Genomic DNA, 71,466 nt, shown 5'->3' on the forward strand with positions numbered 1-71,466 from the left:
GAAGAAATTTCAAAGTAGTTTTAATTTGCATTTATTTCTCTGACAGCTAAGGATGCTGAACATTCTTTAAAATGTTTCTCAGCTGTTTGTATTTCTTCCTTTGAGGACTGTAGCATGAATTCTTAGAAGGTCATAATAATAATAATTCTTAGAAGGTTTATAATAATAAAATCAAACCTGAAGCCAGTTATTGGGGTGAATGCTGGAAGATCAGAGAAGTAGAACAAGCCATAGCCACCTTGCCTTGCCAGTTCCTCAGCTGATCCTGTTTCCTCAGACTGGAAACCTCTGTGTCCTCATCCGGAATGAATCTCAGCTGAACTGGGCTGCTCAAAGCCTAAAAGCTTAACCAGCCAAATGCTTCTAGTTTCTGGTCTTCATGCCTTATATATCTTTCTGCTTTCTGCCATCACTTCCTGGGATTAAAGGCTCACTTTCTGGGATTAAACTCGTGTGTCACCATGCCTGGCTGTTTCCAATGTGGCCTTGAACTCACAGAGATCCAGACAGATTTCTGCCTCTGGAATGGTAGGATTAAAGGTGTGTGCTACCACTGCCTATCCTTATGTTTAATATTCTGGCTGTTCTGTCTCTGACCCCAGATAAGTTTATTAGAGTGCACAATATTTTGAGGAACACAATACCACCACAGAGAACTGTTTAGTTCTTTACCCATTTTTAAATTGAGTTGTTTATTTTTTTGATGTTCAGTTTTTCAGCTTTAGATAGATAGATAGATAGATAGATAGATAGATAGATAGGGATGGATGGATAGATAGATAGATAGATAGATATAGATATAGATATAGATATATAGATATATATAGAGAGAGAGATGATAGAGAGGAATGGATGGATAGATAGATAGATAGATAGATAGATAATAGGTAGATAGATACTAACCCTTTGTTGGCTGTATGAGCTGATAATGACATTCCCCCATTCTTTTGCCTGAGTCTTCCCTTGAATGATGGTGTCCTTTTCTATACAGAAGAGTTTGGTTTCATGTGATCCCATTTATCAATTGTCAGTCTTAAAGCCCATACTACTGGGATCCTGTTCAAAAAGTCCTTTTGGGGCTGGAGAGATGGCTCAGAGGTTAAGAGCACTGACTGCTCTTCCAGAGGTCCTGAGTTCAATTCCCAGCAACCACACGGTGGCTCACAACCATCTGTAATGAGATCTGGTGCCCTCTTCTGGCCTACAGTCATATATGCTGTATACATAATAAATAAGTAATCTTTTAAAAAAAAAAAAAAAGTCCTTTTGTGGGTCTGCAAGTTGAAGCATATTCCATACTCTCTCCTCAGTCCGATTCAGGGTGTCATGTCTTATCTTGAGGTCCATTTGGAGTTGAGTTTTATGTAAAATGAGAGACAAGGACCTAGTTTCATTATCCTACCTCCACCTATCCAGTTTAGTCAGCAATAATTGTTGAAGATGTTGTCTTTTCTGTAGTGTGTACTGTTGGCATCACTGTCAAAAACCGATGGCTGTGTGAGTGTGGCTTGTCTGTGGATCCTCAGTTATCTTCCATTGATGATTGTTCCTATTTTATGCCAGTATCATGCTGTTTTTATTACTATAGCTCTGTAATATAACTTAAAATCAAGTAAGGTGATGGCTCAGTTGGGGTTTTGTCTATTTGTTGTTTTGTTTTGTTGGATTTTGTTTTTTGTGTGTTTCTTTTATTCTTTAGGGTACTTTTGGCTACCCTGGGTCTTCCGTGTTTCCATATTAAGTTTAAGATTTGTTTTCAATTTCTGCGAAGCGTTGCACTGGAATTTTGATGAGGGTCTACAGTTTTGGTGATGAAAGTGAGGAGCCTCGTTGGACTTGAAATAATGGATGAGGTAGAACCCAACTGGCATCTTCCTGAAGAGTTGGCACTGGGAAAGCCTCCTATTTGACATCTCCATACCAGTGCAATCTTGAGTTACATTATTGCCCGAAATTGGCTTTACATCACATTTCAGTATTAAATTTACACTTTAGAATGGACAACATTGCATAGGAAATAAATTCCTTATTAAAATGTTTGTATGTACAAGACAAACCTTGTGTGCTTTTTCTACCTTCAAAATTATTGTGCCTTTTCCCCTTTGCACTTGAGATGGCAGTTCACTATTACTCAGCAGGCCTTGAGCTCACAGTTGTTCCTGAGCCTTCTGAGAAGCTACATAACTGACTTTAATTTTTATTGTGGTAAAAGACACATAACATAAAAATAACCATTTTTAAGTGTACAGCATGGGTATATTTCCTTTTAGTGCTGAAGTGTCTTTTATGAAATAACAAAATATACTGTTCGGGATGGGAGTGGGGGGTCTTAAATTTTAAAAATGTAAAGCTGCTTATCTTATTCGTGAGGCCCAAGCTTTATTTTGAAATGTTGCTGGGCTGAGAAACCCAGAGATCTAAGCACTTCCTGAGGCAGATTGGGATTTAGAGAGGCAGAGCACAGAGACAGACGGAAGTAAGGAGTGGGCTGCCAAGGAACACTCGTGGGGATGTTAAAGCAGTGCTTCTGCAAGAAGCTACTGGAATTAAAAGTGGTTCACTGTTAGATGTTCATTGCTGGTTATATTTTATTTATCATGCAATCTCAATAAGTATATGTTAATTAAGTTAACAAAAGTCTGAATCATATGTGGAGGAGTAAAACCAAATTTGAACTTCATATTATAGATTATAATATCTCAGTGGTGCCATGAATAGATCTTCAATGTACTAAGACACTGATAACACTTTGAGGGAGCCAAGTAGGACCCAGCACCCAGGCACCCAGTCCCGTGACATTCTAGAATGCTGTCTAAAACTAATTGGCTCTAAACATGTGCGTGAAGAGGATGGGGAGCTGTGAGATACCACTGACATCACTGGCTAGTAGGGCTGTCTAAGGAGAGACCCTTTCCCAGAAGTCCATCGGTGTGTGAGTCTCCTCCACCCTCACATCATACTGAATTCACCCCCAAAGGTGGCTGTTGGGGTAGAATCTTCCCTGTGTGATTGGTGTGCTGATAAAATAGGTGCAAGGCAGCTCCTTTGGCCCTTCCCCGACGTGAGGACATAAATTCAAGCGACATCTGTGAAAAGGTTGCCTGTCCCCAGACACCAAACTTGGGCTTTGCAGTTTTCCCAAACTATGAGAAATAAATTTCTGTTTTGTAGACACTACAAAGCTCACGGTATTTTGTTATAATGATACAAATAAATGGAAGAACTATTAACCGAGTTGCAGAGCAAAGATGGATTCCAGGCTCAATGTTAAACTCACTGGGCTGAAGATCCTCAAGGCATGTATTGTTAACTTCCTCCTCGATTCTCCTTTGGAAAAATGGTTTTTCTTTGTCTCCCCCACACAGATTTATTTTAATTATGTGTGTATTATCTGTGTGTGTGCATGTGCCTGGGTCTGTGTCCCTGCCTGTTGAATGCAGGTGCCCTGAGAAACCAGAGGCGTCAGATCCCCATGGCAATGGAGTCACAGGCAGCTGCGAGCTTCCCGCCTTGAATGCTCAGGTTTGCACCTGCTTTTGCCCCCGGAGCCACTCCTCCTGCTGTTTCCTCTTTTCACAGTACCCTGCTGTTTCCCACAAATGGTCTCGACCAGCAGTTTCTCGACCTGTGGGGTCATAACCCTTTGAAGTCACAGATCAGATATTTACATTACAAAGCATAACAATAGCAAAATTACAGTTACAAAGTAGCAACTAAAATCATTTTATGGTTGGGGTCACTACAACATGAGGAGCTGTATTAAAGGGGGGCAGCATCAGGAAGGTTGAGAACACTGCTCTAGATAGACCTGAGACCCACCCAGCTCTGTGGGTGAGTCTTGGTTGGGCTAAACCAACCAGCGGTTTTCTTCTCCAGTCTCCGTAGAGGACTAGACCTGGGATAAGTATAAAAGCTAATCACTAAACTTTTAAATGCAGACTTTAAGAAGAAGAAAAAAAGATTATCGGTTATCGTACTTCTCTGACATTGATCCGGGAAACACAGACCCCATGGGTTCAGGCACCCATCCTGAAGTCATGCGGGACAGCCTGGATATGAACAGAGGCAGTAAACAGAAGAACTAGACAAGGGGGGAATAAATTCAGATTCAGAAGCTTAAGCCACTTGAAGACTATGTAATTGCTGGATTTACCAGTTCCTACCTAATCCCTGTTTCTAATTAAGCTACTCCGGCCTTGTTTGCTTTCACTGGCCACTGAAAGACTGAGTGCAAAGGTGACATGAGGGGAAGGAGAAGGGGAGGGGAGGGGGACGGGAGGGGGAAAGGGAGGGGGAGGAGGAGGAGGGAGGGGAGGGGGAGGGGAGAAGGAGGGGAGGGGAGGGGAGGGGGAGGGGAGAGGGAGGGGAGGGGGGGGGAGGGGGAGGGGAGAGGGAGGGAAGGGGAGGAGGGGGAGGGGAGAGGAAGGGGGAAGGGAGAGAGAAGGGAGGGGGAGGAGGGGGAGGGGAGAGGAAGGGGGAAGGGAGAGAGAAGGGAGGGGAGAGGGAGGGGAGGGGAGGGAAGGGGAGTGGGGGGGAGGAGAGGGGGAGGGCACCTGTGATACTCCAGCTTTCTGGGTAGAGAGCTCAAGGAAGAGAAGCATGGCAGAAGGCTTCACAGAAACAGGATGGAAGGGCTGGCTCAGCAGGTAAAGATGCTTGCTCTGAAAACTTGGTGACCTCAGTTGGATCTACAGAAAGGTGGAGGAGAAAAACCAACTCCACAATAGTAGTCCTGTGACACACACACACACACACACACACACACACATATACACACATACACACACGCACACACACACGCACACATGCACATACACACACACACACGCACACATGCACATACACACACACACGCACACACACGCACACACGCACACGCACACACACACACACATGCACACACAGACACACACACACACACACACGCACACACGCACACACACACACACACACATGCACACACACACACACGCACACGCACACACACACACACGCACACGCACACACACACATGCACACACACACACACACACACAGTAACTTTTTCACAGGGAAAAAAAAAAGTGCACAGCAGAATGCTTCTGCACAGGCTTCCTCCTCAGGGATGAAGAAAGCCCTCAGCTCCTCGGGGAACTGGTGAAACCATTCACTGCATGACAGCTGGACCTGCAGTGGGGGGACAGTCAGGACCCCGGAAAGGGTTGGTTAAGTTGGTCCCAAGGATGTAAAAGGGGTCAGAAGGCTATGGAAGACTTTTTTTCCATGAGGGGAAATAAGAAGAAGATGGAAACCCAGAGAAGAAGACAAAAATGACACTGTGGCTCACAATGCTGAGAGAGCAGCTGATGACCTGGAACCAAACACGCTCCTGTTTCAAACCTCATCATTACTAGGTATCTTAACATAATGTTTTTAGTAATGCATTGATAACTTCATACTCACATACCATGTATTTTGATCATATTCACCCCTCCTAGATCCAATCCCCACCCACACCCTCACCTTGATGCCCTCTTCTTTTTTCAATATTCCCCAGACCAATTTATACTCTGTGTGTGTGTGTGTGTGTGTGTGTGTGTGTGTGTGTGTGTGTGTGTGCAGCAAATTCTGGATTAGGTAGGGCAGGTCAACCTACCAGGGACCACACAGCCAAGGAAAACTGGCTCTCCCTCCTCTACCAGCCATCAATGGTCAGTAGCTCCTCAGCTAGGGGTGGGGGCTGCTGAGCCCCTCCAGAGTTTGTGCAGGAAACCGCGGCTGCTGTGAGTTTGTGCAGGAAACCGCGGCTGCTGTGAGTTTGTGCAGTGATCCTGTCATGACCAAGAATCTCCACCTCTCTAAACACCCCTTTCTCATCAGTGAGGGAGCATGCAAGTATTATCTGAGATTAACTTTGAAGTTCCAAAACTGAGATTGTCTTGCAACAGCAAGACAGATGAGCACAGGACAAGAAAGCTTGACAAGGAAGCACCTCTTTACTTAGGTCCTGGTCATACATGGTAGCAACTTGTACAGTCCTGGTACCAAGAGGCACTAATACAAATATCACACTTCTTAAAGAAATGACTTGTGAGAACTGCCGTTATTGTCTTAGTTTGCTCTGTGTGCTTTCTTGGTAACTGTGTGTTGAACTGGGTCCACAATACTGTAATGCTGGAAAGCGGATCACTTTCCACTGCTTCACTTCCAGCATCAAGCTAGGCTCGTAATGTCTAAAGAGGCTGGCAGATGCAGCAGCGGTGGCAGGGGCTGGAAACAGCTGGATGTGACCATCTCTGGTGGTTTTGTTCAACCTTGAAACCTTTGCCACAGGAGACTACCAGGGCAGAGAAGCCAATGTGAGAAACAAAGAGAGATGGCGGAAAGCCTTTGGGACTAAAGAGGGGAGGTGGGACTGTGGGCTGGCGGTGGCACCTGGTGCCCGCTGTTAATAATAAGGTCGCCATGCGTTTATAAGGTACTTGATTAAACAAAGGGGCTCGGTGATAAGAATGACTAGCAACAGCTCCACGTCTGAGTCGCCGCCCGCGATCTTTTCAACGTGTGCTATTTGCGCCTAGCATCATTTGCCAAGAACTGGATCTCACCTGACTCTGGGCGCTGAATCCAAGTGCAGCGGAGTCCTGGGCCACCCAGGCTGGCAGGGGCGGACCCGTGAGCGCACGAGGCGCCCCCACGAGGGGGCGGGACCCATCTCCGTCCAGCCCGCAGCGCCGCGCACGCCTCGGGCACCTGCAGCCCAGCGGCTACCTGCAGTCACAGCGCGTCCCTCCGCCAGCCCGGTTGCCAGCTCTTTCTTGCTCGGCTCCTCGCCGCCCGCCCGCCGCCGCGCTGCACGCCTCGAGCGCTCCCTCGGCCCCGCTGGGGTCCGGGGACCCCGCCGCCGCCGCCGCCGCCGCCATGCTGCCGGTACTCTACACCGGCCTGGCGGGGCTGCTGCTGCTGCCTCTGCTGCTCACCTGCTGCTGCCCCTACCTCATCCAGGACTTGCGGTACTTCCTGCGGGTAGCCAACATGGCCCGGCAGGTGCGCAGCTACCGGCGGCGGCGGCCCGTGCGCACCATCCTGCGGGTCTTCCTGGAGCAAGCTCGCCAGACCCCGCACAAGCCCTTCCTGCTGTTCCGCGATGAGACGCTCACCTACGCCCAAGTGGACCGGCGCAGCAACCAAGTGGCACGGGCGCTGCACGACCAACTGGGCCTGCGACAGGGGGACTGCGTGGCCCTCTTCATGAGCAATGAGCCGGCCTACGTGTGGATCTGGCTGGGACTGCTCAAACTGGGCTGTCCCATGGCGTGCCTCAACTACAACATCCGTGCCAAGTCTCTGCTGCACTGCTTCCAGTGCTGCGGGGCGAAGGTGCTGCTGGCCTCCCCAGGTGAGCTGCAAACCGCCGGCCATAGCCCGAGGGAAAAGCGGCACCTTGGATTCCGGGGGGCTGCACTGTGGTGGGAGGCAAGGGAGGCGGGAAAAAGAGGTCAATTCGAGATGTACGACGCTCATTAATAGCGTTTAGAATCACCAGAGGTGAAGTGGCCTATCTATTGAGGCACTGTGCTAAAAGCACTCCGGTCCTCCAGTGTGGGGTCCAGTTTACTTTAAATACCTAACACAATGTTGAGTACTATGTGGCACTCTTTCTTATGCGGTGTTGCCTAAAGACGAGAAGAAGAATTGTGCGTCCGTGTTCCTCACGAGGCAATTCCCCCACCCCAAAATTTTCGCAGGGGACCACTGTATATGCACACTATTGCTTTTAATCCTCACAACACATGGAGGTTATTATGGGACATGTAGATGAGACCAGTTCCACCCAGAGATTCAAAGCTTCATGCCCACAGTGTCAGGAAGACTTGGGGTTAACCAGAGGGATCTCATTCATTCCCCTCATCAGTACTTAAAACATTTTCATTAAAATTCAGAGGGTCTTTGAGTGAGAACTGATTCAGTGAATCCTGCCTCTAGTCCTTGGTAGACTTTCAATCACGGGAAAGCCATTTCCCAGCTCCATCCTTTCCTTTCCTCTCTGTCTTGAAGCTGTCTTCAAGGCTACTTCAAGATCTTAAGTGCTGTTGGCACGCTTGGCTCCTCACTACAGTGAGGCTGACTTGACCTGATGCTCAGCGAGAAGACTGGAGACCTGTGGCTGTGCTCTGGTGGAGCCCCGCTGCATCTGTAAGACGGTAACTCCTTCATTTGTGTGGCTGCCTTTGACCTAAATGAAAACTTCATGCAGAAGTGTTACCCAGGCCAGAAGGAAACAGAACCTACTATCTACCCACAGAGCTGATGAGTTACGACTCCCAACAGTTAGTCTCTGAACTCCACCCTTGTGTCTCTGTGCTGGTGCCAGCTGGTGCTTCTCTAAGTAAGGAGAGGCCAAACCTGGGCTAGGCTAAAAAGACTTTAGTGGCAATACAGAAGATGAAGGGATGTAGAAGTCCCAACTCTTTGGGATGCCTATCTGTGCCAAACACTGCAATGGACGGTTCTAATGCTCTGGGAAGTTAAAACTCATGCCGCCATTGTATGACTGAGGAAGTTGAGGCAAAATTTCTAGCCTAAGTCTGCTTTCAAAGCCTGTGTTCTTTCTTATATAGTGACATCCTCTACATGGATGCATGTGTTAGAGCTCCAAAGAGTCAAGACTGTCTGCTCTGCCCTTCACTTCATAGCTCGGGAAACTGAGGCCAACTGAGCAGTTTGCCTAGTGCCCCCCAAAAGTCAAAATGTCCATTTACTTCTAAGAAACCAGGAAGTTTTTAAGCCTGTCACATGTGATGTAAAGTATGTAATATAAAAAGTCAAGGTTTCATACAAAAATTCAAAAGCAAAGAGAGATGATATTAAAGGCACCAAATTATGGGAAGGGCCTGGTCATTTTAAGATACATCCCAGCAGTCTCCAAAGACTTCATTGGTCCACAACTGGGAGGCTCCGGCAAGGCTGTTGTGTTACCAGCTTCCTTAGAGTGAAGGTGTTGATGACCTGTGCTCCACTGGGAACACTTCAACATCTCCTGCTCAGATTCAACTACTCCATTCAGGGGACTTCGTCAAGCTTAGAATTTGAAGAGACTGAAGTTTCAATGACTAATTGAGTTTGGTTTTGTAATAGAGTCAGAAACACAGCTACTTACAGGTTGGCTACCCCTGACCTGAAATACTCTGAACCAGAAGTGTTCCAGATTTCACTTTTTTTTTTCAGATTTTTAAATATTTGCATACATTTCATGGGCCACCTTAAGGATGGAATCAAGATCCAAAGAGTTTACTTGTGTTTTGTATATACCATTTTGCTTTAGCATGATGGTAATTTTATACAATACACTTAATAATGCTGTGCAGGAAGCAAAGCTACATGCTGCAGTGTTGTGGGTTTGTGGCCACACTCAAGAAAGTAGTTTTGGAGCACTTTCATTTTCAAATTAGAGATGCTGAACCAGTACTTCCTGCCTCAAGCAGACAGTAGTGGCCTGCCACAGGACACCGTGTTTACATGGAGAGTATACTGAAAGTTCTACGTTCGAATCAGACTTGAACCTACCTAACTTGCCAGTGGACCTCAGACTCTCACTAGCCTTAAGATGAGACACAATTTAAAAGCAAAATGTCCTACTTTTTCTGTATCCCTGATATTTCTTTCTGTGCGACACAGAGATCTACTCTGACTTAAAATAGTTCCTGGGAAAGTGAAAAGTAGAGTCCAAAGTTGCATGTTTGGTAGCTGTGACGTGTGGAAATATGTAACTAACCTTTGAGAGAGGCCACATATTTTGAAAAACATTTTCTTTCTCCAAATAACAGATACCTTTGTACATCATACACTCTGGCCTGGAACAGTTTCTACAGAGAGAGTACCAAAGTCCAAAATCATGTACTGAGTAGAGTGGAAATGTGTTGATTGGACTGACTATTAGAATTGTTTGGGGAAGGTAAAGAGATACTGCAATCCTTTCAATATGTTTATGCCCACAAAAAGTTCACAAAAGAAACTTTAGTAAGCATAAAATCATCATTTTAAAAGACAGATTCCAGCCGGGCGGTGGTGGTGGCGCACACCTTTAAACCCAGCAATCAGGAGGCAAGAAGCAGGCGGATCTCTGTGAGTTCAAGGCCAACCTGGTCTATAGAGTGAGATCCAGGAAAGACGAAAAGCTACACAGAGAAACCCTGTCTTGAAAAACAAACAAACAAACAAACAAACAAACAAAAAAAAGACAGATACAGATTCCAGGATCTCACCCTCAAACTTCTGATTGAGTAGGATCCTGGTGGGACCAGCCCAGCCCTACCTCAGCCCCAGATGATCTAAGAAGAGTTCCTGAGACTCAATCAGAGTTCCACTTGTTTCATAGCCAAGCAAACCCCTGCCCATAGGAGGATGTCGCATGGCTGGGCTTGTGTGGACAGCCAGCAACAAAGAGCTGGGAGCACACCCAGATGTTTTTTTTGGAAGCACACGCAGATGTTTTGCTTCACTTATAGGGCACTGGTTTATTCTATCAACAATATGAGCTTGGTACAGAAAGGTGAATCAGTTTTGTTTTAATATTTAATTATCACATGTAATATTGGTTTAATTCTGACCTTTTTGTTCAAAATTTGCTTTTTGGATTCTGGGCATGGCGGTGCATACCTTTAATCCCAGCACTCAAAAGGCCCCTGTGAGTCCAAACCTAACCTGGTCTACATAGCAAGTTCCAGGCCAACTAGGACTATGTTATGAGGCTCTGTCTCAGAAAAAAGAAATAATTCTTGGTTCTCTTCCCTCATCTCTGACACCCCCATAGCCTTCCTTCTGCTTCCCTCTCTTCTTCTTCCTCTCATGATCTGTTTCTCTCTCTCTCTCTCTCTCTCTCTCTCTCTCTCTCTCTCTCACACACACACACACACACACACACACACACACACACACCATACCACACCATAATCTAGAATCCAAATGTGAGAGAGAACATGTCATTTTTCTCTTTCTGAGTCCGAGTTATCTAACTTAATACTTTCCGGTTCTATGCATTCTCCTGCAGATTTCATGATTCCAGTTTTCTTTACTGCTGAATAAAATTATGTTGTGCATGAATAAGTCTTCATTATCTACTGTCTAATGATGGGCATCCTGGCTGACTCCATTCCTTGCTGTTGTGAATAATGAGCATGGAAGTTTAGGTATTCTGTGTGTAGATGCCCAGGAGGGTACTGTATGGGTCATATAATAGTTCCATAAACCCCACCCTGGTTTCCAGAATGCCTTTACTGGCATACATTCCCAGAAGCAGTGAATAAGGGCCCCTCTCCCCACCCCCTACATCCTGTCCAGAAAGAACATGGTCTTTCCAAGACCCTCTCAACAATTTCTGGTTGTCTTGAAAGAGACAACGTCTCTGCTCCAGAACTGTGAGAGTCTCGGCCCTGTTGTTTTCCCAGCTTTTGCAAAAGAAAGTGATTAACACGGTGATCGGTGTTAATTATTGGCAAGTGTCTTGAATGCACTGATGTGAGGAAAGAGGCAGCTACAGTAAGTGTTCCTTTCATCTCTCTTTACTGTTGACTTCTAGATGAAGGTCAGCCTGACTGGGAGGAAACAGAGTCTCACAGTTTTCATTTGTGTTTCCCTGGTGGGTAAAGTTGTTACACGTTTTTTAGGATATCCATTGATATTCTTCTTTTGAAACCTGCCTTGTTGGTTGATGGGGTTTGGAGTGTCATTTTTGCAGGCCATTCTGTCCATTCTGGATGTTAGCCTCCAGTCGGATGTGTCGCCGGCCAGGATTTTCTCCTGTTCTGCCGGCCGGCCGTCCGTTCACGTGCTGGTGATTTCCGCCATTAGAGTCCTGTTCAGAAAGTCCTTGCCTTTGTCTTGAAGCTCATTCCTCATAGAGCAGTTCTCTGCAACAGCTTCGGTGTTTCAGGCTCTACATTAAGGCCTTTTGATCCACTTTGAATTGATTTTTGTGCAAGATTGGAGATGTGGATCTAATTTCATTCTTCTGCAGATGGATATCCAGCCTTTTCGGCACCATCTGCTGAACAGACTGTCTTTTCCAGTGTATTTTTTTTATGTATTTGTTAAAAAATTAGGTGGCCATGACTGTGCAGGTTTATTGTTGAGTCCACGTGTCTGTTTCTGTGCCAGGGCCTTGCTACCTTTGTCACTATGGCTCTGTGGTAGAATTTGAAGTTAAGTGTCATGTGACACCTCCCACAGCGTTCTTTCTGCAAATGGTTTAACTATTTGTGGTCCCAGAGAGGTGAATTCAATTCTGCATTTTAAATTTCAGGTTTTAAGCTGATTATAATTCTTGAACTCTTCGTTTCAAAGAATAAGTACATGGGCTGGAGAGATGGGTCAGTGGTTAAGAGCACTGGCTACTCTTCTAGAAGACCTGGGTTCAATTCCCAGTATTCACATGGCAGTTTACAACCATCTGCAACTCCAGTCCCGGAGGAGCTGATGCAAAGACATGTATGTAAGGAACATTTGTTTTGAGAACTAACCCAGCAGGCTTGACTTTTGGAGACTCTTAAAGCTAAACAGGTTCAATTCTTTAAAAAAAAAAAAAAAAAGCTCCAATTACTCCTTAGAAATTCTCTCTCTATAAAAAAAAAAAAAAAAATCGAGGCTTATGAACCCTTGTCTGAATTCTCTCTCAAAGAATGTGGTTTTTATCTATGCTGTACATGCCAGGAACCTTCCCCTTGACAGAGTACAACTTTATTAACCACATGGGAAATTATCTTCAACTATATAAACCTCTGTCATTATTGTGGTAGACAGAACACAATTTTCTGGGCCAACTGTTTTCACACAACTCAAACACAAAATATGGATAGACCAGGAAATCTCCCTCTCCCTCTCTCCCTCTCTCCCTCTCTCCTTCTCCCTTTCTCCGTCCCTCCCTCCCTTCCTCCTTCCCCCTGCCTCCCTCTCCCTGACCCCCAGGTAAATTAGCATCACTAGTTATCTGTGGGGAGGATAACCCAGTTATCTGCTGGCACATCCTCAGCTCACCAGCTAGGTCTACACTACCTGTGCTCAACTTAACAGTTCTGCTAGTTAAGAACTGTTTGTACCAAGTTGTAGGAATAATTAAAGGAACTCTGTCATAAAGCTGAGGTCCAGAGAGACCATTGACTGATCTGGATTACTTTTCACCTGTTTGTTTGTTTGTTTGTTTTTAAGTTTAAAAAATTTAATTGGACTTCCTTTAAAACTGTGACTTCCAGTAGTTTTCAAAGATATTTCATCACTGAAGCTTCTCAAACAAAAGAATTTTACCATGGAAGTAGTATTGGACAGGATAAGGTGGCTCACATCTGTAATCCCAACACTATGGAGGCTGAGGCAGAAGAATTGCCATGAGTTTGAGGTCAGACTGGATAACAGAGTGAGACCCTGCTTCAAAACAAAAGGGAAATAACTAAATAAAACTAGTGTTGGGGCTTAATGTAAGATATGCCATGTGAACTTTTGCTACCATGGTTGGGGGGCGGGTTTAAGAAAATAACTAGGTCAGTAATCTTAGAATCCAGGAAAGGAACTAAGCCGTGTCCACAAAGCCTGTGGCACTTGGGAGATTTGTAAGCCTTTTGAGAGAACTACAGTGTGTCTGAGGAGGGCAGACAATGCAACTGGACAGGTGCAGTGGGAAGGGCATTCTGGGAAAGGGGAAGACCAGGGGCAGTTTTGATCTGGTCCATAGCACAAGCTGCTTCACTCAGTAGTTGTACTATGAAAGAACAACAGTGAAATAGACTTTTAATAATGATCATTTTAAACTTGTTATTAAAAATTTTTAATGTATAGCAAATAGACTCAGAGAATCCAGTCACGGCCAGTGTCGGTGACCTCACTTTTGTGGGAACAGGTTATTTTCTAATCTGCATTTGAGCTCAGAGCACATGCAGTATCTTAAATTGCTTCATTGCACTTAGTCTCAAGGATGAGATTTGCTTGTGCATTTTTTAAATAAGGCCCTAGCGATGTGGAGCATATAGTAGGCATTCAACAGGTCTTTGCTGACTTGAAGAGCAGCACCGTTCTGGGAGGTTATAACAGGTTTTCTTTCCTGATGCTTAAGAGTCAGTGAGTGGAGCGTGAAAGCATGAAAAGTGTTGTAGCACAATCAAATACATCCTAATCTGAGAAAAGCTATTTCAGCTCAATCACCCCTAGGCTCAGCCTCAAGACCTCCCTCCCAAATGTTCTGCTGACAATCTCTCCAGCCCCTCTGTCAGGAATCCAAGTGCTCTCTCTGAGTTTCAGTGCAAAGAGAGAGTGGGTGATGAGCACGGAGTGGCCTGGAACCACATTGGCATCTGTGCATGGAGGACCCTGTCCAATGACCTAAACTCAGACACTCAGTGAGTAATACCTTCAGAGAATGAGATTCCTAGCCCAGCAGCTCAGGGTCTGAGTGGAGAACTAACTTGGAGATGTTCTCAGACGTATTTCTTCTCTCATAACTGAAGTCTGGGGAGAGGAGTTCTATAGCTTCATTCCACAACAAACCAGTGTGTTTCTAGCATGCACAGGATGGCAGTCATGTTCCTGAGAAGCAAGAGGAGGAGAGGGGTTCAAGCAGCAATCTCTAAGTCAGCCGTTAATGTTACTAAATTGGAAGGAGAAGGGTTGAGATTTTTCTGGATAATGAAATGTAAGCAGCCAGTGTTTGAAAGAACCTCCCAGAAGACTCTGATAAATAAGAAAGTAGATGCTTGGTAGACAGGTGAGATGCATGCTTATGTCTATCAAATGCTAGTAATTATGCAAGGCCTGGTATGACCTGATTGACTTCACCATGGGCAGTACCCTTGATTTGGGGACTGATTAGAAAAGAACACTAGCTTTCATTGAGAGGATGAAAAATAAGCTCAAGCAAATTATTTAATTGCACAAATGTGAGATGGAGTATAGTTTTCTGTTTTATTTACTCCTGTTAGAATTTTTAAAGGGAAGGAGACACCTTTTTACCTAGGGTGATTTGCTTTGTGTAGGAAGGCAAGGAGAGTGTGTCTCTGTTGGAAGAGAGTTCTAATACGTGGCATATTGAACAACTGACAACCAGTGATTGCTACTATTCCAAACTACTGATAGAGCTGCAAGGATTAGGCTCACCGCCAGCATTTGAAGAGCTGTTTCCACACTGCCTCCAAGGTCTCTGTTAGTACCCCTTCAAAATATCTCTGTTGTTTCTCCGAAAGGCATAAGTCATCATCCTGAGCTGCCTGCCCAGCCACCTCATACTCATCGGCACATCATGGTCCCTGCATCCTTTCAGTGGCTGTATTTCTAAGTGTTCCTGGGGTGTTTTAACTAACTTAGTCAATCACCTCTTCAGCCAGCCAAGCTAGTGGCACATCAGGCTACTAGAGTGGATGTCTGTTTCCTAGGGTGAAGATTCAGATTTAGATGCAGCACTCTGAAGAAGACTGAGGAAAGCTCATTGGGTTCTTTACCCTTGTTTCTTTCTGCTCTCCAGAATCAGGCAGGTTTAGTCAGGTAATTCTCTTCTTTCTTTCTTCAAAAGAAATGGGAGTTGGAGGGAACTAGAGTACAACTTAATTTTGCTATTGTTGTTTGTTTGTTTTGTTTTTGAGATGGGGTCTTGTTTTGTAGCCCTGGCTGGCCTCAAACTCACAGAGATCCTCCTGCCTCTGCCTCCATGAGGTTTTTAAAACTTTTCCCTTAAGATGTTGAAATCACTTGATATCCCTCTCTCTCTCTCTCTCTCTCTCTCTCTCTCTCTCTCTCTCTCTCTCTCTCCCTCCCTCCCTCCCTCCCTCCCTTCTTCCCTCTGTCCCTTTGTTCTTCCCTGCCTCCCCAGGGAGGGTGTATGTGTATGTGGTGTGTAGTGTTAGCTGCTCACCTCTGTCACTCTGCCTTGCTCCTTTGAGGCAGTTTAAACTTGGAACTCATTAGCTGGCACTCAGCAAGCTAGAAGCATCCTCCTGTCTCCACTCCCAACCCCCTCCCAGAAGCTCTGGGGTTTTAATGAATGGGACTGGACCTGGCTTTGTGTGGATGCTGAGATCCACCCCCAGGCTTCACACTAACACAACAAGCACTCTTCGCCAAGCACCCCTCTCTCCAGCCCAGCCCTTGATCTCCCGCCGCCCAGGTGTATGCTGCTTTCTCTGTGAGTGTATTTCCCTCTACAATACAAACCTAGACTGAAGAGCTGCTGGGTCTACTCCACAGCCTTCCCAAGCTTTCAGTCAAGCTTGAGTTATGCTCTCCATCAAGATGCACAGTGATTACCTTATTACTCATATCAGAAGTCCACCTACTTTAACACCACAGGGCAAGTCAAAAGGATACCCTCTTCTACAAGGCAAAGGCACTTGGTCAAAGCTTAAACCACAATGGCAAGTGCAAAGAAATTGGAATTCCAGGTACCCAGTTGTAATTGTTTTTATTTTGTGTGTCTGTGTCCATTAGCAGAAATGGCATTACTGGTGTATTCCTACATCATAGGGTTGTTGTGAAATCCATGTACAGTATACCTTCCAAAACCTTTTAAGCAAATGAAAAATGTAAAGCTTGTCTGTTTGAAGATGACAGGTATAGCCGATGTTGAGACATGCCACCTGTCACCCCCTTTGGGCCGTGCATGCACCTTCCTCAGCTGCCAGGAGCTGTCGGCTGAGACCCTTTCCAAGAGTTGCTCCAGCTAAAGAGCACATTCCCCCACTTTGAGTGCATTCAGTGAGGGAGCCAATCTGACTGGCTGATCAGAAATCTCAGAGGCAGGGGTCAGCCCCCTTGAGTTGAGATAATCCCAAAGGCCCATTCCAGGCCCAGATGAGGACCTGCTGGGGAAGCCACTGCTGTATGGTTCACTTCTCCCTCTATCCAGTCTACTTCCCCTGGTCACCTCACAGGTCCAGCCCCCCAAGAGCAACTCCTACACAAACTTTAGCTTCCTGGTGCAGAGGAACTCAAATTGTGACAAGCAGAATTATTGGAGTTGATGTATCCTAGTGGGTTGTCATAGCAACTACATAGCTAACACATAATATTACACCAGGATTTTGAATTTCAGTCTTCACATCAATAGCTTAACTTAGCGGAGGGAAGATGTCTCTATCTAGTGAGGAAAGCAAGACCCTGAAACCTCAAGGTGGCACCTACATAAGTCATATTGGGCAGAGGCAACTGCTACCCCTTCCATCAAGAGAAGGATCAAGGACCAAGTGCCTGCAGGGAGCCCTCGTATTTAGAAGTCACTTCATCCCATTGTAGTAAAAGCATATGCACCCAAAGTACTCCAAGTTGCCAATCTTTTAAGTAAGCAGTTTCAGCTTGTCCCTATTCTTCCACACTGATGCAGTCCTTTGTGCTATAAGTTATGATCCCTTAATCTTGAGGATTTCATGGTTGACTAGACTTGAATCTTGGCACACTGTGTACTAAACATCCTGAGATAAGTATGCTCAGACCGGTGTGGGAGCCAGTGAAGAGAGCGGCCAGCTGTCGAGAAGCAAGGGGGCAGAAAGATTTACCTCTAGGCTGTCTTGAAGGAAGATGGAGGATTTTCTGGGTGACTAGGGGTGAAAGGTCATTCTACACAGGCAGAATGGCCTGAATAAAGGTTATTAAATGCGAGCACATTTAGTAGGGGCTTCACAAGAATCTGTGTGAGTAGAGAAAAGGGGCAGAAGGCAGACAGAGATGGCATCAGAAACTCTGGCAGGGATGGGACTTTGGACCTGCCAATGGGGAGAACTGACTCCATCATAAGGGGTGTACTGCCACTGAAGAGCTATGGGTGGGGGGTACTGGACAGTGGGTAATAGTGAAGGGGATACCACTGGAAGCAGAGAGAGATTGACATCGAAAAGACTGGTCAGTAGACAATGGCTTATAACTCCAGTTCCAGGGAATCCAATACTCTCTTCCAGCCTCTGCAGACAGCAGGTGTGCATGTGGCACGTATGGATACATGCAAGCAAAACACCCATATGCATAAAATAATAACAAGTAAATCTTTTTTACAACTCAAGATGGGTAAGCTTTAAAAAGGTTTCATTTTATAGATTAAGGACAGATTATTAAAATAGCAGGTGTGAAATAAGGATTGCATATTAAGTCAGAACTTTTTTTTTAACCTGACCCGTGGAAAAAAAATAGATTTGTTTGTGGCACCTGTATACTCATATGACTGATACAGACTTTACAATAATAATGACCTTTAATGTGTGGCATGTTCTGAAAATGCCTATTTCACTGTATTAACATTTTAGTGATACACACTTACTGTTTGGTTCTTCCCAATGCCCATTTTCATATCTTCCACCAATCATCTGCTGTGCTTATGAAACCACAGACTCAACCTTCATTCTATCAAATATTGGCTTCGTGTGTGTGTGTGTGTGTGTGTGTGTGTGTGTGTGTGTGTGTATGTGTGTGTGTGTATGTGTGTGTGTATGTGTGTGTATGTGTGTGTGTATGTGTGTGTGTGTGTGTGTGTGTGTGTGTGTGTGTGTGTGGTGTTCAAACACATCAAATTCCATGCTAAAATTCATTACTAGGGAGGCATGGTAGCACATGCCTTTAATCTCACCACTGAGAAGGCAGAAGTAGGTAGATCTCTATGAGTTTGAGGCCAGCCTGGCCTACTTAGCAAGTTCCAGGAGAGCCATGACTACATAGCGAGACACTGTCTTTAAAAAATCATAACTAAATATCACTTGTGTCCATACATTTTAGCAAAGTATCATAAAGTTTATGACACTCAATACATGCTTGATCAACTAATGTAGTTTGCTTGGATTCTTTTCCACTGACTTAAGAACTACAAGAAGCTGTTGAGGAGGTTCTGCCAACCCTGAAAAAGGATGGAGTGTCCGTCTTTTACGTAAGCAGAACTTCTAACACAAGCGGCGTGGACACACTACTGGACAAAGTGGATGGAGTGTCAGCAGAAGCTACTCCGGAGTCATGGAGGTCTGAAGTCACTTTTGCCACGCCTGCAATATATATTTATACTTCGGGTACCACAGGTAAATAAGAGAGGATTTCCAAGACACAGGCCTGTCCTGGGACAGCTAACCGCCCACCTGGCCTTTTAAATATTCTGTTCCCCTAGCAAACTTATCAGCGAACTAACGCTTCAGGGTATTTAGAGCTTGCCCCATGAAAACTGACCTTACGTTATTACACATGATCTCATTTGCTTTTCCCCAGCTCTACACACACCTACTCAGTTGCTATAAAACATATGAACAGTTTATCAGTAACTACAAAAGCAGTTGAGATGATGGATAAAATTTGGTCCTGAGTGGGCTGTTAGAAATTTTTAATGTGTATTGTATTTGGACCCTTTTATATCTGGAGTCTATGTAATTGATATAAATGGGACATACCAGAGGACAACTATGGAGTGATATTTACGTAAATGTTTGGACTGATTTCTCCCGTACAGTACTGATGTAGAGTGAGCCTAGCACAGGGCCTAAAACACTGTGTGTCACCAAGTGTGAGAGCCTTCACTGTGCACTAGCGTGTTATGAGCTGCTGCAAAGGCATTGCAGTAAGTGCTGCTTAGAACAAGCAATGTCCCATGACACTGTCAACAGCATTCTTCAAGGGGCTCAAAGACATTCCTCACTCAGCTCCCTCCGGCCCTTGCATCTGCCCATTTCATAGACTCAGAAACTTACAAAAACATTAAGGACTTCCCAGGACAAGAAGTCAAGTGTCAAGACTCGCCTTGTGGGCTAACTCCAGGCTCATACAATTAAGATGGTAACACCCCCTGCCTAATAATGTAACAAACATTCAGAGCCTGCCTACCAAAAGACAGGGAAAGTGTTACCAAAGTGTAATAAGCTGAAGCCTCCAGGATATGTGAGAAAAGAAGGCAGGAAGCCAGCCCCACATGTTGATAGTAATGAGCATTGTTATTATTGTGAGGAAATTAAATTATGAGTCGTGTACACATTCTCCTTGTAATTAATCAAAGGTTAAGGTTGAAGGTTCTGTGGAGCCTGTTATCTCAACACCAGCCCACAGAATCTCTGTCCTTTGCTCCAACAGGACCTCAGTAGCCATCTGATAGAATGTGGTTGCCAGGCCCCAATTTAACATGAATGCAGGTAACCCTTCACAATGTCATTTTTTACTGAATATTTCCTTTAAATAAATGAGAATAAGAATAAGGATTTCTACCTTCATTTCAGAAAAGAAATAGAATGCATAGATGAGATTGTAAACCTTGATTATAGTTGGGATGAAGTGAGCTTTTGGCTAATGATGAGGAAATCCAGTCCTAACACTGGAAAGTATAGAACTTCTTCACAATATGTGTTTTGGCAGGGAAATGGAAAACTCATGTTTAGGGGTGTTTTCTAACACTCTGAAAATTAATTCCACAATTCAGCATTGATATTTACTTACTGAGAAAACAGTAAGACTGATGTCTATTTTATTGTTTTACCTAAGGATGAGATACCGACATATTACTCTTGTGTAAAGTAATTAAATGAGTCCATTTAAGCACTTAGAGACCAAAGGTTTTCCCTATTCCCCCAGGGAACTTGGTAGCACAAAATTATGTAATTGTTACAAAATATTCTTCTTGATTGATTAGTATAAAATCTTAAATTAAGGAAGTTCCAAAAGTACTCAAAGTCAAGAAGGTGAATCTTTTTTTTAAATGCAGCTCTGAACTTTTACTATTTAAATGATTCTTTTCTGTGGTAAATACAATTGATTTATTGATGGTTTCTTCTATTTCTTTTTTTTAATCTTTTTATTTATTCTATGTGGTTTTCACATCATGTATCTTGATCCCATTCATTCCCTGACCCTTTGAATCTGCCCTCTGCCCCTGAACCCTGCCCTCCCAATAAAACAACATTCAAGAGGAAAAAAAGGAAGAAAATAAAATGAGGAAAATTTTTTTAAAAGGGAAGGAATTAAAAATCTCATCATGGAAGCTGCAGTGCTTTCTTCTATTTCTCAAAGTTAGTGTAGCATGGGGCATTACCAGGAGTTCAGTGCCCTGGGGCGCTGCTGACAAAGGAGATGGGTTTGGATGTGTTTCGGTGATAAGTGCCTTGCTGCCCACTGAACAGACTGTTCCATGGGCAATGCCTGGCTAAGTGCTGAGTCCTCAGGGACCTGCCTTGTCACCAAGCAGAGTTGTCTAGTGGGTCTTAAGCTCAAGCTCGGCCCCTGAGCACTGACTCCTCCTCAATACTAAGTCAGTCTTCCAGTAGAAGCAATGAAAGCATACTTTGAAAAGAAAGCCTTCTTTAATTGTGCAAATTATTATTAAGAAAATACAAGTGCACTTGGTTTAACACTCCACTAGAAACCATTGACACTTCTCAGATTGGCGAAGAGCCCAGTGTTTGAGAGTTCCTTGGCAAGGCTGTGAGGAAGCAGTCTCATGGTTTACAGGCCAGGGAGTGTGAGTGGGGATCCCCCTTATAACTGGTAGTGTACTCTGTATGTACTCAGATTACAAAGACATGGGTTTTGGCCTGTAGCATCATTTATAGTGTGAATTGCCATGTGAACAAGGTAACTCACAGTGATATCACTTGAAATGGCAAAATTATATAACTAAATCATAACTTTCTCATATAACAGATAGGAGGCTGGGAGAAGAAATAAATGGTTGGATACGTGAGGGAAATCTACAAATGTGGAGGTCTTCCAAGAAAAAAAACTGCACTATATTCATATTTTGAATGCAATTGGCAAATATATATCATTACAAAGGAAGGGATTAGTGGTCTATACTATTGTGTCTCTGAATTTAACTTCCTCGTGTGTAGGTTGGACAATATAGTTCGATTTATCTCTTAAACTGAAATTGTTGAAAACGCCTTACAAAATAGTGAACCTAAGGCAGGAATCCATTCTCTTCAAATGACTACTACATCATCTGCCTGACTTGGGACTGAGCAAACTATGCCTTGAGAACCAAATACAGCCTCCACATGTTCTCAGAAAAGGGCCATCATTGAGCCTTTATGTATGTGCACTGCTACTCCACACACTAGCAAATATGAGTCAGCACAACAATGACCATATGACCCCACAAAACCTAAAATATCTACTCTCTGCTGGTTTTGAGGAATTAAAGAACATACATACCCATGGTCTGACGGCTCACCCCTCTACCCCATCTTCAAGCAATTCTTCCAGTGTGATGAGAGGGAACTTTATACACCAGATCTCCCTCCCACACTATAAAAGGCCAACCTGGCTCACTGATGCCTTCTCTTATGTCTTTGCAAAGGTCTCCCAAAAGCTGCAACCATCAATCACCATCGCATGTGGTATGGAACTGGCCTTGCATTGGCGAGTGGGATTAAGGCCCACGATATAGTCTACACCACTATGCCCCTGTACCACAGTGCAGCACTCATGATTGGCCTCCATGGGTGCATCGTGACTGGTAAGTTCTGTTTCTCTCAACAGGCATCAGGAGTTGACACACAGTCATATCTGCCCATGAGGAAAAGCACATCTGGCTGCTTTCTTGTCTACCAAAGACAGTCTTTACTCCAGCATTGATTACAAGGCTCCGTAGTTCATGAGCAAGGATCTGAAATCATTTCTATTTTTCCCATGCCTTAACTGTCCAGTATATCTGGGAGAAGTTCCTTTTCTTAGAGTCTATAAATAATTCTCCACCTTCATAAACATGGGTGACACTCTCAGGCAGTATCAACAGGCTTCTCTCCCTGTTGTCTTTACTCTTTATTCATCCTTACTTCCACAGCTTCCTGGCCTTAGTCAGAGTAGCCAGCCTGCCATCAATTCCTCTTTCCCTCTCAAACATCACCATCCAAATAGGAGTCGATATTGTGTGTCCCTTCAGGAGAATTTATGTTGCTTTTACCCATAAAGGTTCGGTCCCATATCCCCCTCTTCTCCCATGTGACACTTTAAATAAGCCTTTAAAATAGACACATTTATTTGAGATAAAATATATAGCACATATAATAATGTGTATACATATACATTTGTGTGTATATGATAGTCTGGATGTTTGCAATTCTGAGCCCTGGTGGGATAGTGTTAAAGGCAAGGCCTTTGGAAGCGTTAGGTCGTGTATGTGGAGCTTTTGAACATTGGATTGGTGTCCTGATAAGCAGGTAGAGTAGGGAGTCTCCTCGATGGCTCTGCCCTCCCCCTTAAGAGGACATGAAGAGGTGATGGCCATTCCCAGACTAAAAAGTACCCTTGCCAAACACTGGATTTGCTGATGCCTTGCTTTTGAACCTCACACATCCTCCAAAACTGGGGGAAATTATTACTTCTAGTATAAGCTAGCCCGGCTTTGGTCACTTTTTATAGCAGCTTGAACTAAAACTCATGGTCCAAGCATCTATTTCTTTCCTTCATCTACTGACTCATCAGCTCTGAAGTGCTTTGCCTGGTGTCAGCCCCGCCCTTCAGGAGCAAAGCATGGCTGGGCACCGGCATGCTACTGGATCTTCAAGGGCAGAGTGGTTGGGGGCCTCCAGAATAGACAAACAAGTACCTTCAGCAGCACAGACAAAAGGAGAAAAAGCATTTTTGAAAGTCCCTTCTCAGCACAAGTCATCAGTGTGTTTAGGAGTGAAAATAAGCAAACATGAAAAGTGGGTATGGGCTTCCTATTGCTGCTGTAACAAATCGCCAGAAGAAGCTCAGTGGCTTCCAGCAATGCAGATTTGTTTTCTCATTGTTCTGGAAGTCAGAAGCCCAAAAACAAGCTGTCTCTGGCTGGGTTGCACTCTCCAAATGCTGAAGATCTGTGTCCTGGTCTTCTCCACTTTTAGAGGCTGCCTGAATGCCTTGGCTCATGGGCCCTTCTTTCATCTTCTTACCCTCCAACTTCCCCCTTTACTTTTCCTCCTCTTTAGATACCCTCACAATTGGGTAAAGAGATAGTCTGGGAAAATCTTCCCACCTCCAGACTCTTAGCTTAGTCACATAATCACATGCTTTGCCACACAAGGTAATATGATCATGGACTCTGGTGGCAGCTCACTCTCTGTCTCTCTCTCTGTCTCTCTCTGTCTCTGTCTCTCTCTCTCTGTCTCTCTGTCTCTCTGTCTCTCTCTCTCTCTCTCTCTCTCTCTCTCTCTCCCTCTGTCTCTCTCTCTCCCTTCCCTATCTCCCTCCCTTCCCCCTTCCCCTCCTAGGACCCCTCTTCCTCTCCTCCATCTCATAAGCCTCTTTTGGGCACCTGGATTGTATTAGGATGATTTCCCATTTTCCCATATATCTTCTCCCCAGATTGGAGGTCTCCATTATGCTTTGCACTCAGTGTAAGAGGCTCTCCACTCATGTTCGGTTTCATTCATTTTTAAGTTTTCTCATCAGAGAGATTTTTCTGCGCTCCTTCCCTGGTGGTTTCTGTGCTTTTTAATAGGGGCTACTCTTGCTCTGCGGAGCAAATTTTCAGCCAGCCAGTTCTGGGACGACTGCAGGAAATTCAATGCCACTGTCATCCAGTACATCGGTGAACTACTTCGGTACCTGTGCAACACACCTGAGGTTGGTAACACTCCCTGGGTTTCCGTGTCTTTTCAAAACCAATAAGATGTTCAAGTTTCCTGGGATTGTGCCAGGCTTCTGCTCACTCATCTGTCTCGGTTCTGAGTTCAGATGGCAGTTGTCTGTTATAATAACATGCTGAGAGCACCCTTACCACCTAGAAAGACCTTGATGGGGAACAGTGACTGTTAATCTTCTTGCAGTTTTTACTCTCTGTCCTGATACATGTTTTCACACCTTCCCCTTCCCAGGTCCTCCTCTTTTCTTCCTGCTGTGACAAGCCGCTGTCAACCCCACCTTAAATAATAGGTCATATGTTAACCTATTTGAGTCACTCCAGCAAAAGTCGTCCATCTATGGGTGGACAGATCTCCTGTCTTATGTTTCTGCCTCTCATGTTGCACGTGTGTGTCTTGCCTCCTGTCTTCCCTGGGCTCTATAACTTTTTAATAGCTTTGTCTCCTTGACCTCCCTTCCCCTCCCTTTCACCAAAGTTGTTCAGAAAACGTTTACTTGATGCTGTTTAATGAATAAATCTACCCCCAGCTTTGAAACAAGCAAATCGAATCTGTTTCACAGTAACTCTAAGGGTCTTAGGTCCACCCTGCTTGGAGCTATCCAGATACTTTGACAAGGTTGTTCGTAAGAACTCCCCCAGTGCGGTCCCTGGTAGGTGCCTTGGGATCTGATCAGGATTTCTCAACAGTACCACAGCTGTTGTTTGGAGCCTGCTAATCTTTGGCTGTGTGAACCTATTCTATGCCATACAGGACGTTTAGTGGCGTCTCTGGCCTTCATTCTCAAGATATCAGTAGTGGCTTCCCCTTCTGCTAGTCCATGATAATTATGATGTCTGTAGATACTGCCACATGTCCCCATGCAGGCAAGTTTGATCCTTGCTGAGAACCACTTGACTAAATGGTACAGTACATCCACCAGATTTTAATCCCTTTAAGATACTCAATCAATAAAAAACCAAACTCAAAGAACCACTGAGTTGGTTCATCACTATTGGTAAGCATCTGTTACATTCAACTTATATATCCAGTGCTGTGTGGCAAAGAAAGAAGATCCTCCCTCCCTTCCTCCCTCCCCTACTCCCTCCCCCTCCCCAGTCAGGCTTTCTCTCCTCACATCACTCAACCTCTGCTCAGATGCCAGCTCACAGGGAGTCCCTCCTGCCAATAATCCAGCTTGCCTTCTTGATGCTCCAGTCCTGTCTCGACATCTCATGGCACTTATCCCACCCTGCACCCATTGGGTTGCTGTCTGTCTGCCTTCCCCACTAGTGGAACTCCATGCAAAGGCCTTATTCACTGGTCCTCAGCAGCATGGAGATTAGAAGCCAGCATCCCAGGCGCCAAAACATGTTGCTGACTGAACCCCTAAGTTCTTGTTCTGGAAAAAAAAAAAATGTTTACTTGAGAGTAGTAATTTTTTTCTTCCAAAATGTTCAGGCTTAGCATACTTATAATTTCTTGAAAGTTCAGCGGATGCATAAAGGTCATAATTATCTATGGGATAAATCAGGACCTTTTCCCTAACAGCATTTTCTACATTAGTACTTCATCTGGTCCTCATGATTACATATCCATCTATTATAGCCCAGAAATATGTCTGAAGTCTTTCTACTTGGCAATTCTCTGCTGTAAAGGCATCCACCTTATCAATTAGAAGTCTCCTAGGGAACTGTGTTCTATTTATTTTAAAAGGTCTCCTTTGAACTAGGGAAAATAAACATACTTGTGTGTCATGTTTATGATCTTCAGAGATAAACTTATACTCACTTGGCTCATTCCTCTTTTTTCTGAATGTTGCCACAAATGCTGTGAAACAGTGATGGATTTTATACTTTCAAAACACTGTGTGCTGTGAGGTGTACTCTGTGTATAGACTCTTGTCGGGAATGGGGTCTGGATGCTCTGGGTTCCCCTGAGTGCTCGCTGTCTGCAGACTCCTTGTAAGAAGTCTAAGGAATGAACAAGTTACTTCAAAAAGCCTTCAGTGCAGAAATTTTATGAATCATGGGTCATTCTAGATGATGCAGATTCTATACACTTAGGGAAAAGTTTTTAAAGGGTCTTGGCACTTGTGCTTACATGGGAATACACCACACATTCAAAAAACAATAATAATTAAAATAAAAGATAGACTTGAAAGAACTTCTCAAACAAGAACTCAGGACCAGTTTAGCCAGGGACTGCCTCACCCACAGAAGCCATTGAGAAGAATAGGCTGTCCTTAGAGAGGCTGACGCCACCAACAGCCCAAAGAGACCTAATCAGGCAGACCAAATGGCTCCCTGCAGCATGGCTCGTCCAGAGACCCTAGGGCCAGCACTGGAGAGTGGAGACTGCTATGGCTGTGAACTTTAACCATGTTCAGTGGCTTTTCTGGTAGAGCAGAGGACATGGAAGAGTGAGACTCCAGGAACAGTCCTTCAGGTCACTGGCTCAGATTTGACTCCCAGGAAAATACCACATCAGAGCAAGGACCCCGGAGTCTGCAGGCTGTCCCGACTCTGCCATTTGAGCAGTATAGTCAACCTTTCGAAATGTCAGCTTGCCAGCAGCCAACACTGGCTCAAGTAGAGTCTGAATACAAAATGAGCTTGTGGACACGAAGCACATAGCTAAGCCTCTGTGTCTAGCAAGTGTGTAACAGATGACTGCGTTCTGTGCCTGCTAGTACCTGCATGCCGATCCTTACAGTCTTTGAATGAATCAATGACGTGGTGTCTGAACCTGGTCCATGGAAGAAATGAGACCTTCTTCTCTTATCACATTCATCAGTCTCTCTCATCTGGCTTTTAATGAGGCACAGGATAGCAAAGTTGTTGACTGAAGTGGTTTTAAGGTTGTGTAGCTGAAGCTTCTGTAGCAATTCTGCCCATAACCCCTTGTAATAGCTGGAGCTTACCGTGCAGAGCATCCATTTATAAGGAAGGATCACTCTGTTTCACATGGTCCACTCCTATGTTGCTCATGTAGTTGCCTAAAAACAGTGTCCTTTAAGGAAAAAAAAAATTTTTAATTTCCCTTTTTAGGTTTGTTTATTTAATGTGCATGGGTGTTTTGCCTGCATGTATGTCTGTGCGTCATATGTGTGCCTGATGCCAGCAGAGGTCAGAAGGGGAAGTTGGATCCCCTAAAGCTGGAGTTACAGATGGTTGTGAGCAATCATGTGGGTGCTGGGAACAAAACCTAGGTCCTGGGGTTGGGGATATAGCTCAGTGATAGAGTGCTTGCCTAGCAAGTGCAAGGCCCTGGGTTCAATCCTCAGCTCAAAAAAAAAAATTTAAATAAATAAATAAAATAAAATAAAATAAACCTAGGTCCTCTGCAAGAACAGCCATGGCTCCTTGAAGCAGAGCCTTTCCCTCCAGCCCCCTCCTTTAGGAAACAATATACTTTAATGCAAGATGTTGGTAAAGCTGAGTGTTTCAGTCCAATAGTTAGGAACTAAGTGATGGCAAAGAGTTCTCAATGAGATTTTGTGTATCCGCTGGGGATGTGACCAAGGAGAGAGTGAGATAGCAGGGGGGGGGGATCCAGAAGAGTTCCAGTGGGTACAAGTAAAAGTCAACATATTTGGAATGGGAGGTAAGATAAGCGGAGCCCTGGAGGAGCTGGAGCGACTCGCTTGCCTCCCTAGAGATGTCTTCCCTTGCTCTGAGTGTGTGATGACCTCTCAGGTCTCTTCATTTCTGAATCACCTGAATTCTGGCAGAACAGGCCAGAGTGGTGTATGCCAGCACAGGGTGCAGAGTAAACTGGGGCAAAGCAGGAAAAGGCAGGAAGAGAGGAGAATCAGGAAGGTTTGCCAGAGGCAATGAGCTGTGATCGGAGGATGGAAGTTCTCCCCCTATGCAGAGAGGCTTCTCTTTATCTGGAATGGAACACCTGCAAACAGCTGTGCAGGTGAGCTGAGCCTGTTACCCAGGAAGCAGAGGCTTCACTGTGCTGTGTCTCAAATGTGAACATGTCAGATCGTGACTCAAGAGCCTCACATGGGAGGCTGAGGTGGGAGATGGCGTTTTCAGTTCGAATTTGGAGCTGTAGTAAGGAGGGTTCATGGAAAGGAGAAAGGCCTCTCGCACAAAGCAGGCAGGTTAGAGCCTCCCTGTGTACAACACCACAGTAGACGTGGACTCGTGAAATTTTGAAGATAATGAAGACTTTTCACCTTTTGGAAGTCACACAAAAACAAGGAAGCCAAGGGGGGAAACACACAGCTGCATTATCTGAAAAACTAAGAGAGGGCTGGGCAGAGTTTAGCAGTTAAGACCGTTTGGACCAGAGTTTGATTCCCAGTATCCACATACTGCATCACAACCATCCATAACTCTAGTTCTAGGGGTTCCGACATCTTCTGGCTTCCTCCACTACCAGATATACACATGATGTACATACATACATGCAGGCAAAACACACATACATATCAAATAAATTAAATATTTTCTAGAGCTAAGAGATATTACAACCTTCAACTACATAGAACAGCAATTTAAAAGATGGAGGGTACTAATGTAGTAGGGCCAAGAAAGGTAAAACCTAAGAAGCAGGGAACGTGATGAAATTTAAGTGAAGGGAGATTCATTCTCTAAGAACAGTTGAATTCTGACAGCACCCTGCAAGCAAGAAGACAACAGTCTGACACCTTCAGAATTCTAAGCAAAAGTTATTGTCCATCTAGAATTCTATACCCAGCTGTATTATCAATCTGTTTTATAATAAGAATATTTTCAAACTGGGCCTTGTTTCACAGGCCTGTAATCCAAACTACTTGGGAGTAAGGTCTGATGAATCAAGAGTTAGAAGTGTAAACATTGATGTTAGAAAGGTAGGATAAGAAAAAACACTAAGAGTTAGGAGTGTTGGTCTTAGAGCAGCAAGCTAAGGGCCAAGGGTTGGAACAGAGAAACGGAATGAGAACAGTATGCTTCATTCACAAGCCCTTTCGGGACAAATTGATTTTTATACTGTATATATACTCTTCTCTCTCCTTCTCTCTCTCTATTCTTCGCTTTCTTTCTTCCTTCCTTTTTTCTTTTCTTTCCTTTCTTTCTTTCTTTCTTTCTTTTTTTTTTTTTTAAGACAGGGTCTCGCGTATCCCAGGCTGGCTTCTGGCCTCAAACTCTGTAAGCAGCCTGAAGATGACCTCAGACTTCTGATCCTCCTGCCTCTGAAAAGTGCTGTCTGAAGCCAAATAGATGTGTGTTTGATTCTTGGAACAATTCCTTTGCTGTCTGTGTAACGCTGGGCTTTCCAACTATAAGGCTTTGTTTCCTCGGTTGAAACCTGAGGGAAATACTTCACAATCTGTCTTGTCTGGTAGGCTTTAGAAACTGAAGTAAGACAACACAGGCCCAATGCTGACACACAGACAAGCCCTCAATGAAGAGTGTCTGCTTACTTTAATTTTCCGGGTCTCTGCATTCCTCCCAGGACACCCTGACCTTTAACCTTTTTAGTCACTAAATCCCAGTGGGAACCTAGGCCCCAGGTGTGTTTGCATGTCTCAGCTCAGCTCTAATGTAGAGGACAAAATAGAGAAATGATGGAGGAAAGTTGCTGAGGTGGGTAAAGAAGTACCACGTCTCCAGGGGAAGGAAGAGCGTAAGTCACACATCACTCTCAGCTACTAACAAACAAGACAAAGTAAAAATTGGGCTTCTTAGAAGTTCTCGGGTCTCATATGTGACCAGAAACATTTCTAGCCTTCAAACTCTAGTCCCTTCTCCTAGTGTAATGAGATCCCTGGGCTGTACTGTGAAAACTGAGCCCATGGTATTATGATTGTAAATCCAGCTACCTGCCACCCACAGGTGTCCTGCTGCACCTGTGTGGCTGGCCAGCTGCCCACACACCCAAGCACCTGCACCCTTAACCCCTCTGCCTTTGTGCGGATGCCCCAGTCAGGAGCTGCTGAGCATTCCTGGGTGCAGATTACTTGTTTAACCACAGAGATTATACTGTATGCAAAACACGGGCCCAAGCCCTGTGGAGGATTCAGAGATATGTTTGGTCTCCAAGGAGGGAGAATCTAACGAAAGAGAGACGGGCTATTAGACAAGGAAGTGAATGAAGTGTGTGGGTGGAGACATGGGGTGTGGGCAGCACATGGAATGTGTGAGGCCCTGAATTTACACATGGGAAGGCCTCTCTGCAATGTCTAACAAGCCTGGGAACTGGTGAGTACCAAGATCAGGTGGTTCTTAAGTGAAAATCAGTATTTTTCAAATATGGAATGGTTTAGTCTCAGAGTTCCCATGAAAAGGAGCAGAAAGGGAACTCTGGAGATCTGCCAGTCCTTTCTAAGAAGAATAACACTGTATGGGCAGGGGAACCCTATAATTAATGGCAACACGAGAGAGTGATTAGTAATTGGCATTCCAGGACAGCAGCCAATATAAGCCAGAGCTGGCCCTGGCAAACGGACACACTCTCTACCTCCTGACAGGTCTTAGGTGATTGTGAAAGAAAACACATGACCTGTGGGCCTGTGGAGCTGATGAAGATTGTATTCCTAAGCAGGCAGAACACCCAGGACTTAACACAGGTTCAAACCCCCTCAACCATCTTTGACTTAAGGACTCTGGCCACTCTCCATACATTGTCCCCAGAAAGTCCACTCAAGGGACCATTTCCTTCAGTGACAATCTCCGTCTACCTCTCTAACTAGAAAACCACAGTGGGCTTCACCACCTAAGTCCTTTGACCAATCAAGCTACTTAAAAATCAAATCCGAACTTGCCAGCTTCCTGAGGTTCTAGCCCCTTCTCCATGGAACTGATTCAAAGCTCTTTCTCCTTCCCTCCCACCCCCTCCCCACCCTCACCCCCAGGATATATTCCAAAGTTTCTTCTCAGCCTAGGAGGTAATGAAAGATCTGGACAAGGTAGCTTACCCATAAATGCCAGCGCTTCGAGGACGCTGAGGTAGTTGGATTGCAGCAGAGTGAGTCCTTACACAGAGCAGCTTTTCCTTTCTGATTTTCCTTTATGACAAAGCTGCTTCCTCTTGGGCCGCCTGGGCAGCTAGAAGTTGGCTTTCTCCTTCTCTTATACTTCTCATCCTTCCCAGACAGGTCATTCCATTGGTTTAACTGCAGCAGGTCTTGTAACCTTAGCCATACCTGGTAAATGTGGTCCAGACTGCTCTCTAGTTTCTAGCATTGTTGATCTTCGATGGTTTATGGGAAATACCCCCCACCCTGCCCCATCTCCGTTGAGTTCCTGTTTCTCCTCATCGCCACATAGAAGCTAATGCTTTACCAACTGAAACACCCAGAATCCTACTGGTATACCAGGATGTGTTCAATTCTGACCGTTTCCCATGAGCACGTTCCTTCTGGAAATTCACTGGCACTCATCAGCCCCATAAGAAAATGATTGACATTTTACATTGGATACAAATTAGATGTTGGCGTTACCTGGTTCATCTGGTTGTTTCATCTTGCCTCAAATCAAAATGGGCAAATATCCTTTTTTTAAATGATTAAATCAGCATTCCACCTGTCAGACTATGGAGCCTGTGTTGCAGAAAGAGGGGTGTATGTCTGTGAGTGAGAGACTAAGATGAATTTGTAATGACACAAAAATGAAATAAAAATCAGGGCAATTACCAGCATAAATTAAACGCATAGAATCTGAATGCAGTGAGTAAAGAAGTCCAAGCTCTCAAAATGTTAATGTTCTGTCTACTTCCTCTCCTGTTACCACAGAAACCAAATGACCGTGACCACAAAGTGAAAATAGCGCTGGGAAATGGCTTACGGGGAGATGTGTGGAAAGAGTTTATCAAGAGATTTGGGGACATCCGTGTTTATGAGTTCTACGCTTCCACTGAAGGCAATATTGGATTTATGAATTACCCAAGAAAAATCGGTGCTGTTGGAAGAGCCAACTACCTCCAAAGAGTTAAGTACACTGAAAAATTAGCACAGCGTAGCTGACTTTCAGAATACAGACCTTAAGAGCTATACCACAAAGTAGCATCAGAACTACCAAGAGAAACTTGCCTACTCTCTATGATGATGACCTTTTTGTGATCATCTCATACTCATAGCAACTCATTACTTTCAACATTTGAAACCTGTATGAACTCAATCCTCCCTTCATTCATACTTGTAGATGAGGAAAAAACTTGAGGGTCACCTTTCTGCAAATGCAGTGTCACATTTCCATGAAATGCAGTGTTTCCCTTTAATTGAGATGTGCATAAAAATCACATGGGGAGTTCTTTATGTATACAGGTATAGGTTCCCAGCCTCCTGGCTTTGGATTCATTTGTTGTGAGACAAGGCCCTTGGTACTTTTAAAAGCTGTGCAGGGTTAAGACCAGCAGCCGGGACCTTCAAGAGAAGTGGGATGTTCTGATTGACATGTGTGTTCTCCTCATTGGTCCACCAGAAAGATGTGTCTTATTTCTCTTCCCTCTCTCCAGTGTTTTGTTGCCTGGGGACCCTGCAGGTCTGTTTTCTTGATGGTCAGTCAGTCATTCTAAGGATAACCCATGGATACTGATCCTCCAATGGCTTGTACAGTCATTGCTGTCTTCACGCCTCTAACAGGGAAACACCCAGGAGCTCTGAGACAGCCTCTGTCCCCAGGGATTGACCAAGGGAGTAGTCCATAAGCTAAGTGCTGTGGCTCTGAAGGGCAGACCCCAGCGCCACCGTGTCCTAGCTGAGTGGCCCCAGGAAGTTACTTACATTCCTTAGGTCTCAGTTTCAACATCTTACAACAGAGATAAAAAGATAAGAGTGAGCCCAAGGGCTAGCCCAAATTCGGTGTTAATAAGAGGAAAGACTTGCCAAGTTATTTATGCAAAATCTCTGTTATGTAATAACCTTGGGCATTAAACCTCCCATTTCTTATACTCTGGTGGGAGCACAAGGCATTCCCAAGTCCAAGGACCCTGTCCAGCAATGGCACCCACTGTGCAGCTCACTCCCTGACCTCTAGACCTGTGCTGTCCAGTTTGGTAGCCTCTAGCTATGTGTAAATATTTAAATGTCAATAAAGCAAAGGTTTGAATTCAGTTCATCATTCACAGTAACAGCTGCCTTTCAGGTGCTCAGGGGGCACATGGCAGTGACACTATCCTGAGCAGAGCAGGTATTTCCACCATCGTGAACAATCCTACCGAGCCACACTTCTACAAGCTGGGACATTAGTGTCAGGCCAGCGTGAAGTAGCCCAGCCATGGAGATAAAGGATAAACACAAGCAAGCTGGCAGTGTTACTTCTATTGACCTCAGAGAGAGGACTTTAATGGAAATTTGTTTCCTACAAACTTCCACTTACATATGTGCACATACGCTACTAACTCTTTGCTTTCTCACCCACTGGTTGTCAGATTTTTATTGTCAGTTTTTCTATACTAAACAAACTCCTTTAAAAAGAAAAAGAATTTTTAAAAAGTATTAAGGTGTCCCAGCAGTTAATGTGGAAAGAAGCATTAATTACAACCACAAGATTTTTGACATTTTTATAAATTAAATCAGTGTACATTTGTTGTCCAAAAATGCCACTCGGAGATTTTGGGTTGTTTTGTTTTGTTTTGTTTTGTTTTTGTTTTGTTTTGTTTTGTTTGAGACAAGGTTTCTTTGTAGCCCTGGCTATCCTAGAACTCACTCCTTTTTTGTAGACCAGGCTGGCCTTGAACTCAGAGACGAACCAGCCTCTGCCTCCAGAGTACTGGGATTAAAGGTGTGTATGGTTTTAATGAGGTTGAATTTGAGCTGACACAGTAAACATGGCTGGCAGTTATATCTGAACACTGTTGTACTTGCTGATTTCCTTGAGTGGGGAAAATAATATGCTTAGTATTATGATGGTATAAATTCTTAACTGTCAAACTGTGTGTTAATGTAGAGTTGGGCTGTTTGTGCTTTAAATGTGGTTTCAGTTTTGTAGTACAGGGATTGAACCCAAGGCCTTGCACATGCTAAACAAGCATTTACTGCTAAGCCACAACCCAGACCTTTTAAAAACCTGTATTTTAGGATAAATTCTTACTACGTTTCCCATACTAGCTCCAACTTGTGATCCTTCAACACACACAAACACACACACACACATACACACACACACACACACACACACACACACCATGTAGCTGGGATTATAGGGATGTACCACCACCCCTAGCTATGATAGCCTTCTAATAATTTTATAGTCATGCCTGAAATAATTTTTTCTTTGATTCTTTTTTTTGGGGGGGTGGGGAGTTGAGACTGTAGCTTTGTGCCTTTCCTAGATCTCGCTCTGTAGACCAGGCTGGCCTTGAACTCACAGAGATCTGCCTGCCTCTGCCTCCCTTGCGCTGGGAAAAGGCGTGTGCCACCACCACCCGGCCTGATTCTTAAATATAACGAATAATGTGTCCCTGGGAATGAGGATACTAGCCATCTGATGGTAACATAATAATACATTATCAGATATGACTTTAAATCCATTTGTAATCTGTCCACCAAAAGATATGCATGACAACCAGGCGGTGGTGGCACAAGGGAGGCAGAGGCAGGTGGATCTCTGTGAGTTCCAGGCCAGCCTGGCCTACAGAGTGAGTTCCAGGAAAGGTGCCAAAGCTACACAGAGAAACCCTGTCTCAAAAAACCAAAAAAAAAAAAAAAAAAGATATGCATGAGAAAGATCCTAACAGTTTTATTTATAATAGACCAAAATTAGAAATAATTCAAGAATCCATTAAAAATATCCATTAACAGAATAAAGTGTTATACAAGAGAAAATTGAATGTCAATAAAAATGTAGGTCTGGAGTTGAAGCTCAGAGGTGGGGCACTTGTACAGCTTGTGCAAGGTCTGGGCTCTGTCTCTGGTGTCATCCCAGCGACACCACTGAGAAGAGCAACGACGTGGGCTGATGTCCACAGACATAGTAACTAAAATAAGACATGCATGCCCACACTTTCTCATCAGGTTTGAAATTAATAGGTAGTGATAAAAGTCAGAATGGTGATTGTCTACACAGAAGGCAGAGAGCAACTTCTTCAGTAGAATGAAAATGTTTTATATCTGGATCTGGGTGGTAATCACAGATGCAAAATTCTACCCAGGCTGTACACTGAAAATATATGTGGTATGTGTCCTTTCTGCACTTTTTGTAATAAAGTAAGCATAGAAAAATCTACAAAGCTCAATTGATGTACTCAAATGCTATTTTTTTTTAATTTTGGCAGAAAGTTGTAAGGTATGAGCTGATTAAATATGATGTGGAGAAAGATGAACCTGTCCGTGACGCAAATGGATATTGCATCAAAGTCCCCAAAGGTACTATGGACTTTTTGTGCAATTAACTGTGCACAAAATTATCTTGACTAAGCTACATTTAAGAACTAACATAGTATTACAAGCTGTTAAATTTAATAAATTTAGTAGGGGAAAGATTTTTATTGACATACTCTAAAATGCATATATATATGAAGGCACTGGCTTACTGTGACATATAATTATACTTTTAGGCTAGTTGAGCACCTTGCTTGTAAGGAACTTTTTGGAAAGGTCCAGACTGCTATGGCTGCAAAGCTTTAGATGGACCTTATGTTTGTGCTTTTACCCATTATGCATGTGTCTAGTTATGTATAGGACTCATTATTGAGTAAAAGATTAGCAATAAGATAATTACAACTAGGTGACCATGCAGAATAAGGTTTGGTATGTGTGTCCATGACATACATGCACACACACATAATCTGTATCTGTTCTTTTTCTTGCTGCTGTGGTCAAACACCCGACAGGAAGCATCTTAGGGAAGAAAGGGCTTGTCCTGGCTCACAGCTGAAAAGACACAGTCCATCATGCCGTTGAAGGCAGGACGGCAGGACGGCAGGACTGTAAGGTGGCCATATTGCAAACGCAGTGAGAAAGCAGAGCACAGACAGGAAATGGAACCCTACAGTGCGGCTCTGCTTCATATAGGGTCCATAGCCTTCCAAATAACCATTACCACTTGGGGAGTTCAAACACTTGAGCCTATGGGGGACATGTCACATTTAAACCACAGCATGGTGTATATGGGTATGGATATGGATATAAGAAATGACACTTCCTATGGCCAGCTTCTTGTTCATGGGCTGTCTACCAACAGTTTTAGGATGATGATAAAATGTGCTTATCTCTTCACAAAAAATAAATAGCAATTTACTCTCTTCTGTCTTAGGTGAGGTCGGACTCTTAGTTTGTAAAATCACACAACTTACACCATTTAATGGCTATGCTGGAGGAAAGTCTCAGACAGAGAAGAAAAAACTCAGAGATGTCTTTAAGAAAGGAGACCTCTATTTCAACAGTGGAGACCTCCTAATGATTGATCATGATGATTTTGTCTATTTCCATGACAGAGTTGGAGATACATTCCGGTGGGTTTCTCTGAATTGTTGAGTTCAAAACAAATGCATGCACACTTCTGCCTGTTCCTGAGTTGGAATCAGACATCTCTTTTCCACACTGCTTCAGTTCTTCCTGCTTCTTGTGCCATTTTGTCTCCTACACTCCCAGAGGATAAGGAGTGAACTATTAAGTGTCTCTCCAGCACACAGGACATCCCTTCCATGTTTTCGGAGCCCCAAGTCCACCCAGCTGCTCTCACATGCCCTGCACATTTAGCAGATGCGCTTAGAATAGCTGGGGATTTTCACATTTTTCTAACCAGACCGCTTTTGGCTTTTAGATTAAAACATTAACGTGAAGCTGACCTGGTTGAAGAGGTGGGAAGTTCAGCGCCTTTTTCTCTCCCTTCCTCTGTCATCCATTGCCAACCAAATGGTTTCCCGCAAAATCCCCCGACTAGCATAAGGAAGTTTGGAAGTCAGTTTGGCAAATGGTGGCAAGAATCTCCAACGATAGCTCAGTCCTTCAGCTCAGGGCGGAGACTTCCTTCCTGTGCGAATTCCCTGAGATAGGAATACAGTGTCTGATACAGGTCACTACCCTTTCGTGAGTGACTCAAGAAAGCATCAACTTCAGCTGACTACAGTAGAAAGATCAAAGTTAGATGAGAACCAGACTCACCACAGCCCTGGCCATAGGTATAACCATTTTTTTTTTTTTAATTGGCTTACAAAAGCAACAGATTTTGTTTGGAAAATGCCGTAAGTTAATCATTCTTTCATCCATCTCTTGAGAGTTGGAATTTTATGCCACCCTCATTAAGAAGTTACTTTGGAAAATTGGGGAGATGGCTAATACAGTATTTGCCTGGCAAGCACCGGGACCAGAGTTCAGTCCCCAGAACCCACATTTAAAAAGCTGGGCTTGATGCTACGTGTTTGTAATTGAACCCTGGGGAGGCAGAAACAGGCAGATCCCTGAGCCTGCTGGCCCATCAACCACTCTAGCCAATTTGTTGAGCTCCATGCTAGTGAGAGATCTTGCCTTAAAAGAGTGGACAAGCACTCAAGGGTGTCCTCTGGCCTCCACACACGCACACATGCATACGCACACTTGCACAAAACATATGCACACATGCACATATGCACACTTATATAAAACATACACATGCACACACATACACACACACATACACACAAAATACTTTTGAGAGACCTAAAGGGTATTTTTATAAAACCCCTAATTCTTAATTAAATTTAAAAAAAAAAAAAAACACCTGTCTGGGCCTTAACATTACAATCTTTATGTAATAAAAGTATGATTTTTTTCTTTTTAACTAAAAGCTGTGTTGTGTGAGAACTTGAAATAAATAAGATATTAAAGGGGAAAAGTGAGAGACCGAAACAAAGCTAAAAGAAGTTGAGATTTATTTCTGACATCCAGCAACTTTCTTAGCCTAGTCTGGATTTCACGTTGGAACACGATCGTATCTATTATGCTTTGTGTGACAAGATTGAAATTCCACATTCTATTATCTAGGTCTAGACCCTTTTGCCTGCAACATAACGCTACAAGTGAGCTGGGAGTTTTAGGGAACCAGTATGGGAATACCAGCCTCCTCACCAAGGTCTAAAAGAAACACTGACCGGAGAGCAAACGTGACCTCAGCTAACCTTTGCTTTTCTCCCAGGTGGAAGGGAGAGAACGTAGCTACCACTGAAGTCGCCGACATAGTAGGACTGGTTGACTTTGTTCAGGAAGTGAATGTTTATGGAGTACCTGTGCCAGGTATGTAGAAGACACCGTGAAGCTATCTGAACCCACACAGGCACTGAACAGAATCATGACAGCAGGCCAAAGTTTGTGGAGCTTTCTCCCCGTGCCTGGAGAGTGAAGCTGCTGTCAACCAGCAGGGTTTAGGGCATCTCTCTCTACCCCATGCACCACTGTCAAAGGAATTCAGTGCAACTGGTGTTGGCCTGCCTCTGTGTTTTAGCTGCTGCTCAGTTTAGTTCTTAGGCAAGGGAGGTCTCCTACTTCCAAGTCTCTGTTTTGGCATACCTTGAGAGAGCTTGAGGGCTGTAAAGTGGGCTATTGCAAATAGGAACAATTATAGTTTTTAGAAAGAAAACTGGGAAAGGGCGAGTTCTGTTCAGCCTCTTTTTGTAGAACAAGTTCCTAAGAGCAGACCAGACCCTGAATTTCAGAATCACCAAGAGTGGAGTCACTGAGGTGTCTGCAGATCTGCCTCTGCCAGCAGGGTGGGAAAAAGCCTGGCTCCAACACCTGTGGGAAATTTCACAAGTCCCTCAAATTAGGGATAACACTGGCCTTGCAGTTGAAATTGTTTTAGTTGCAATTGAATAGTTAAAGCTAATTTATTTCAGCTTCATAAATACCAAACATATAACTAGAGTTACCATAAGTATCAATTATTTTAATTGTAAATATTAAAGAGGATTAAATTCTCCAAGTCATTGCCCAAATATAAGGTGTCAGGCTCTTATTGTTCCCAAAACTGAGTGTTTGGGATTCTCACCGTTTATTCAAAGCAGAAATCAAAATGCCCCCTTTCCTGCATGCTGACAGTGTCATATTTGTGTGACAGAAGTTTTCCTGGGGAGATGCAACATGATCATCTACTCACCCTCGATAGGGAGCCCAAAACAGACGCCACCAAAGTCCAGCTTGGCGAACCAATGAGTTTTATGGGGTGAGGGGTCACTTACAGGAGCAGAAATGACTCAAAGACAATTGCATCACCAAGGCCACCCCAGCATGGGTGGCAGCACACCAAGCTGGAACCTGGAGCATACCTCACAGCCTGCAGGCAGCTCAACAGGCTGGACAGGGTCCTTTCCAGGTGCCTCAGTTGGTCTAAACCTCTTCCAGGCAGGCCAGCTGGTTTCTGCTGCTTCCAGGCAGATGGTCTGGTCTGAGAGTCTTTGTAGTTGGCTTATCTGGGAGTGACTCTCATCGGTCTTTATTGTTTACTCTGGCAGGGCAGGGAGTTCCTGAATCTTTTTATTTACCTTACTACATCACCTTATTTATTTTTTGTGAAAGTTTTTTTTTTTTTTTTTTTGAGCTGAGGATCGAACCCAGGGCCTTGTGCTTTCTAGGCAAGCGCTCTACCACTGAGCTAAATCCCCAACCCCAGGTTGTTGTTGTTGTTGTTGTTGTTTATTTCCATGCAATTATATATTATATGTAAAACACTTTCTCCCGGGCTGGAGAGATGGCTCAGAGTTTAAGAGCACTGGCTGTTCTTCCAGAGGTCCTGAGTTCAATTCCCAAGAACCACATGGTGGCTCACAACCATCTGTAATGAGATCTAGTTCCCTCTTCTGGCCTGCAGGCATACACACAAACAGAACACTGTATAATAAATAAATAAATAAATAAATAAATAAATAAATAAATAAATAAATCCTTGAAAAAAAATATTCTCCCTATATCCTATTCTCCCTTTTCTCATCCATCCACCACCCAGATTTCTACTTCCATGTTATATATGCATACATGATTTTATATATATCTATAAAATCCAAAATAACCACAAATGAGAGAAAATACATGATATTTGCCCTTTTGATGCTGGCTTAATTCATTTAGTATAATTATCTCCAGTTTTATCCATCTCCCTGCAGATGACCTAACCTCAGTCTTCCTTAGGGCTAGAAATTATTCCATTGTGTACATACACCACATTTTCTTACTCACTTGGGTTGTTTCCATACCTCAGCTGCTGTGACTGTGCTGTAATTGCACTGACATGCAAGTGTCTCTGTGGTGAGTTGGAGTCCTTTGGCTAAACACCCAGCAGTGGGCTAGCTGGGTCACATGTTAGATCTGCTTTTGGTTTTGCTCAAGAAACCACCATGCTGATTTCCATAGTGGTTGGACTGATTTACATTCCCTTCAGCTGCAGGGTGGGCATTTTTCTTACCTGTTTCCCTATGACCTCATGACAATGATGTGATGGAAAGCATAGCCACATCTCAGGTCAAAGAGAATTGACAATTGGTCTGGAAGGAAATGCAGCAGACCCTCAGCTGAAGTAACACTAGTGTCCAAGTCACAGTTGTCAGCCACCATGACACCCTAGGCTGATATAGCCCCCTCTTAGAGTGGTGGGTATGTTTCAAAGTACTAAAATTTAAACCTTTTCTTAAGTAGCTGGGAAAATCTAGAACATGGATTGAAAGCCAAGTATTTCTCAAAGTGGAGTCTCAGATAAGCAGCATCACCCGAAAACTTGCTAAAATTGTACTATGTCAGGTCCACTCAGATTTGCTTAGTGGGTGGGTCCAGGAAGCAGAACATTTTAAAATCCCTCTAGTGACTCTTAAAAAACCACTAGGCTAGGGGCTGGAGAGGTGGCTCAGAGGTTAAGAGCACTGACTGTTCTTCCAGAGGTCCTGAGTTCAATTCCCAGCAACCACATGGTGGCTCACAACCATCTGTAATGAGATCTGGCACCTGCTTCTGTATACATAATAAATAAATAAATCTTAAAAAAAAAAAAAAAAACACTAGGCTAGGGGCTTGGCATGGCTCAGTGGCAGAGTGCTTGCCCAGCATGCGTTCACAGACTCTGAGTTGGATTCTTAGCTCTCCCTCCTCTACACACACAACATTCAAATCTTATTTAGACACCATGAAAATGTCCTAAAATGTATGGTAATTGGACAATATACTAAACACCACTGAAGTGGTGAAGATGATGAATTTCATATTTTATGCAATTAAAAAAATACAGGCATAATGGCACACAATTGTGATCTTCGCACTCAGTGGACTGAAGTATAAGTCACTTCAAGGTCAGCCAGAGCTAGGTAGCGAGTTCCAGACTAGCCTGGGCTACATAGTGAGGTCCAATCTGAAAATAAATAAATAAAATGAATTTAAAAAGTACAAACAACAACAAAAATCCCACTGAAGTATGAAAAGCACTGAAGCCTTTCTCAAGACGTGGCCATTCTCACAGTCACCTGGGGAAGTTTGTAAATCCCAGAGCTAATGCTTCAGCACTTCTAGAATTGGGATCTAGAATCTCCTGAGTGAGCTGTCAGTTAGGGTTGGCAGTCAGGGCATAGAAGAAGGAAAAGCTCTTCCCTGGGCAGTCAGAACAGGGAGGATCTGTGTTCAGTGTTGTTCAGTAGCCCACCTGAAACAGTCTAAATGATCAGGAAGAGAACATCATCCCCATAGGCAGAAGGACCAATCGTCAAATGGACTTGTTTCCAGAGTTGGGTGACCACCAGCTGGGCATGTAAAAAGATGCTAGACCCTCTTCCATCTGAGAATTCTGAAAGAATTCTTAGAGCAGTGGAAGATTAGAGATGAACTCTAATGCCCCCGCTCCCCAGCCCCATGTTCTCAGTGTCACTCTGACTGTCATCTGGCATCCTAGCCATCGTAGACAGCTAACCCAAGCCTGGGAACACAGCAGGCCCTTCTCAAGCAGGTGTGCATGCACCGGCCGTGACTGTGAGCCTTTTATCACCTTCACACCAGAGAAGAACGTCTAGTTTGGGACCCAGAATTCAGGCATCACACAAGAACAGCCCCAGTACTCTCTAGAACTTCTGGTTCTCAGTAAAACTTTCTGTGTTGATGAAAGTACCCAGTGGAGTAGCCAACAGTCACAGCATGGCTGCTGAGTACAGAAGATAAGGCAAGTACAACTGGAAAAATGAATTTTTCCTTTCTCTTAATCATAATTGATTTTTAGTGTTAATAACTGTGTGTGGGCAGTGGGTGCTATATTAGACAATACAACTCTCAAGCCCTAGCCTAAACCTTCTTCCTGGAGCTGAATTACTCAAGAACAACCAACAGGCCCACCTCCCTCTGGGTCAGGCATTGTCACTACCACAGCAAGGGGTCAGAGCCAGTCAGTGCAGAATATATCTGCTGCTTCAGCTCCCCCATAATTCCAAGAGTAATTACTAGGGATATCTGAGTTCCTGAGGCAAGTATGAGCCCCCTCCTTTTTTTCTTTTCTTTCTTTTTTTTTTTTTTTTTCCTTTTTTTGAGGCAGAGTTTCTCCATGCAACCGCCCTGACTGTCCTGGAACTCACTCTGTAGACCAGGCTGGCTTCAAACTCAGAGATCCACCTGCTTCTGCCTCCTGAGTACTGGGATTAAAGTGCACCACCACCATCTGGCTCAGGGGACCCCTCTTTTGAAAAGAGGCTGGCGCCCTGCCCTCCTCCTTCAGTTCGGAGGGAAACTGAATAAGGAAGCACCTCTCTTTTAAAAAAAAAAAATATCCTTTTGTTTTTGCCTTCTTTAGAGCAATAGGTAAACATATAATCACCATGGGAGAGATTGCAAACGCTGGGGCCCAGGTGACGGAGGACGGCTCCTTCCTCTCTGATTACAGCTAAGTAGTTCAGGGAAGTGGACCCGGACTCCCACTGGGTCTGCTGGATCAGGTAGAATATATATTAATACCTAATTACTACTGTCCTCACAAGCAAACAATGGTAATTGTTCTAATCACCTCTCCACTAACAGCCCTGCTGTCGAGGTCGGTTTTCTCTGTGTGGGGTACGCTCCCTTGAGAGTACTGGGAATGAACGGAAGGACACACAGCTGCTCTCCTGTGCCTGTCTCCACCCTTCTGCCCTGCAGCCTCTCTGAAACACAGAGAAGGGAAGTTGTTGGGAGCTTTGAGTGAATAAATATGTCTCAAAGCAGTATTTGTGCCCACAGCACATGTCGGACCCAACATTGCAAACTAAATGACAAGCCCAGCTCAGTTATTCGTGATGGTGGAGCAAGACCTTTGGCTGGAATCAGAAAATAAAACAGACAAAAAATTCCCTTTAGCTACCAGTTCAGTCGGCGTCCTAGTCAGTTCTGTACAGCTCACTAAGAATAATAGTGATGGCCGCAAGCACAGGAGTCAGAGCCAACCTGCCTGGATCAGTCTCTGATGATGCCTGGTCCTTGCTGTGTGACCTTGAACAAGTTGTTGAATGCCTATAAATCTCAGTTTCTTCATCGTAGAAATGATGGGATCACATCTGCTCCTCCTTTTAAGGTTGTTGCTGTGGTTAAGTAAGAATACACTGAGTATAGGCCATGGCAACTATTTTGGTTTTGGTTTTGGTTTTTGGTTTTTTGAGACAGGGTTTCTCTGTAGCTTTGGAGGCTGCCCTAGAACTCGCTTTGTAGACCAGGTTAGCCTTGAACTCACAGAGATCCGCCTGCCTCTGCCTCCCAAGTGCTGGGATTAAAGGCATGCGCCACCACCACCCGGCTATCATGGCAACTATTAAAGAGTCAGCATAGATCAGTTTTGTTACTTAACTATTGGTTAAAATTCCTAGTTATCACGCATTCATCATAGAACAGTGTGGACATATGTGTTTGAAACAAAAATCATCGGAACTATTCTAAAGAAACCTACTGTTTGTGGTTGCTGCCGTCCAGAGTTCTCTGAGCTGCCAGAGCCTCATGAGTGAAATTACCAGCTGATGTTTTCTCATTCTATTTCCAGGTCACGAGGGTCGAATTGGGATGGCCTCAGTCAAGATAAAAGAAAACCATGAGTTCAATGGAAAGAAACTCTTTCAGCACATCTCAGAGTACCTGCCGAGCTATGCGAGGCCTCGGTTCCTGAGAATACAAGTGAGAACACTTTCTAAGTTCAATTCTCTCCCAGGCTCTTTCTTAGGAAATCGCCCCCTTCTCCCATGCTGACCGCATTTGCCAAACTTTTGCCATACTCACTGGACAGAATTCAGAAAGAAGTTCTGTATTTCAGTAAGCACAGGGAAATACCAGAAATAGAGCACACAGAAATTCGGTCCAAATCTCTTGCCCACTGAAACAATAGGCCAATTTATTCACCTGTAGCCTTGGCAAATAACTAACAAAGTCAGTGTTTGATGAGGTGTCAAAGACACTTCAAGTAAAAATTAATTATCTAACATTGCCGGTTCAGGTTTACTCTTCTGTTTTCTGTGCTTCGGCTAGCATGCAGAACCTTCTTATGCTAGGCAAGCACTCTGCCACTGAGATACATCCATAGCCATGTTGTTCCCAATTCTAAAGAATACAAAATCTGCTGAGGCCCTACCCCTTCCTATAGGGGACATTTTAACTGAGCATCGTCATAACTTGGACGTGTCAAGCGGTCACTGGAGTTGACTCAGTCCTCGTTAAGTACTTTGAGCCCTGTGGTTATGTAACTGAAGACTTGACAAAGTCTAGGGTCCTGAGTAGTGTTGAGTGCATAGGGCTACCTCTGTCAATGCCCATAAAGGGCTGGCATTCGTTTTGCATGCAGCTGGTAAAGACAGGAACATGAACTGTCTTCAGACCTGTCTCATAACATTGAAGGGAGTCTTTAGCCTACCAGATAGACCGACTGGGAAAACAAGAATCCCTTGTGAACAAATGACCCCTCTCCTGCTTCCACCCACTGTAGTTGAAGAGTTTCTCTCCGGGTCCCACCAAACCCCTGCAGTCCTGCATCCCACTTACAAAATAAACACACAGACGCTTATATCATTTAAACTGTTTGGCCTAATGACTCAGGCTTCTAGCTAGCTGTTCTTCTATCTTAAATTAACCTATTTCTATTAATCTATACTTTGCCACGTGGCTCGTGGCTTACCAGTTGACCTTACATCTTCCTTGTCATGGCGGCGGCTGGCAGTATCTCTCCACCCAGCCTTCCACCTCCCAGAATTCTCTTCTCTCTTGTCCCGCCTATACTTCCTGCCTGGCCACTGGCCAAACAGCATTTTATTTATACACAGCGATATCCACAGCACACGCACAGCTGGGATAGCCCGCCTTACCAGAGGCCCCTCTCTCTGCTCAGAGTCTGCACACTGTTGACAGTTCTTCATTCCACATGGGGCCTCTAAGGCTCTCAGTCAGTGGTGACCTAATGCTGTGACCCTTTAATACAGTTCCTCGTGTTGTGGTGACCCCAACCATAAAATTATTCTTGTTGCTACTTCATAACTGTAATTTTGCTACCGTTATGAACTGTAATGTATATAGCTGATATGCAGGATATCTGATATGTGACCCCTGTTGGGATCACAACCCACCAGTTGAGAACCACTACTCTAAGGAAATAAAACAAATCCCTCACTTAGGGCCCCCATGTAGAGCTTCTACAAATGGCAGTGTGAATACTTACTCATCAGCTCTCACAACAAAGGAAACCAGCATGCTGCCAATCTCCACCATCTCCACCCTAACTAAGCCTGTATCCTAACTTACTGTAAAGCACCACTAACACTTAGATTGGTCTTTTTCAGGATACCATTGAGATCACTGGGACTTTTAAACACCGGAAAGTGACCCTGATGGAAGAGGGCTTTAATCCCACAGTCATCAAAGATGCCTTGTATTTCATGGATGACACAGCAAAAACCTATGTGCCCATGACTGAGGACATTTATAATGCCATAAGTGATAAAACTCTAAAGCTCTGAATATTTCCAGGTGACTATCTCATAACATTTCCAGAAAGAAACTCAATAGATTTAGCATAGCCACTTGATGTAATCCAACTTTAATTTGATTGAAGATTTATAAGGTGCAATTTTTTAAGGAAATTATTCAACTAAAAGAAGGACAGTTGTTGTTGTTTTTTTTTTTTAAATTACACCTGAACCTTTGCAAGTAAAAAGATTCAGAGATAATTATTTTTCAATGTGCGCTTGCCATTTGTCCTTGCAAACGAAGCTTTTTGGAGAGAGGGCCTTATTTTTTTAAATACATAATAAACTATATTAACACTAACATATGAAACATTGCTGTCTCTTGTGCTTCTTTCTCTATTCTAAATGCAAATTCCACATCTGTTATTCCAACAGAGAGCGCCATTGGCCGCGGTGTCCTGCTCATCTTGGTAAACAGCAGCAAAGGAGAGGGAAGGAGGGCCAGCAATAACACGATAGGAATCCGGCTCTAGAGTAAGGGGCCCACCTTCCCCTCCTATAATCATCCTAGCCACTCTGCATACAGTAACCAAAGCTAGAAATGTCAGCGTAGTCCCTAAATGTGCTGTCTTAGCTGCCTCTCTACTGCTGTAAAAAACAGCATGGCCAAGACAGCTTAGGAAGGAAAGCTTTTAATTTGGAGGCTCACAGTTTCAGAGGGCTAGAGTCTGTAACCGTCGTGGTGGGACATGGCAGCCAGGTGCTGGAGCAGTAGCTGAGAGCTACATCTGATCTACAAGCATGAGGAGAGAACTAACTAGGAATGGAGGGGCCTTCTGTCATTTTAACACAAACCACCATAGTGCCTGAGCCTGGTGTGTCCTAATTCTACACTTAAAGTATCTTCAGTAAGTATCTTTTTAGATACTTCAAGGGTTGCAAGAATATTTGCCCTCAGGACTCCTGTAGAAGCTATAGGTAAAGAAACAGATCGTTGCTGGGCAGTAATGGCGCACGCCTTTAATCCCAGCACTCAGGAGGCAGATCCAGGCAGATCTCTGTGAGTTCGAGGCCAGCCTGGTCTACAGAGCTAGATCCAGGACAGGCACCAAAACTACACAGAGAAACCCTGTCTCAAGGAAAAAAAAAAAAAAAAAAGGAAGGAAGGAAGGTCATCAGTGAAAGTGGCAAGCATGGGAACAGCCACTATTCAGCTTGTCATATGGAAATTTGGGTCAGATTCTGACAAACTCCCCTGAATTATTCAGAAAACAAAATACAGACTGATTCTGAGTCAGGGTCTCATTGTGTAGCCCAAGTCATCCTTAATTTCATCCTCCTTAGCCCCATTACTGCTGGGATCACAAGCACGCACCACCGTGCCCAGCTGGAAATCCAGATCCTTTAAATGTGATCGCCCCCAATACTTAGAAACTTCCAAACATCTCAAACAAAATATAACGACGGAGCAGAAAACCCTGGCTGTCCAAGGGCCATCCCAGGCTCACACACACCCGAGACCCTGCCTTACATCTCCCAGCTGAAAACCCATTCCGCTCCCCAGTCAGTCTCCTGAGCATGACTCTGTCCAAGGATATGAAGTCATTGGCCCAGGAGGGTTTGGGACTTTGTGAGGTGCTCTTTATCCCTATGCTGAGCTGCCTTCCTTCCTGAGTCAACTCCTTTATTGCCACAAGTCTCAGCTGTGACAGTCTCAGAAGTAGGTCCTTGGTTGCTGCACTCAGGATGTGTCCTTAACCTTACTCAGGATATCACAGTCACTGATTCTACATCCAGAGAGTGAAACCCAGGTCACCTAGTCTGCTTAGAGGAAGCAGAGATTTCTTTCTGGACGGTCTCAAATGACCAGGAGCTGTACCCAGGAATCCTAAATAACAAAAAAAGTGGCCACCTTACTCTGATACATTACTAAAAATAAGGCTAGACACTTCTCTAGGACTGTCTCCACTCTTGTTTTTAAATTTATTTATTTGATTTGTATGGATATTTTACCTGCTTGTATGTATGTGCACCAAGTGTGTGCCGGCTGCTCGAGGTCAGAAGAGGGGGTCTGATCCTTTGGAACTGGAGTTACGATAGCTGTGAGCCATGTAGGTGCTGGGAACTGAACCCGGGTCCTCAGAAAGAGCAATAAGTGCTCTGAATGTCTAAGCCAGCCCCTCTCTCCATTCTTATGGATGGCTGCTAAAGAAGGCTTTTGACTCAAATCACCTCCTCTGTTATGTCTAGCACTACACATTTTCTGAGCACTTAATATGCATAAGGAACGTCAGGACTGCCAACTAGAATGAATATATTACATCTTTATGCGTTTCCCCCAATAATTTGAAATGATTCTTGCTATTTGTCGGCACCTGGAAATTTTTACAAAATCCTGCCCTTGCTTGATTGATCCATTAGTGAGAATTTCAACCCATGACTATTTTTGAGAGTTTTGTGTTATGGAACCCTGACAAAGTAAACCAGATTGTCAGCGAAGGCAAGTCGAAGTGATGATGTTACCCTCTGTCACCTGGGGTATCTTTTCAGGTAATAGGATACCATCTATATACTGTTAGGGAGTTAGAACTCCTGCAGCTGTAGCCTGCTGGGCTCTGACCTCCCCTAACCCATGCTTTAGATTTAGATTACCCAGTTAGAAAGTAAGAGCTGATGTCCTCAGACCCCTGCCAGCTGAGCTTCCTCAGCCTCCCACTTCTCCCAGAGTCCCCCCACTCAGGCCAAGTTCTACAGCTCCACTGTGTGGACAGAGGCACCAGGCAATGACCACAGTCTCTGGGTTTGCATGGGTAAGCCATCACCTGTGAGGGATAACCAGTTTTAAAGACTGGTCTTTCTTCTTTCACAAGGTCAGAACTATGCCTATATGTGGTTGTCTCTGCAACCACCCAGGCCCCAGAGTATCAATCTGTGAGAGGCAAGAAGGAAGTCCGGTTCAACACGACTTGGTAGTCAGTGTTGGTTCAAACTTCCAGAGTCTGACACCGAGCAGTTTGTTTTAAGCACAATTTGAAAAAAAGTTTATTGATATAATATAATACTGAGTGCACAATAACACTTACGGCATGACTACATCAAAACTCTTTGTAAAAGTATATGTGACATCTTCCATAAAGATGGGTTCTGTAGACTGATTATATGTGACATCTTAAGGATCTGGTGTGGTCTCAATCATACAGATAACACAAAGGTCACCAGGCTATTAACCACCTCTGCTCCCAGCCTTCTGGGCTGAAAACAGGTTATATATCTCTCCCTTCGAAGAGACAACTCTGCATGGTTAACATTCCTGCTTTCCTTAGTGCTTGTCTGTGAGCACAAGAACCTCTGTGCCTCTTACACCTGTGACATCTACCTCAACTTCTTCAAGGCTGAGCGGACATGGTGGAAGGAAGTGCAGAAGGAATTTAAGAGCCACGGGAAGGGATGGAACATGATGAATGGAACAGATGTCTTCCAGACATGACATGGCCACTGCACCCATGAAATGAGCTCACAGTAAGAGTTATCTGAAAAGACTTCACAAGATGGAGCCTGTCACAATTCTGTTGTGGGTGGGAAGGGCTCACAAAGCCCCATCCCTCTCTGAAGATTTATAGGCAGTTGGTGATTGCTGGGGGAGAAAAGGATCATTTTCTCCATTAGTGTAGCTATCAGTCAAATGTCCATGCTTCTGTAAACACCTACCCAGGCTTCTGTAAGCAAGCCTAGTTAAACCCAGTGAGCCTCCCTCCTCTCTCTCTCTCTCTCTCTCTCTCTCTCTCTCTCTCTCTCTCTCTCACACACACACACACACACACACACACACACACACACACGTTGGGGGGCGGGGGACAGTAGAAGGCACTAGTTTGGGAGAAGAAAGGCTTCAACCAGAATGAGAGAGAGACCAAGGGATAATGAGATGAACATGTTCAAAATCTGCATGTGTATAAAAATGGCATAATGAAACCCATTGTTATGTGTAATTTATATACACTAACAAGAAGAGTTTTTTAATGTGTCTATAGAAATAGCAGCACTCGCTTCACTTGAAAGCACAAGTGGGTGTTTTTAACTTAAGCTGATATTTCTAACTAGCTCTTATAACTTAATCCATATTTCTTATCTAAGTTCTACCACGTGGCTCAGTACCTATCTTTAACATGGAATGTTCATCTCGCTTCTCCCTGGATCTCCTGGAGATTCCACTCTTCTTCATCCCAGAGAGTCTTTCCCTGTCCACAAGTCCCACCTAACCTCTTCCTGTCTTGCTATTGGACATCTAGCTCTTTATTAAACCAATGAGAGCAACATATCTTCACAGTGTACCAAAAGATTGCTCCACACCATGTTGGGCTGCCATATGAACCCAGATAATGTGGGGATGAAACCAGGAGGTGTCAACTCTAAAATGAGAATCATTATAGAAATGGATCACCATGTGGTTGCTGGGAACTGAACTCAGGACCTCTGGAAGAGTAGCCAGTGCTCTTAACCTCTGAGTCATCTCTCCAGCCCCATATGCCTTGTTTATGTTTATCTCTAATAAAATTTAATAAGAAGATGATTTAATAACCATGTCTCTTGTCCCATGTCTAGATTAAAGCATTTAGTGGAGACTGCTATAAATTAAGAGGTGCTCTTAACACCAGAGTGACCTAAGACTCTGGGAAAGCAGATCAGATCCTGAAGGACAGGTGGCTGGAAAGACCTTCCGTCAAAGGCCGGAGTCTTCACCATATGTTACAACTCCCTGTCAATTATTATCATGATGGCTGGTGGGCTGCGTGACTCATCATGAGACAGATAACAAGAAAGGCAGTGTCCCCCGGAGCATCCCACACTGTTGTGAGGGAGGCAGGCTGACAGTCAGCAGGGCTCTAGTGTAGCAGGCTTGACTGCATGCTCTCAGGACACACAAAACATCAGATGGCTGTGCCTGTGTGGTTGGTGCTGTGTTCCACTCACATGGTTAGCTTCTTTTGGCTCCAATCTCATGTGCCCATGAAGCTATAAGCTCCATGAACACAGGAGACTGTATATGTCACTCACCAGTGACTCATCAGTGCCTGGTACATAGTAGGGCAGTAATTATGTGTTGCCTGCTCTATTAAGGAAGAAAGGCAAAAAGAAGAAAGAAAAAGAAAAAGGAAAGGAAGAAAGGCTCATACCTGAACACAGAATCACCCAAGTTCTGGGTCCCACACACCAGAGTTGGAATCAGAATCTCAATTTCTAACAAATTCCAGTGTGAGGCTGGTTTTGTTGATCAGGAATCATACGTGGGGAACAATTTGGATAGAGAAAGAGGCCCCTGAATGATGTACCGTTTGAGCTCACTTAGCGTAACTCGGATCCTCGGAGCGGAATTCTCTCATTCTGAGGCTCAACTCTTACAGATAAGGAGCTCAAAGTGCAGACCCAAGAAAGGCCAGTGTCAGGATGTACCTTGTTCTTCTTTTAAGATTCATTTATTTATTAGGTATACAGTGTTCTGCCTGCATCCCAGAAGAGGGCCCCAGATCTCAGTATACATGGTTGTGAGCCACCATGTGGTTGCTGGGAACTGAACTCAGGACCTCTGGAAGAGTAGCCAGTGCTCTTAACCTCTGAGTCATCTCTCCAGCCCCATATGCCTTGTTTATGTTGATCTCTAATGATGTTTATCTCTAAGATACGTCTATGTGTGGTGTGCTATAGAAGAACTAAATGCAACCTTTTAAAGTATCTTGTCAAACCTCTTTGTTAAATGTCACCCAGCTGGCCTAACCCAGTCATCATAGCAGACGCTTCCTCCAGCAGCTGAGAACAGATGCAGAGACCCACAATCAAACAGTAGGCAGAGCTGGGGGCTCAGGGAATCCCCAGGAAGAGGGGGAGGGAGGATTATAGGAGCCAGAGGGGTGGAGGACACCAAGAGAACACATCCCACAGAGTCAACTAATCACGGTTCATAGAGGCTCACGGGGGCCTGAAGCGGCAATCACGGAGCCTGCATGGGTCTGTGCTAGGGTCTCTACATATGTGTTACGGTTGTGTAGTTTGGTGTTCTTCTGAGACTCCCAACAATGGGAGTAGGGGTGTCTCTGACCCTTTTGCCTGCTCTTGGGACCCTTTCCTCCTCCTGGGTTGCCTCATCCAGCCTTGATGTGAGGGTTTATGCCTAGTCTCACTGAATCTCATTATGTTCTGCCGGCTCATATCACTGGGAGGCCTGCCCTTTTCTGAAGGAAAGTGGAGGGGCAGTGGGTCCAGGGAGAAGGGAAAGTGGCTGAGGGATGATGGGGGTGCAGGGGGGGGGGGTGTCACATAGCGCATTGACATTACTCGACTCCACGGAGAGAACTGGAGCGCTGGAGTGAACACTGCAGACCAGCATTTCTGCGGTGACAGCGCCAGCATCACCTGGGAGCTTCTTAAAACAAAGCCTGGGCCCCACCCTCGACCCAGAGTCGAAAGCCCTGCGAGTGGGTCAGCACTGGGTGTTTTAACAAGCCCTCCCGCTGATTCATACACAGGCTCAAACTTGAGGAGCTCTGGATCAGCACAATGCTCCCAAACTTGCCTGTGCTTTGAAATCATCTGAGGACACCACGGACCCTTTCAGAAACTAGTGAGCTTAACAAATTACTGTACCTTAGCATCACCTGGGGTATCTAACACACCCCAAAGCCCAGAGCCACCCCATAGCAATGAGCCCAATATTTCTAGGAATCAATCTTCTTTTAAGATTTATTTTATTTTTAAACGTCTGTCTGTCTGCCTCTCTCTCTCTCTCTGTGTGTGTGTGTGTGTGTGTGTGTGTGTGTGTATACACGCACTGTGCCTGAGGAAGCCAGGCAGAGGTGTCTGGTCCCCTGGACCTGGAGTTACAAGCAGTTGTAAATCTCCTGACAGGTTACTGGGACCTGAACTTGGGTCTTCTACAAGAGCAATGCATGCTGTTAACCACTGAAATGTATGTCCAGCTCCAGGAATCAGTAGGTTTTCTTGTTGTTTGTTTGTTTTGTTTTGTTTTTAAGACTCTGGCGTAGGAAATTGCAAGGCAGTTTGTAGATGAGGACACACAGCTTTACATGAACAAAGTGGAAGTCACAGTGTTAACTGAGAATTGATGCTTTAAAATACTAACTGCTGGTAGGTGCGCACGCCTTTAATCCCAGCACTCAGGGAGGCAGAGGCAGGGGGATCTCTGTGAGTTCCAGGCCAGCCTGGTCTACAGAGTGAGTTCCAGGCCAGCCAGGGCTCTATAATAAGCCCCTGTCTCAAATAACAAGTTGCCTTCCTTGCTTGATACCAAGGGATCGATCCTCCAATTCTGCTTTCTCATGACTAAATTAAAATCTTCACCTTCTGTAAAGTGGGCGGGGCACAGGCATGGCACCTCTAGCCCATTGTTTGTTTGCTTAGTCATCGGTGTTTGGGGCGTCAGTTAAGTCAGACTATGGTTTATTTCAGATACAAGCACAATTTATTTGTAGGTTGCATTTCATGTTATAAGCTTAACAGTTAGGATCCCTCCCTCTCAGCCCCTCTGTCTGACAAGCTGCTGCAATGCTCTGGAGCATCCGGGCTTAAACTCCCCAATTACCGTGAGTCATGAACCCTGGGAGGCTATGATCAAAATTATGGACTGGCTCCCTGTCAAGGTGCACACACGCAGAAGCACACACGCTGCACACGATGTTGAGGGGTTCTCAAGCTCCCTGAAGCACATCCTTGCATTCTGGTCAGAGGCTCTACACCATGGCCTGCAGAGGGCAGCAGGGCAACTGTAGAGCACACTGAGAGCTGCATTCCGGGAAGCTGGGCACGCTGTAGAACTTGATCAGCTTCTTGAAGGCACTTTTCTTTATCATCATCATTTCTTCCGGGAACCTGGAGAAGATTCTGGCCCGGAAGGAGCCCCCGTTCTTCACTGAGCCATCTGTGGGGAGTGACTTCTGAGCACTCACCGGCACGCTGTTGCAGCTGAGGGAACGTACCGTCTTCTTCTTGCTCTGTCCGGACAAGTAACTGAACAGAAAAGATGACAGCTTGTGCTTGGTGGCATCTGGGGCTTCTTCTGAGAAGCACTCATCAAGTGGATCCAGCAGGGTTTCGAGATCACAGCCACCTTCCCTTCTCACCACACTGGCCCCCAGCTGCTGGGGCTGCTTGATGATCTTCCGGGCCTGAGCTGGGTCATCTCCTCCCTCGTTGACAGACTCCAGGGACAGCCCACTGGTCAGGTCCCTGGAACCTCTGGTTGGGATGAGGTTCTTGGCCCGAGGGCTCGGCTGGGAAGTGCAGTGTTGGCTCAGGACGAGGGTCGCAGCCTCTCGGATGAGGTTCCAATCTCTCAGGATGTCCTCCTTGGTGGTAAACTGGGATGTCACAGTGAAACGGATGATCAGCTTGTCCTGGATAGTGGCTGGGATAAGGAAGAGCCGGCCATCTTTGGCTATTTCCTTTAACACACTCTCTGTGAGACAATTGGGACCCTATATGAAGAACAAAGAGAATTGGAGTCTACCACAGGCCGCTGGTAGATGCTCCCTGAAGCCCAGCTTTTGCAGGTCTACGGGGCTCCATTCCCACTCAACTCTGAAACGGAAACACCCTTCTCAGGGAGCTATGGGGGCATGCATTACCTTCAGACGGAAAACCACCAAACCAAGGTGCCTCTTAGCAGGAATTTCAAAGAAAGGGTCATTTCTGACCAGAGATTCAAAGTATTTAGCCATTTCTGTACCCTGGAATTGTAAACACATGCACACACACAAACAAAAACAAAACAAAACTGTGGTTAATAGGCAAAAACCAAACTGCATCTGCTTTGATACTGTTCAGTCACTTAGACGAGGGACACAGATGAGTCCTGAGACCTGTGTGGCCTCTGCCTGCCTGTCTTCCCTGTTGGATCTCGCTTGTATTCAAGATGGAACCCCCATCCTGTTTCATTTTCTGTCATGTCACAACCACCCAGAGACCTTGCGTCTCAAAGTCCTCTTTCAACTTAGTCCCAAGAGGCCCGTGCTTTCTAACTAAGCAGTCAGCCTCCTCTTCCAGTTTCTCAGCTTTTCCACTGGCCACGGGAGCCAGAAAGGGTCCAACCCCATGCCCAAAGGAAAGCATAACAGGCTGCGTAGGCTGAGCCATACCCCAGCCTCAAACGGCTCAATTGGGCCAGGCATGGTTGCACACAACTTTAATCCCAGCACTCAGGAGGCAGAGGCAGGTGGATCTCTGTGAGTTTGAGGCTAGCCTGGTCTACAAAGTAAATTCCAGGACAGCCAGAACTGTTATACAGAGAAACCCTGCCTCGAAACCCCCCCCCCCCGTGCCCCCCCACCCCGCCCCAGCAAAAAAAGTATCAACTGACTTCCCTCACCTCACCATGTTCTTCACATCCCCTTGTTACTGACATATCACAGGGAGTTTATATTTTATATAGCATACCACCTATACCATGGGAAAAAAGCTTGTACCTAGTTAACAGGTGCAGAGGTTGTTCTTGGGATGATGAAATGTTTTGGAAATAGCAATACTCATTTGATACTGAGTATAGGTAATATCACATTACATTGTACCCTAAAACACAGTTGTTTTATATGTTGTGCATATTTATCATCACAGAATTAAAGATTTAACATCATATTGATATTTACAATGTTTACATGATCTTTTAAATTTTCCTATGGTTTTCTTGATTTTACTTTTACATAGAGTTTTTGAATAAAGGACCAAGCTGTGGCTCAGCTAGCAATCTGCTAGCCCATTGTGTAAAAAATTCTGTGTTCAATCAACAACTGGATAAAGCCAGATGTGGGGAGTTTGTGGCAGGAGGATCTGAAGTTCAAGGTTGCCAGGAATCCTGTTACAAGTCTTTAATCCCAACACTCAGGAGACAGAAGTGGGCAGTTCTCTCTGTGCGTGCTCAGAGCCAGTCTGGGCTTCATACTGAGACCTGTCTTGGGAGGGGGGGCGGGGTAGAGACCCCGGTCTAAGAGCAGCCCGGGTTACTTTCCTTTCACACGGTCTCCGCTAAGTGATTTTTACGGCTGTCACCTGATGTTTCAGAAGACAAGCGTTTCCGTTGTCGTCGTTGACTGAGAAGACAGTGCCATTTAAACCAACCTCTACCTGCTCCACTTTCTCTCTCTGCTGTCTATCTCAGGCTCTCACCACTGCCCCATGAACTTGTTTCTTTTCTTTTTCTTGAGAAAGGTTCTCATATAGCCAGTCTCAAACTCACTATGTAGCTGAGGATGGCCTTGTGTGTTCACATATTGTCATTGTGTCACAGCAACAGGGCTCAGTAGCTACAGCAGAGACAGTAAGGACCACAACACACAAAAAAAGACCATCTGGCTGTTTACAAAGGTTTTCCAGTCACCTACAGGTGATGGGAAATGGATAATGATAACTCGTTGTCATTAGAAGGAAAAACACCCAGTCCTGGTGAAATCCAGTGGGCAAGTGCTGAAGAGCATTGATTGCAAGTTTGAGGCCAGCCTGGGCTACACCTTTAAAAAGAAAATGAAATCCTAGAAGTGGAGGAATACTTAATTCTTAATGCTAAGACCTGCATGTGTATTTTCTCATTTAACCTTTGAGAATGATGCTACCACATCATTTTGTAGGTCCAATAAAGCAAATACAGAAGGATTTATCTGTCCAGGTTCAGGAAAGGATAAAACTAAAATTCAGATCTCTAAAGCACCACTCTACAGCACAGAGATGCAAAATGTGGCTTCATATAACCTGGCTTCAAGAGCTCAGCACAGTTAAGGGCAGCAAGAACTATAAAGACAAAAGGGCTTGGGACTGGGAAGGCTGCAGTCAGGCCCCAGAACTTCCACTCTTGAGCAAGGTAACTCCTGTCTGTGAGTCTCACTTGATCTGGGCGACCAGCCACCTCAAGACTCCAACAAAGAGTGAGTGGTGTGGGCTCTTTAAAGTGCTATGCAAGTGATAATTTAATCACAAGCAACTTCAAGAGATAAATTAGCTCATGCCAAACAGCTGCGTTTTAACTCGGTGCTCACCATCCCAGGGCTTTGCTCCAGGTCCTTCAAATGTGCTGGACTAGGTGTCCCTGGGGATGCCACAGAGGCAGAAGAGGGGGAGTGCTCAGAGAGACTTCTGGGGAAGTTGAACTTGACACCATTTGGAAAGAAGAAGGGCAGGGACAGGCGCAGCTGTAGGCTGGGTTTGGAGTTTGGATATGTCTGTGAAATGCCCAAACTAAGGTGCAGGCTGATGATGAGAATGAAGCAGACCCAAGGTGTGGGCTGGTGTGGCCAAATAGTAGGGAAGGGATGGGAATCCAAGGGCGAGCCGAAGGCAGTGTTGGGGAAGGCTGGCCAGTTGAATATTCAATCCCAAGCTTTGGGCAAAAGAAATTCCTATCACCTCCATCGCCTCCATTCCCACCCCTTACCCTCCACTCATGAGTCTGAAGACAGAGGAAGGGCAGGAGAATGCTAGTTTGAGTTAACCCGTTGAGAAATACTGCTGGCCTGAGTCCTCAACTGAGTGTCTTTTCCACGAAGAACATGAGTACCCAAGTCACTTAACTCTGAGTCTCTTTACTACACAGTAATTGTGTTGTTATTAAATTGAACTGGAGAAAAAAAATCAACCACCAGGCCTTCAGTAAAGTTCTGCTGGCACAAGGAAGGTCGTAAGGACTCTGCAAGTGGGGAAAGCTAGGTTTCAGATATCACTGTGATAGTGACCATAATTTTCAACCAGCTGTGACAAGCAAGGTATTTTCCCCACCCCTTAACCGGAAAAGAAGACATGGACATGCTTTGCCTACACACTGCCCTTTGACCTGCTTTCACTTTCTCTTTCTGCAAACGGGGAGGCTTTAGAGCCCGCACTCCTCATTTCTCAGAGACAGCAACAGGAAGTGTGAGACACTCAGGGAAGTGATAGGACAGGGGATGCAAAAAACTCAGAGGATGCTGTGCTTAGTGTTGACTGTTTAGACAATAAACAATGCGAGCTACAAATCACAGTCAGTCCTCTGGGATTGCGCGATGCTCAGCGCTCCTCTAGCTAACCAATCATCAAATCCCAGAAGCTCCTCTACAGGTCCTACCACCTGAGCCAGACACCAAGGATCCCCTGGGCAGATTTGTAAAACCGAAACAAGTAATCCTTCCCAGGAAAACGCAAAGCAGCTTGGGCTGGGTCCCACAGCCCTACAACATACGTGTCTGACATGTGCTTGAAGATTCTTCACCCCGAAGGACCGAATCACGAACCAGAGCTTAATGGAGCGAAAGCGCCGACTCAGGGGGATCTGCCAGTGCTAGGAACAAATAACACAGGGCTCACGGTTAGAAGCAGGGTGCCCAGTCCCTTGGGTGCTCTTAGCATTATGTGCTGCCTGCCCAGCCCTCCTGGGACCCAGGGTGTCGCCATGACTCCCAGAGCTGTTGCTAAAGAGCAAAACAAGACAAGTTATCCCGGTGGCACTCCACAGATAGAGCGGAACAAATGGAAATCAAGCGTATGACCTGGAACCGAGGGTGGGACGTCACTTCAACTGCTGCTTAAGTATTTCATTCCATTCCAGCCTAGAAACTCGAGGCAAGTTCCTTGACTAGCAGAAATTAAAGCTCTAGGTCTGTTCTCAACATGAATAGTGGCTTAAAGTACAGTGATTAAGAGCTCATGCCGGGTGGTGGTGGCCTCGGCGCACGCCTTCAATCCCAGCACTTGGGAGGCAGAGCCAGGCAGATCTCTGTGAGTTCGAGGCCAGCCCGGGCTACCAAGTGAGTTCCAGGAAAGGCACAAAGCTACACAGAGAAACCCTGTCTCGAAAAACCAAAAAAAAAAAAAAAAAGAAAAGAAAAGAAAAAAGAAAAAGAGCTCAGACACTGGAGCCTGAGAGACCTGGGTTTCCCTCCAGCTCTGCCTGCCCCTTACACTGTGTGACTTTGGCAGGGCTCCCTCACTGACACATCAATGGCATAGAACAAAAGGCACTCCCCAGGAAATGGTTCAGGAACAATGGATGCAAAAACTCCAGTCAGTGTGGGCTGTTTAGATGATGGACATGTGAGTTAAATATTCCATCTGTGTCTCTGTCTGGCACCAAGATGGTCCTCACTTAACCCTGCTGCCACCTTCTGGCTTTTGCCTGGGAGCTTCCTGTAGCTCCAGATGCAACACTCAAGCGTTCAGATTGCAAATGAGCATATGAACCTCTGCCTCAGGCTGACGTTGATATTTCTCTGGTACCAAATTCAACAGAGCTTTAAGTTTAAAGTTGCAGTTACCATAGATCTGAACATTCCCAATCCAATGTCTCAGATCTGAAAACAGAGCACACAGTTTGGGGGACATTGGCAGTCATTCTAATGAGCAACATGGCTTCTCCCAAGTGCTCCCTCAAATGTCAGAAAGCTTCCATCACCATTTCTGCTCCCTAAAAATATTCATCCTGTTTAACATTCATCTACCTCTCTCCATGGAGTTTTGCAGTCTTCACTGATGTACTACTCATCTTCATGTTTTGCTCTAGTTTTGCAGGCCAGACACAGCTGGGTATCACCCCATTCAAGGATGCTATGTGTTCTTCAAGAAAGCACTAGATTCCCCAGCGTGGTGACACACACATTTAATCCCAGCGCTGGAGAGGCAGAGGCAGGTGGATCTGTGAGTTTGAGACCAGCCTAGTCTATACATCAATCTCCAGACAGCCAGGGCTACACAGAGAGACCCTTTCAAAAGAAAGGAAGGAAGAAAGGAAGGAAAGGAGGAAGGGAGGGAGGGAGGAAGGAAGGAAGGAAGGAAGGAAGGAAGGAAGGAAGGAAGGAAGGAAACCTCTGATTTCCAAGAAAAACTTGTCCAGTGGAAGGCCAGCTCAAGGACCTTTGTCAGCCAGCAGAGGGCATCAAAACCTTAGGAAAGGACAAAATCCTTGCCACAGCCCGCCCTACCCTTGTCCTAAGGACATTCACGGGATAACAAGTGGGTGCTGTGCTCTCCCTCTAAAAACGTGCCAGTTTCTAGATTATGGTAAACTAACCACCCAGGGAAAGGTAGGGGGCATTCCAGCTGTGGTCTCCTCATGATGTCCATTCCCATTCTTACCACTCTGCTAAAACCAAACCATATGGACCCAGAGACTGTCTTAGCCAGTTTCTGCTGGGTTGGGAAATTTGGGCTCATAAAGACTGGCATGGAACTTCCTTAACTAGAGATGTCTCCCAGCATCCTCTGTGTCTCCTCGAGGCTTTATGGGCCTCCTTGCTGTTGGTGCTCTCTGCCCTTGGAGAGGCATAGAATGAAGTTCTGGGGAGCTTGATGGCAGAGACAGCAGTTCCAGATGGTTCCAGAGGCCTCCTACCCCAAAGTAAACACCTGGAGCACTGTGATGTGTCTAGGTCCTCTCAGAGCTGGACTTGGCTTCCACTCAAAACTGTAGCCCCTTGGATGCAAAGAAGCTTGGAGCAGCTCTAAGAGCCTGAGGACCATGACAAAGAGAGCAGCCTCGTTGCTCTGGAGAAGCTTCTTCATATGCTTGAAAAATAAATCCAGGTAATCCCACAGAGATGCCGTGATGGAAGTTTCCCAAAGCAGCCAAGAGAAAGATGTTCTCAGGGATTCACCTATTTCTAAGAAAACACTATTAGAGGTCCTAAGACCACATCAGGACTTAACTGAGTCATGAGCATCTTCCCATGTACTTCCCATGTACACTCAGGCTGCTGAAAATCACAAAAATAAGATCAGACCTTCAAGAACCCAGCAGCAGCCCAGTGGGAAGAGTGCTTGCTTAGTGTGCATGAGGTCCTGGTTTGATCCCCAGCACTGCATAGACTCTCCTGTGATGCCAGCTGGCATATCCCGTGATCCCAGCATTTGGGAGGTGGAGTCAGGATGAGAAATTCCAAGTCCAGCTAAACTCCTAAAATCGTGGGCATCACTTCACAGACAGGATTGACTGACAGTTGTAGCATTTAATTGTTATTGTTGTTGTTGTTTACTTAAATGTTTTGGAATACCCACCAGAAAGGGCAAGAAAGGCCTTTTTTTTTTTTTTTCCCTTTTGGTTTTTCGAGACAGGGTTTCTCTGTAGCTTTGGAGGCTGTCCTGGAACTTGCTTTGTAGACCAGGCTGGCCTCGAATTCACAGAGATTCACCTGCCTCTGCCTCCTGAGTGCTGGGATTACAGGTGTGCGCCACCACCGCCCGGCTGGGGCCATATATTTTTATTCTCCTATAGAAGAAGGTCTTCCCTCCACACTGTAAGTTTACTGCCTGCAACCACAAAGCCTTCCTAAACCTCAAGGAAATGTCTTCACAGAAGAATTATCAGTGTGACCAAGTGAGGACGGTGCCTCTGCCACAGAACTAAATCAAAGGAAAAGGCACTTCGACTGTCTAAGGAGAAAAACACACCAGCTCTTCCCCAAGGTCGCCAGGCTTCACTGTCAGTGTGTCACTGTATTAATTCATTCCATTCTCACAGCAAGCTTAGAAGGCAGAACTGCTCCTGTCTCCATTTACAGAGACAGAAACCTAGACAGAGGACAAGCCGTTTGTCCAGGGCCACTCAGGCCAGTCAGAGGAGAAGCAGGCTTCAAGCACAGGCAATCCAGCCTTAGCGCTTGTGTGTTTGGCCATGTTGCAATAGCAAACCCCTTGCAACTTATGAGAAGACCTTTCTGGAATTTTATGCATACTAATTATCAAGCATTTGCCACTCAGACACTGTTCTACGTATGTAAGCCTCACAAACCCCTATGAAGTCAGTGCCATGTTCCCCAGGTGCAGATTTTCAACAGTTTCCCAAATGACTACAGATGCACAGAATTCCAAGCCAAGCACACCGTGTTCTCCCTTCAACCCTTCACTAGCCATGTGATATGCAACATGTTTATTTACATCCTAATCCTGCCTAAAACGAATAGCTCATCTTCAAACTGAAGAGCAAGTCTGAAGAACTTGCTTTCCTAAGACATGGTATGTGCTGAGGGTCTAAGCCTGAAAGAGTGGAGGTGGAGGCAGCCGGGAAGGCCAGAGGCACTCTCCCTGCAGAGCTCCTGCAGGGTCTATGTCAAAGACACGTTTAACAGGGAGCATCTTTCCCACCCGAGGAAACGGTCCACACTCTCCTGCATTGTAAGCAAACAAACACACACCAGCCAAAGATGGTAGAAAGGCTAACCTACCTGCGGCAGAGACAACACTCTGGGAGGAAACCAAGCCAAAGAGATTTAGGAGTTGTGATTTTTTTTTCTAGGGTTTTGTATTTTGAGAGGTTTTTGTTTGGTTTGGTTTGTTGGGGGGGTGGGGGTTGTTTCTTGTTTTGTTTTGTTTCATTTTCTGTATTTCATTCTGTGTGCTTGTGCACAACTTGAAAGCAAGGGTATCCAGTGGCAAGCTCTGTGATGAACTCATAGCTTGCTGCCTCTGAAGAGAGCAGCCACTCAAAACCTCAGGAGTCAGTCCATAGCCCCCATCTGAGAAGCCACAGGCTTCTCATTCCCAGAAACTCACCATGAAGTCTGTGGCCGCCCCAGAGTTGGCATGTCTGAGGTAGACAGGGTTCACACTGAAGGTCTGCTGCAACTTGTACTTGTCCTTAACCCTGTGGGTTTTCAAGCAGGTATTAGTGATGGCTGAGGTCTCTCTAAGGAAGCAAGGCATTCCCCCATGCCCAGAGCTCGACTCACCAGAACCCAGTACAGTCAAAGTGTACCATCATCCATTTGGAAGGATTAAAAGTAAAGGAGTCAGCAAACTCGATACCCTTCAGGAATCCCCGGAGCTCAGGGCACAGAAAGGCTGTCCCAGCATAAGCAGCATCAATGTGGAGCCACAGCCCCTCACTGGCACCTGAGAAAGCAAATGTCATTGGCTAGAAGAGGGGGCATGAAAGAGCTATTACCAGCCAACCAAAAGGCATTGCTCACCTAGCCAACACCATGGCAGGCTGCAAAGAAAACACCTGGAAAAGAGTGGTGTATTCTGCTAAAGGAGTCAGCAAGAGTTGTGGAGATGAGATGGAGTCTTGGTATAAGGAGGTGGAGCTGAAGCAGGCATTGCTACCTCCTTATTTTTATATAGATTTTATATTTTAAACAGAGCCTGCTTTGACTAGACTTCAACATTCCAAGTGAGAGAATGTGAAAACTTGCGCCTCTGCCACAGATTGGATGTCCCATGTCACCTAAGGGCTCTTGTGTTAAAAGCTTGTTCCACAGGGTGGCTATGCCGGGAGTGAAGCCTTTACGAGGTAGAGCCTATTGGGAGGTCACTGGGTGTAGTTTGAAGAGGTTTTGGGATGCTGACCTCATCCCTTCTCTCCTTCCCTGATGTTGTTGATTGCTTTTGCTCCAACATACACCACATTCGATGCCTTACTCTGGACTCAATGGTGACAGGTCCAGCTGGTGACAGGACAGCCTCCAAAACTGTTAGTCAAAATAAACCCTTTCTCTTTATAATTTCATTATCTGAAATTTCATTATATCTTTGTAATTTCATTATTGGTTACAGCAATAGAGAAGCTGACTGATGCTTGCTAGGATATTACACAAAATACAACATTTCTAGCTTTCATCTCACCACTAGGGAAAGCCCAGTGCCCTTGACCTGCCGGGGAGAGACTCTCATGACTTTTGATGGTTTCCCTCCCTCCTTTCATCACCAAACTGACCAATGAGAATAATTCCATGGAGCTGGTCTCAGGCTCTTGTTCTAGCAAATATTTCAACCATTAATCCCTTACCTTCCTAGCCAATGAGGACAGATACTTACAGATGGGGCCCAGCTCTGACAGCCTGTCAAATGCACAGACTCCAGTGGTCCCTAATGTTGCACAGACCTAGAGAGAGATAAAGAGTCACATGACACACTATTCCTAAACAAAGATTTTCTTCCTGATATCACCTGCCATCTGCACCCCACCACCCAGAATGTGTATATTTCACACTCTATTTTATCATAACTTGCAGTAAGAAATCCACTTTGCACAGCAATCTATTCCACAAAAGTGTGTATTTAAAATGAAAGTTTCACCAGGTGTGGTGGTGTATTCCTTTAATTCCAGAATTCAAGAGGCAGAGGTGTCTATTAGTTCAAGGCCAGCTTGGTCTACACACTAAGATCCTATCTCAAAAAAAGAAAGAAAGAAAGAAAGAAAGAAAGAAAGAAAGAAAGAAAGAAAGAAAGAAAGAAAGTTTCTCAAAACAATACATACTCTGGGTGCATAAATGCATTTGAATATTTTCCATTTCTTTTTAGCACTGGCTACAATCCATACATTTTATTTCATAACACAACATGGAATAATACCTCAAGCCAGGTATGGTGGTGCATGCCTTTAGTCCCAGCATTGGGAGACAGTGGCCAGCCTGGTCTACAAAGTGAGTTCTAGGATAGCCAGGGCTACACAGAGAAACCCTGTTTCAAAAAAAAGAATGTAGTGATATATTGTGCACCCCAATAAAACTTATCTGGGAATCAGAGGACAGGGCCAGCCACTAAATTAGACACAGAGGCCAGACAGTGATGGTACACACCCTTAATCCTATCACATGGGAGACAGAGATCCACCATCTGGATCTGGATCTCTGTGAGTTCAAGAACTGAGAACAGCCAGGCGTAGTGGCACACACCTTTAATCCCAACACTTGAAACCTCATGCCTTTGCTTGGGAATCACACATGTCTTTAACCCCAGGAAATAAGATGGCAGGGCAGAAAAAGGTGTTTAAGGCATAAGGAAACAGGATCCCACTGTTGAGACTGGGGATTTCATAGAGGTAAGAACTTGGGGCTGGCTTGCTCTGCTTCTCTGATCTTTCAGCTTTCACCCCAATGATTGGCTCTGGGTTTTTTAGTAATAAGACTATTTAAAATTTGTGTTACAAAAGAATGAAAGAAGGAAATGAAAAGAGAGAAGAAGAAGAAGAAGAAGAAGAAGAAGAAGAAGAAGAAGAAGAAGAAGAAGAAGAAGAAAAGGAAGGAAGGAAGGAAGGAAGGAAGGAAGGAAGGAAGGAAGGAAGGAAGAACATCTCATAATTTGTAATATACTAAGTTTAAGAGCTTTTCTGCTTCTGTTTGCGGCACATTACTTATCGGGACTCTGTCAAAATCCCTTGCTTACTAACATCCACATTCTAGCACATTCTGACTTACAAAGACAGGCACCAAGCCCTGTTGCTTGTCTTCCTCAAGGGCTCTCTGAAGAGTTTCTCCGCGGAGTGAGAAGTTGTCATCCACAGGCAGAAATCGCATCTTCACAAGGGAAATCAAGCCAGCCTTCTCCACTGAGGAGTGAGCCTACACGGGCCGTGGAAAAGTCCACGAAAGGGCTGTCGTAAGATTAGCATGACTAGGAAGGGAAGACCGAGGCTGAAGGAACTGAACACCCACGTTTGAGATCGGCATTCCTTATGGTTTCTGGAGTCAACCCCAGGCTTGAACTTCCCCCAAACCCAGAATTCACAGGTGAAGATGGAAAGTACACAGGTTCTAAGTAGCTTACCTGATCAGAGGCATAGGCGACGAGCCGAGCATTCAGAGAGGACTCATCAGCATCGGGCTCCAATGTTTTCATTTCTAGGATTTTGTTCTTCCTGGCTGCCAGCAGGGCGATCAAAGTGGATTCGCTGACGGTGCTCTGGAGTGGAGAGGAATTAGCAAATGTGTCAGCCTCTGTGTCCTGTTCTCTAGGTTTGTTCCCATGTAAGGAGAGAGAGAGAGAGAGAGAGAGAGAGTGTGTGTGTGTACCTGCACTAGTAAGGAAGTGGGGCGCACCTTCCCAGAGGGCCTCCTTTCTCCCTGACTCACGTACCTATTCTGCATTCGGGACGTTAAGTTTGCACCTAATGCCAACAACACCTTTCAGAGTGTCTACAGAAACAAGAAGACTGTTCCAGAAGCAAGCAAGAGAATGTCCCATTTCTTGTGGATAGGTTTGCTCACCATGTAAAAATTATTGAAAAGAAAAAGCACACTTGGGAGTCAGAAGTACATCTCAGTGGCGGAGGCCACACTTAGCGTACACTCTGCCCTGTGTTTGATCCCCAGCACAAATAGAATGAGAGAAAGAGGAAAAGATGCAGGAGAGGAGGGGAGAGGTGTTTCCAGAATGGAAATAGAGTCTGACTCCACAAGGACTCCTTGGAGAGAGCCCTGCCTTGTGCAGGAGCTGGTGATTAGGTTTTGTTTTCTTTTTCTTTTTTCTTTCTTTCTTTCTTTCTTTTTTTTTTTTTTGTTTTGTTTTGTTTTGTTTTGTTTTTCAAGACAGGGTTTCTCTGTGTAGCTTTGGAGCCTGTCCTGGATCTCACTCTGTAGACCAGGCTGGCCTCGAACTCACAGAGATCCTCCTGGCTCTGCCTCCCGAGTGCTGGGATTAAAGGCGTGTGCCACCACCGCCCGGCTATGGTTTTGTTTTCAATGGTTCTTGTCAACGTAAGCTAACACTGTCCCTCTGGAAACTCGTTTCTATCTACCAAATGAGGAGCATGCACATTAAAGGGATTGCCCCTTAAGATAGACTAGGCTGGCTGGGATTTCTCGGCAGACATGACTGTGGGGGTCCTGTGATAATCAGATGCCGAATTCATCTACTTCAAATAGGGATATGGTGAAGACAGCGGCAGCGTGCGGTGGCTGTGGCAGAGGTAGAAACTAGAGTGCTGGTGATGACGGTGGTGATCCGGGTGACTTAAGGGACACTCCACGGAAAACGGGAGAATTGTGGGAAGCGTTCGCCTGTGCTTCCTGTGCCCAGCCCCAGTGTGAGAAGGAATGCTGTCAACACTGGCACCTGTAAGACTCCTCCCCCCTGGCTGCCGGGATGGTGGTGCAGGAAGTGCTCAGGGAGCCCCAGCATCTTTGCCAGCCAGTCCATGACACTCATCTCCAGCTCTGTGCACACTGGACTGGAAGCCTGAAAGAAGGAAAGGACTTTCATTGTCACTGACCCACCATTATGCCCCCACCAGCCCCAAAAACACCAGCGTCTCTGCCTCACTATCCATGGGGACTTCTGTAGAGAAGGGGTCCAGGCCAGGAGGCCCAGACTGCACACCTCCACCCCACCCACCCTACCCTCCTTTGTCAACAAGGGAAGGAGTGGGAGCTTTGGATCCATGCTGTCCTCAACGAGGTTGGTTCTCTGGGACTCTATGAAGAAACAATCCAGGGGTGATTGCCTCGAATCTGACACTTTGAGTCTCTAAAACACCCAAATGATAATCCAAAACTCAAGGGAAAGTTTTTACTAAGAAATTATTGTGTTCTTTCCCAAGATAACAGCCCTAGCTGGGCTCTCCCCAACCTCCAGTGTGCTACAAAAGTTCAAATGTACGAGATAAGAATGTTCCATAAGGCTTCTGGCACCTCTCAGAGCTGAGTAGAGCTTAAGGGAAGTCCGGGAGCATATCTCTAACTCTTCAGAGACAAGAGCCCAGGGGAAGTTGTGACCTAACAGGCGTCGAAGTGCCCTGTTAAGGTCACAAACTGTAGAAGTAACCAGATCTCAGTTCAAATCTCATCTGAGTCTGAATAAGCTCTGTGAATTTAGCAAGATAAATTACTCAAACCTCAATTTCCTCATGTATAAAATGGGGCCAGAACTCGTGATTCTATAGGATTAGATGAGATAATTTATACAAAGGCTAAGTTTAAATAATACAGCCATTGTAATATTTGATGTTTTTATTTTCAATTAATAATCCATGATTAATATTTCGTCAAACACACCCACCCCTTTCAGAGATAAAGAGCAGAATCCATCTATCCTGAGGTGGCACTCCCTGCTATGTCCCCAGGTATCAGTAGTTACAGCCATTTCTACTCACCCATGTAAATCCTAAGCAGTTAATGGCATCAGCCAGCATATCTCCTAGCAGGGATGGCCAAGAGGTAAGGGCCGGATAGTAGGCGTGCATGTGGGGGCTCTGCCAGTGTACCACCTAGAGACAGAGCATACACACCATGTACACAGTTGGCACCAGCTGGCATGTCCAGAACGCTCTCTCTTCCTCTAGAGAACCTCTCTGGTAAAAAGAAACAACTCTAAAAAATGGGGGGATGCTTTTCAGAGGGAAAGTAACACAGTCCATGAGAATAATGTGTTCGCTACCGTTCCTTCTTCCCACATACCCCGGACCGGGCTAGCTCCTCAGTACAGGACCTTCATACACATCAGAAAGGAGCTATGAGAAATGAAGACTGCCACAGAGACAGGGATGTGACACTCTCACATTAGCCCCACACTGATTCCCTGCTAGAAAATAAAAGGAAGCAGAAACTGTAAGGTCCGGAGAGCAGCTGTTTCCTCTCAGTTCCTGCCAAAGCTTCTATTGTTTTGTGGAGCAATGCGGTCTCTGGGAAGAGAGCTCCTGTTGGGAGTCAGTCAGATCTGTTTTCAGCTGCTCTTGGCTTCCCTGTGGGTAAGGAGAGGTAAGGACAGAGTAGCCCAGGAGTGTGGGAGACAACCTCCAGGCTAATCCTGGTGAGCCCACAGTCGGAGACATAAGAAGGAGCTGAAGAGCTGGGGAGGGCCCAGCCTATGGGGGACCACACACACTCGGTGGCTCACACTCAGTGACTGTTCACTCTCCTGCCCTGCTTCCACCTCGGTTTGTCTCTGAGTGAGGCCGAGTCTCCTGATTTCTCATGGCCCTCCAAAACCTATTGATTCTTAGAAAACTACCATGTTTTTCTTCATGAGTCCTTTCTCAGCTCCTACACCCCACTTTGATATCTGAGCCGGAACAATACTGAGTGTAAATGTGTCCCCTACTGACAACTCACTGGAGGGCATCTTGGTGCACCATTCTATTTTGTGTGAACAACCTTTGTAGCGCACACACTGTCCCACACTGTGCACACAGGAGCATTAGAGTGAGGTCCAAGGGGTAGACCTCCATAGCTTCTCCCGCCCCCACTCAGCTCCTTACTGATGCACTGTCAAGTCTGGAACTCACGCTCCAAAGATCCCTGTTTTCCTCGGTCAACTTTGAGATCCATTTTTAATTATTATTCTTCAAGGTGGTCTCAAAATACATATACACCTCCGACCCTTATAAAACCAGGAATCTCCTGTACCTCCCCATCCTGAAATAAATCCTAGGACAGTTAGGTAGATTAGCAAGAACAAGAAACCAGCCAGTTGTCAGGTAGAACTAACATTCACGGGGAACTAAAGACTAGGTAACAGGCACAGCACATCTCCCGCCTTGACTCAGTCAGCAAACTACTTCCTTCAATGCTCACCAAGTGGGAGACTAGCAGGCGGTTCCAAAGTCCTCCACCTTCCATGCTGTATCCTTGTTATCGTATTTAATTCTCACAGCATCCCCATGAGCTCCTAGGCTCATCCATGTCTTATTGATGTGAAATGAAACTGGCAGAGAGCTCTGTAGCATCTCGCAGTCCCAAACATCATCCAGGCCCCAAGGCTGCCTGTTCCAGAATCCACCCAACACCCAAGCAGAATGGTAGCCTGCCTTCCCTCACAGGGTTTCTGTCAGTCTCTCCTATTCTTTCTAATTTTTAAATATGTTTGTGTGTGTGTATTTTTCTGTGTATGTTTGTCGGGGCGGAGGCTGTGGAGGTCTGAGGAAAAATCAATTCTTTCATTCTACCATGTGTGCCCCAGGGATTGAAGATCCTCAGACTTGTCATTTACCCACTAAGCTTGCGTATGTGCGTGAGTTCGTGCGTGCGTGCGTGCACGTGCTTGCTTGCTTGCTTGCTTTCTCTTTTGCTCCAACTTTCTTGCCAAGATTGGAATTGAAGCAAAATGAAACTTTTTCTTCTCAGCGTCTAGGAAATGGCAGGAAGGAACAACCATACAGTTTTCAACGTAAGTGCAAAGGGCCAGCTGCTTCCGCGCTGGCTCTTAGGGGCTAGCACAGCCTGGAAGATGGAACGAAAGATTGGGCCCCCATTCTCGCTGTGCTTAGAGACCGCACATGGAAATGAGGGAAGGGGGCTCCATCCCCCTGGCGCTATCACGTTGCAGTTATCAGTTCTTGTAAAATAATCAGATAAGATAAACCAGAAGAGCCCTTCCTTATCAAAGCAGACAGACCCTCTAAGTCCAGAAATAAGCCTCCTCGGCCACGCCTCCCGGAAACGGTTGTGCCTCCCTCCCTCAGCAGCGGCACTAACAGTTGCTCTTGGTCTCACTCCTAAATGACAGTTAGTCCCTGGGGTGACAGCGTCACAGAATGAAACGGGTAAGATAATCTTATCGAGGAACTATGCCTTTCGGGAAAGCTGCACTCACACTGACATTTTCCGAAGATGCTTGCGGAACAGCCTTTTACGTGGCAAACTTGCCCTTTGCAGAGTTTGAGCATTTTCTCATCCCGGCTTCGAGATACATCTGTCACATCTAAGACCAAAGCTTTTGGGAGACTGATGGGAGCAAACCTCAAGTCAACACTGGGAGGAGCTTTCAGACTGGCACAGGTCAGCATGGAATGTTCCAAGCAAAGAGACTAGGGGGACGGTGGGTTTATGAAATGGGTGTTGCCTGGGGCCTCATCACTTGCCGTAGAGATGTCCGAGGATGAGGAGAAAACAAAGCATTAGATAACTCATGCTGAAATCCTGGATCTACCACACAGGACCTGAGGCAAAATCATAAACTTCTCTGAGCCTCCGTTTCCTTGTCTGTCAAATGGGTCACTAGGAGGATTAAACGAAACAGCTCATCATGGGCTAGTGCATCGCCTGCGTAGGGCAGGGAAGGGAACTGGGGTGATATCAGCAGATCTACTCATTCCTGGTGACTAGGAATGCCCTCGGAGGCCAGGGCAGTGAGTTCCAGCTCAATTCTCATGCATCAGCCAGCTTCCATTTGGTCCCTACTCAAGACAGTCACCACAGGCTGCTCCCTCCTCCATCATGGGGCATATTAGTAATTCCAGAACTGCTCTTTCCTGTCCTTAAGACACAGCTCAATCAGCAGCCCTCCCTCGTGAGAATAACACAGAAGAAGGAGCAGCTGATGGGGCTCAGAGCTGCCTTCCAACCTGGCAGCTAGGATGCTCCTGGGGCCTGGTATTCTCTGTTTATTCTGTCCATTCTGTAAGATTTCAGAGATTAGATAGGCTCCGTCTGTTGGGATGCAGGCACTGTCCCTGGCCTCTGCTCTCCTTCCTCGATCCACCATTGCCCCTTTTCTTCAAACCAGTCTTCGT

At 45.1% G+C, this 71,466-nt stretch overlaps 2 protein-coding genes across 3 annotated transcripts in view; one reads left to right on the forward strand and one right to left on the reverse strand.

The window, feature by feature from the left end:
- Positions 1–6,650: 6,650 nt before the first annotated feature.
- Slc27a2 (solute carrier family 27 member 2) lies at positions 6,651–46,644 on the forward strand. The gene is made up of 10 exons (XM_036186292.1): positions 6,651–7,378; positions 18,795–19,004; positions 22,256–22,414; positions 24,383–24,507; positions 32,233–32,427; positions 35,715–35,805; positions 36,695–36,893; positions 38,555–38,652; positions 44,378–44,508; positions 46,158–46,644. Exons 1-10 carry the CDS (start codon positions 6,901–6,903, stop codon positions 46,332–46,334), a joined length of 1,863 nt encoding a protein of 620 aa, XP_036042185.1. The 5' UTR covers positions 6,651–6,900; the 3' UTR covers positions 46,335–46,644.
- A 7,166-nt stretch (positions 46,645–53,810) lies between these two features.
- Hdc (histidine decarboxylase) overlaps positions 53,811–71,466 on the reverse strand; it is a 20,228-nt gene continuing 2,572 nt past the window's right edge. The window contains exons 3-12 of one of the 2 annotated variants that reach the window (XM_036185855.1): positions 68,110–68,223; positions 67,074–67,196; positions 65,787–65,921; positions 65,438–65,581; positions 64,056–64,122; positions 62,969–63,131; positions 62,793–62,883; positions 58,492–58,590; positions 54,920–55,021; positions 53,811–54,769 (exon numbers count right to left, since the gene is read on the reverse strand). In XM_036185855.1, coding sequence (XP_036041748.1) covers positions 54,026–54,769; positions 54,920–55,021; positions 58,492–58,590; positions 62,793–62,883; positions 62,969–63,131; positions 64,056–64,122; positions 65,438–65,581; positions 65,787–65,921; positions 67,074–67,196; positions 68,110–68,223 — 1,782 coding nt within the window. In that variant the 3' untranslated portion in view covers positions 53,811–54,025. The remainder of the gene's footprint in view (positions 54,770–54,919; positions 55,022–58,491; positions 58,591–62,792; positions 62,884–62,968; positions 63,132–64,055; positions 64,123–65,437; positions 65,582–65,786; positions 65,922–67,073; positions 67,197–68,109; positions 68,224–71,466) is intronic. The other variant, XM_036185856.1, reaches the window with a different exon arrangement.

Source organism: Onychomys torridus, chromosome 4, assembly GCF_903995425.1.
Source record: "Onychomys torridus chromosome 4, mOncTor1.1, whole genome shotgun sequence".
Lineage (NCBI taxonomy): Eukaryota > Metazoa > Chordata > Mammalia > Rodentia > Cricetidae > Onychomys > Onychomys torridus.

Excerpts from the sequence above, each read along its gene's own strand:
- Slc27a2 (XM_036186292.1), top strand. The coding sequence starts at position 6,901 with ATGCTGCCGGTACTCTACACCGGCCTGGCGGGGCTGCTGCTGCTGCCT. Across the intron at positions 38,653-44,377 it reads TTATGGAGTACCTGTGCCAG|GTCACGAGGGTCGAATTGGG; the intron begins GTATGTAGAAGA and ends TTCTATTTCCAG. Across the intron at positions 44,509-46,157 it reads CTCGGTTCCTGAGAATACAA|GATACCATTGAGATCACTGG; the intron begins GTGAGAACACTT and ends GGTCTTTTTCAG.